Source organism: Glycine soja, chromosome 19 (genome assembly GCF_004193775.1).
Source record: "Glycine soja cultivar W05 chromosome 19, ASM419377v2, whole genome shotgun sequence".
NCBI classification, from domain to species: Eukaryota; Viridiplantae; Streptophyta; class Magnoliopsida; order Fabales; family Fabaceae; genus Glycine; species Glycine soja.
Window position 1 is genome coordinate 37,661,401 of NC_041020.1, and position 72,089 is coordinate 37,733,489.

The 72,089-nt window shown below is 30.0% G+C and overlaps 5 protein-coding genes across 8 annotated transcripts in view; all 5 read left to right on the forward strand.

Moving 5' to 3' along the window:
• The first annotated feature begins 7,863 nt into the window (after window positions 1-7,863).
• Window positions 7,864-12,676, forward strand: LOC114400317 (protein GrpE-like). 2 transcript variants are annotated; one of them, XM_028362724.1, is made up of 4 exons: window positions 7,864-8,154; window positions 10,688-11,206; window positions 11,639-11,778; window positions 12,069-12,208. In XM_028362724.1, exons 1-3 carry the CDS (start codon window positions 7,897-7,899, stop codon window positions 11,741-11,743), a joined length of 882 nt encoding a protein of 293 aa, XP_028218525.1. In that variant the 5' UTR covers window positions 7,864-7,896; the 3' UTR covers window positions 11,744-11,778; window positions 12,069-12,208. The 2 variants fall into 2 exon arrangements, with proteins under 2 accessions (XP_028218525.1, XP_028218524.1); XM_028362723.1 differs by lacking the exon at window positions 11,639-11,778 and having other exon boundaries at window positions 7,866-8,154; window positions 12,069-12,676.
• Window positions 12,677-13,537: 861 nt separating this feature from the next.
• On the forward strand, window positions 13,538-15,761 carry LOC114399675. 2 transcript variants are annotated; one of them, XR_003663791.1, is made up of 3 exons: window positions 13,538-13,871; window positions 14,713-15,127; window positions 15,312-15,761. XR_003663791.1 is itself a non-coding variant. In XM_028361885.1 (2 exons), exons 1-2 carry the CDS (start codon window positions 14,806-14,808, stop codon window positions 15,320-15,322), a joined length of 333 nt encoding a protein of 110 aa, XP_028217686.1. In that variant the 5' UTR covers window positions 14,478-14,805; the 3' UTR covers window positions 15,323-15,761. The 2 variants fall into 2 exon arrangements, 1 of the variants encoding a protein (XP_028217686.1); XM_028361885.1 differs by lacking the exon at window positions 13,538-13,871 and having other exon boundaries at window positions 14,478-15,127.
• Window positions 15,762-22,008: 6,247 nt separating this feature from the next.
• LOC114399572 (protein DETOXIFICATION 21-like) lies at window positions 22,009-26,977 on the forward strand. The gene is made up of 8 exons (XM_028361771.1): window positions 22,009-22,377; window positions 22,597-23,135; window positions 23,608-23,694; window positions 23,835-23,891; window positions 25,315-25,553; window positions 26,116-26,234; window positions 26,584-26,670; window positions 26,766-26,977. The coding sequence occupies exons 1-8, from the start codon at window positions 22,105-22,107 to the stop codon at window positions 26,850-26,852; spliced, it is 1,488 nt and encodes a 495-aa protein (XP_028217572.1). The 5' UTR covers window positions 22,009-22,104; the 3' UTR covers window positions 26,853-26,977.
• Window positions 26,978-30,890: 3,913 nt separating this feature from the next.
• On the forward strand, window positions 30,891-35,058 carry LOC114399936 (protein DETOXIFICATION 21-like). The gene is made up of 8 exons (XM_028362166.1): window positions 30,891-31,276; window positions 31,983-32,524; window positions 33,047-33,133; window positions 33,274-33,330; window positions 33,436-33,674; window positions 34,046-34,164; window positions 34,252-34,338; window positions 34,857-35,058. Exons 1-8 carry the CDS (start codon window positions 31,007-31,009, stop codon window positions 34,944-34,946), a joined length of 1,491 nt encoding a protein of 496 aa, XP_028217967.1. The 5' UTR covers window positions 30,891-31,006; the 3' UTR covers window positions 34,947-35,058.
• A 14,915-nt stretch (window positions 35,059-49,973) lies between these two features.
• The window catches only part of LOC114399935 (probable 2-isopropylmalate synthase), a 26,052-nt gene continuing 3,936 nt past the window's right edge, over window positions 49,974-72,089 (forward strand). The window contains exons 1-9 of one of the 2 annotated variants that reach the window (XR_003663865.1): window positions 49,974-50,706; window positions 53,571-53,784; window positions 53,863-53,943; window positions 54,259-54,351; window positions 54,452-54,538; window positions 60,727-60,827; window positions 63,318-63,351; window positions 63,438-63,511; window positions 65,370-65,455. Coding sequence is in view for 1 of the 2 variants with exons in the window: in XM_028362165.1 (XP_028217966.1) it covers window positions 50,171-50,706; window positions 53,571-53,784; window positions 53,863-53,943; window positions 54,259-54,351; window positions 54,452-54,538; window positions 60,727-60,827; window positions 63,318-63,351; window positions 63,438-63,512; window positions 65,372-65,455 (1,305 nt within the window). In the remaining variant the exon portion in view is untranslated. Of the gene's footprint in view, window positions 50,707-53,570; window positions 53,785-53,862; window positions 53,944-54,258; window positions 54,352-54,451; window positions 54,539-60,726; window positions 60,828-63,317; window positions 63,352-63,437; window positions 63,513-65,369; window positions 65,456-72,089 lie in introns of both variants that reach the window. The other variant, XM_028362165.1, reaches the window with a different exon arrangement.

Here is a 72,089-nt window from a genome sequence, read left to right on the forward strand (position 1 = left end):
TCATGTTTACGTGTATCTCGTAATTTAACACATTCAACTTTACACTTATACTCAATCTCCAAAACAATATTATAATTTCAAAGTAATATATTATTATACAATTAATCATATATACAATTTGTCACTTATATACAATTTCAATCACAATTTCATAATTTCAATATAACTATTTATTACCCAAATCTTATTCAAAACACAAACAAATTATACAAAAATATTTCTCAATCCACGGGGAGTAAAACCCCTCAAAAAATTTCACATAATCATACAATAAGAATTTCAACAAAATAAACATCTCAAAATAAATCTCAATTTGATCTTTTAAGAACCCCTACACATGTTCATTTTAACCCAAATTGCGATAAACTCATTCCTTACCTCTAAGCGGGCTCACATGTGTATTGTGACAACAATAGCGGCATCTCTAGCGGTTTCCTGATATTCCTCAAGTTTTTCCTTTGATTGCTTTGATAGGGTTCCCAAACGTTAGAGGAAGGAGAAGGAATTGAAGTTTCATTCCATAGTCTACATGCGATGAGTATTTCTCCCTCCACAGACATTATTTTGCAAATCCCAACATTGAAGATGTGTGGCGCGAACCACATATCAAAACTTTACAACAATCCAACGATTAACAAGTCCGGAATCGTAGTTTTACTGAGACGATTTTGGGTTTCTGCGAGAAAAGAAAAGGCCATGGTTCAAAAGATATTTCTCTCAGCTCCAACATGCTTTCATAATTCCAATGGTGAGAATGTTCAGAAATACATTCCAAACCTGGTGCTCAAATTTCACGACGATTCAACGGTTAATGAGTCCAAGATCGACATTTTTCTGATAAAGGTTTGGTGGTATGCTAGTGTACTCATAGCCTAATATTTTCTCTATTTTTTTTGTTTATTAATTTATAAACAAATACTCTATTTTATTTACTATCAAATGAATGAATCAAATATTTTTCCTTTTCTTTTTTTTTCAAACCATTATTTTAATACATTTATTTCTCCTTATTTTTTTAATTATAAAATCTCACCATTTTCTCAAACTCTATTTTTTTTTACTAAAAAATCTTTTTAATTTATTTACGAAAAATGGAATGTTACAAACCACATTACTCGGATACTCAAAACAACAAGCAATTGAACACACTTCCACTAGCCCACTAACAACAACAATGATGATAATAATAATAATAATAAAACAATGAGGAATTGAAGCCAAAAACACACTTCCACTAACCCAAGTAATAATACCAACAATAACAACAACAACAACAACAACAACAATAATAATAAAAGTGCAAAATTTTTACCAGACTATTATAGTTGATGCATCTTCGGTTGGGAGGAAGCTTCATGATTTTGAAATTTTAGGGAATCCTTATAAAATACCAATAACCACCAAGAACACATTTCGTTAGATTATCAATAAGAATTTTAGGAATACCTGGATCTATAATGATTGACCAAACAAACGCAACGAAATATGAATCTGTAAGTGATTTCTGATCTATACGTTCTTCTTAAGATCTATTACGAAATGCTATAAAGACAATGGATAACTAACTAACAGCGTATCTAGTAGCTTCATGGTTCTTCCTTAACTGGAACCTCTTTATTCCTCAATAGGACCTTTGTAACTCTTCGGATGGGGATAAGAGAAACTATGTGTGGTAGCTCGGTATATTGGGGACCATAGTCTTCTTATAGTGTGCTAACCTAATAAGGTTCTCATTATCCCCTAATGGGCCAATACTGACATCTTCTCATTTAAGTTCACATCATCTGATTTAGTTGTCTAACGGGCTCACTTAATTTGATCACATAAAATAAAACTCACTAATGATAAATAACTAATATAATTGTCTTATAATATTAGCCCATGTTAATTATTAGAATAAAAAATTTCAACAATCTCCCACTTGGGTTACATATTGTAACGATTGTATCCTTAAGCGCACATCCGCACGCTATTTACCTTTAGACTTCCACCTTAATAACCTGATTCATATCATGTATCAATAATAGAATCATTGTGACTTTTGTTGCTACAAAAAATGTAATTAGACCCCATTGACCACCACATCAATACACTCAATGACATAGATCAATATGGATAAACAACATAAAAATTACATGTAATGTGATCTCAGTCATAAGAGATAGGGATTTTTAATTTATTTTAATGAAGATGGCTTAGTCTTAGCCAGGAAATATCAAATGATAATATGTAGCATTTGATACACATCAAAAACGATATTTTGGTAAATTTTCTGTCATGTTATTTGTTTTACCCATTGTCCATCAAATGATTTACAAGATAAAAAGTTGTCTTATAGTTAGTACTTGTATTATGTTGTTCTATTACTGTTGTGACATAGCATGTATCAAATACATCCTGGAAGACTTGAAAAGTAATAAAAAAAATTGTGTTAGTTCATGATAAATTTCATCCATAAGAACATCTAACATCACCCTCACACTACAAATTGTATGATTTTAAAGTAGTAGAATACTATTATATTATATGTTCATTATCTTCAACACAAATAGAAACATAACAATTAGCTGAATGTGGTCATGAGAACAAGTATGCTAAGCTACACTATAAAGTTAAATGAGTTGTCTATAAGAGCATTCAGGATGGCAATTCCAACAATTTGATCTTAAGTTATTTTTTGTGAGTCTCATGTTGCCACTTCGACTTTAAAGACTCTACAAATTTTTTCTTTCAACAATGAACTCCCTTAAGTACTTCAATTGGGTCCTGCATGTTTATAATTTTATATTTGTATACTTTTGTTTACACACACATATATTCTTGAAGCATAATTTATTTATCCAAATATTTAAAATTTAAAAGTAAAAGAAATACACTTAATAATTTTGGGTTAACAATAAATTAAAAATTAAGAAAAATACATTACAAAGGGAAAAATTGAGAGCAAGTTATCTTTTCCTTTTAATTTTAAAATTTAAAATTTCAATCTCTCTTACTCTCTCTGTTTTTAGTTTGCAAGTTTACTTTACCCTGTCTCTCAAAATTATCAAACTATAACACTAAAAGGGCAAACATGAAACTTCAAATACACTCTTGTTTACATTCTCTCTTAAAATTATCAACCATGGCATTGTGGTAGTGCTCTTCTCCCTCCACCTCCCTCACTATCGATTATCTGGATGCATGCAACAAGAGATCATCAAAAGAGTTGAGGCCATTGAAGCTTTAACATGTTGGTAATGAACCTCAGATATTCATTCGCGAAAAACCACCACCAAGCATCGCACAACCACTGTGCTACCAGGAACCCAAATCGCTCGCCCAAATAACTCCATGGAAGTGTTCAAAAAGAAGGATATAGGGTCAGGTTCAAAGATTTTCAGTTTTGAGGATCTAAAGAAACTTTTAAAAGAAATTTGTTATCTCTATTAACATGTCAATGTCATTTCAGGTTTCAATGCTATAGACATGAAGAAACTTACCTTAAGAACTATAGCATATATTTAACAAATTGAATAGAAGATCACTATATTCCACTACAAGTCATGCAAACAGAGGTCCAGAAATTTGTACAAACATATTGTGGACCCTAAAAAAATAGATTACTCATCATTAATTGGAAATCATCACATTATAACATTAAAGTAATAATGGAATTGCACCACACAAATTTTTAAGTTAATCATCAAGATAAAATGTTGATGTGTCAAAACCTTCACTATTTTTTTTTAAAGGATCCTCACTAATAAAGCATCTATTGCACTAATATTTAACCACACAACCATAACCTTTTCCTCTAGATAATACACTCTCATTCTAGTCAACATCTTTATGATCCATAAGGCGCCTCTTAAACACCTTGTAATTCCCTTTTCCAATAATACTAAAAAAACAATTATATCAATCTCAGACAATGAAAGCACGGGGAGTAACGATGAATACAACATTGTCACTACTTCCATAGCACGGGGAGGACTCAAATGCCCAAGCATCACGTCTCCATTGCTCATACAACAAACAAATCCCCCCAAAAAATCCATACAAACACCAAATAATCCAAAACCATAGGCAAATACAACACCTCCACCACCACAACTATCAACAGAACCTAATAAACCCAATTATTCTTTATCAACAATGTTGTGATCCAATCAGATCCATAATTTGGATTTTGTTAGGTCTTGTTGGTGGTGGTGGTGGCAACGACGGTTTGTAACTGGTTGTGGGTGTTGTTTGTTTGGTGTTTGTGAGGGGGGTTTGTTTGTTTTTAAGCAGTGGAGGTGATGCTTGAGCATTTAGAGTCTTTGAGACCCGCTAGAGGAGCAATGACAAAGTTTGATTTTCGTTACTGCCAGTACTTTCACTGCCAAAGATTGGGATAATTGTTTTCTTAGTCACATTGAAAGGGGGGAATTACAAAGGGTGAAGAGGAATTGATGGATGAAATTTATGCTGTGACTAAAAAAAGAGTGTATCATCTTGAGAAAGAGAATATGATTGCGGCTATGGTTGTGGCTATGACTGTGAGGTTGAATTTGAGTGTAAGAGATATATTTATATTGAGGGTTTGGACCCAAACTTGGACCCTCTCCTGCATCTACAACAAACTTCTCTATCTAGCAAAAATCTTGACCATTAATCACATTCTCCTTCTTTAATTATTGTTGCAATGGCTTATCAATGGTTGAGATTTTGCAAGCGATAAAGGATCCAATTTGAAATACCTTTTAAATAAAAGAAAATCAAATAACCTCAAATACTTGAACACATCACATCTTCGACAACTACTTATTATTATGCTAATTAGTTTTTGACATGTGCGATACACGAGGTAAACAAATTGTTTGTGTAGTTTTAGGATAATTTTGTATTAAATAATATAGTTGCATGACTAAAAAAATTTATTACATTTTTTCTATTTAAATTTTCGATTTGACATATAATAAGGAAAACATTAAAAAATAATTCAATTTAATAAATGTAAGATAAGATGTATTATTGTTAACAAAATAATTATTGCTACAAAGTTTTGTAAGTATATGTAATTGTTGAAAAATATATGTAATTCTTCATTTATTTTTCACATGTCCCAAACACTATATAAAAATAATTCAGTATTGTATTAGAAGTATATATTTAATTTGTGACAAATAATATTGACAATATATAACATAATGCATAATTAATATATGATTTTATATACATAAATATTTGATGAACTATATTTTAAATTGTAACAAAATGAAAACCTTGATTGCAGTATGCTTTTTTATTATAAAAATGTTTAAGTTTCAATCTTATTAAGATGCATCTCCCAAATGATTTGAAACCACAAATTAAGGTTGAAGATAACACAAATTAAGAAATAAAAAACAAAATGGTAATAAATATTGAAACATTATATTAGATTGGAGAAAAATATATGAGAAAATAATATGTAATAACAATACTTGATTTAAATTTTGAAAGACTTCTTTATAAACAATATTTGAAGTGATATTTGAAATATAATACATATAAAAATATTCAATTATTCATGTGTATCCCTTGATATTGTTCCATACAATTGTTCATATGAAAAAATTGGTCTTGAAAGATAAATTTCAACATGTTTGAGAAACATGATAATTTTCATTGTAAAGGAAATAACTATTGAAAATTGCTTAGTGAACTAAAATGAAACTGTAGATAGGATTAGATGAAATCAAATGTTATTCTTGGGATGAAAATATTCTCTCCAATGTTGTGCCATAAATGATTTTTGCTTCAAAAATATGATTAAATTAATAAATGATTTTAGAACATTTATATTTTGAAGCAAAAAATTGTATAATTGAAATTATTATAAATAAACAAATTATTCTTATAAAAAAAGAATAATCTATTTTTAACAGATAGCATAATTTTTGTCATTAATTAATGTTTTTTAGATGATTAATTAATGTTTTATATGTATTGGTTTTTTTTTTTTATTTTTATTACATAATGTATTTTATGTAATAAAAACAAATTCAATATATAAAAAATATCATCCGCATATATAATATATAATATATAATAATAATAATGTAAAAAAGGAAATTATTCTTATAAAAAATTAGAAATTGAATTATCATTTTATGTGATATTAAAGTCACTATCCATTAAAAAATAATATGAAATATAATTTTATAATTACTTTGTTCGTGTTTTATATTTATTAATTTAAAAAATAGAAATTTCACTGCCAAAGTCTTTTTATATATAACTAATTAAATATAGTAAAAATAATAAAATTTAGAGCTAAAAATATCACTCATTCAAGAAATCATGCACTCAAAATAACTAAATAGAGAGACCCAAGTAATTTTTTTCAGAATCTCCAAAAGACAAAAAATGCCGAATATGGAAAAGTCAAAGATAATAATAAATATTGTTGTCAAATTCAAAAGATTTAAATTCATAGGTTTCTTTTTAATAACAACAACTTTTGCAATTTTTGTATAGATGTTTGACTTTCGCTGGGTTCAAACACAAATGAGATATCCAAATCAATATCTTATATTTTCAAACTTATTTTGCTTGAAGGTATTAATTATACATTAATTGTATTAATAATATATTTTTAATAAGATTTATTTTTTCTAAAATGTTTGTTTCTTTGTGTCAATTAATTTAAATTGTAGCATTAAATTTATAATTAATGCTTAATAACGTTTGATTAAATAATATTTAAGGAAATTTAATCATTTAGTTCATATTCAAATATTTTCATAAATGTTTGGTAAATTTAATTATATTATTGTATCATTTTAAAGTGAAAATTATATGATTAGGTAATATTCTAAATTTTTACGCTTAGTAAATTATTAGACTAATTCCAGAAAAGAAGGATTAGACTAAATAATTTTTTAAAGATTGATATATATGTCATTAAAAAATACAAAAATGATATCATTTAAAATTAGATAATATTTTCTTATTTTCTAGTATTTTTACCTTTAAGAAAATTTGAAAAAAACTATCAAATAAAAAAATGATGTCATTAATCTAATTAAAAAAAGTTTAATTTTAATCTTGTTATTTATTTCATGTATTTCTTTAATTTGTTCTATGTATGCTTATTTAGACTCAAGTTTTTTTTTTTTAGTAATTACAAACTCAAACTTAATTCATTAATAAAATTTTAAATAACGCCTAGTATCAAAATCAATTTTTAATATTTACTGTCCAAATAAATCATGTCATATTTATTTAAAATTAAGGTTAAAATATGTTTTTAATTTTTAATAAATATTAAAATTTTGTGTTTATTCTTTAATAGTTTTGTCTGTATTGAATTATAATAAAATATTAATTTAATTTTTTGTCCTTTAACACTTTTTTAATCTTTGATAAATTAGTAAATTTTGTATTTATTTTTTAAGAAGTATTTTTATTTGTTATTTGTTCATTTGAGAAAATTAATCCTATAAAATCATGATAATTCAAAAATCAAAATAGAGAGGGAAAGATTATTCTGTATTCATTTCATAATCATATAACAAGGGTTTTCAAATTCCTACTCAACCAAACTAAATGAGTGGACACAAACTATTAATATACTAAAATTAAAATTAAATCATTCAGATAATTATCGAATTGAATTTTTAGTAAAATAATTATTATCGAATTGAATTTTTAGTAAAATAATTATTATCGAAACTTTATTTATTTTCCAATATCTTGGAGGGATTAATTCGAGTCCGTTTCACTTTGATAATCCCGTAGGTTAAGAAAAAAAATTTCCTACTCAACCACCACCGTCGGATTAAACCACACACAAAATCCAACGGATCTTCGTTCCCCACCATATTTTTCAATTATTAAAGCGTCGTGCATTCGCCCCTTGCCCCTTATCTCTCTCTTTCTCTCGCTATGGCCACTGTTTTCAGAACCCCCACTTTCCGGCCTCCGCCTCCGCCTCCGCCGCGCGCTGCCAAGTCGCCGAAGCCCTCGCGCTTCACCGTCGCGTCTTTCGGACAGAGCACCACCTGCAGGAGAAAACCCCCCTCGCTCCTCTCCTCCCTGCGGTTCCCTACTGTTCCCTCTCCACGGTTCGTCAGGTTCGTTCCCTTCGCTTTCGATGGCGACACCGAGGCCCCGCAAGTTCAGGAACCGGAGGTTCAGGTTCTGGTAAGACTCTCTCTAATGCTTTTATCTTTTATCTTTTTTTGTTAATTGTTTATTAGCTGAGGAATTGGAACCGAGTTGAATTTCGGGTTTTATATTTTTTTTCTTCGAATTTTAGCCTTTTTTGCTTGAAGAGGCGCATTGAAATGGTTATAGATTTTGTGCTATGAAATCAAGTAGATGTGAGAGTGTGTGGGGTGTGTTAAGATTCTACATAAATTAGACACTCATGGCCAATGCACTCCTTGTAATGACTTGTGCAATTATTTCCCCATGACATGTATTTTCGGGTAGAATTGAACCTAGTTCGTTCTCAATTCTAATAGCAATTATCAGGATTGGTGTTTCACTTTGATAATCCGTGTATTTAAGGTTTTCATTAAAGGATTATGCAGATTACTTAGGTGAAACTCCAATCCTGATTAGAGAATACAGCAAATAAAACCTAAGGACCACATATAAGTTTTCTCTCTATGATAATTCCTCGGGAGATTGAAGTTAGGGTGTTAAGTACTAATGCTGGTTTTCAAAACAATTTTTTAAATAGGTAAGCAAGTGATGTGGGGCTAGAATCTAGATAGGGTTTAGTGGGTTACTTATACCAAGGAGTATGAAAGGATTGAGTGAAACATGACTCATGAGTCAAGTGCAGACAATTGCTGGTTCTTCTGCTGCAGTAGACAAAGAAAGAAGGAGATTCTTCTTGATAATTTCATGCCACAATAAAGAAGATTCTTCTTTTGGGAAAATGATCTTGCATACAAAGGCTAAGGTTTAGCTCTTATAGTGCAAGATGAGACCTTTCCGACTTCACGACCTTCCTACCTAATCTCTTGGGAATTCTAAATTATGGTTATTATACCTTTGTTGCCTACCTCTTGAGTTAACTTATGGACTCTTACGAGTTTACAATTCTAGGTAGAGACAAAGAGTTAACTCGCTGCCAAACTCTTTTATGGATAAACTTAGTTAAACTCATGTAAACTCACATAAACTCTCAAATCAACAGTTTGAATAGAATGTGATTTTTGCTTCTCATTGACCCCAGTGATAGTGTTTTACTAGGACTCAAATGATTTGAAGAAACTAACTCCTTTTTGAAATGTTTTCACTGTAGGAACTTGTGTTTTTTCTGAATTTATATATTATTTGGTTATTTATGTAGTTTGATCTTATTTAGAACTAATGTACTATTACACTTTATTATTGTGGTTTGCTACTTTGCTTTATTATGGAGTTGAAATGTTGAATTATAGTGTTTTCACTGTCATTAATAAGTTCTTTTAATATTATTTTTTTATAGGCTATTCAGTTGGTTCCTAAACTATTTTTTTTTCTTTCTAATTGAGTCCTTGATCATATAAATTTTTTACTTGAGTGACTAGGGTTAGTGGTCCATTTGCAAATTATTCCCTCTTTGCTGGCAGTTTGAGACTGTAAGAAAATGAAAATATATGGCTGTTTTAAAAACCACCAAAAAATGATTCCCATAAATTGTCATATTCTGACAATTTCATGTCACCAGTAAGGAGGGAATAAGGAATGTTATATGTAAGATAATGATTTGCAAAGGGATCACTAACCCCAGAGGCTTAATTAAAAAAATTACATGATCAGGATTCAGTTAAAAACTTTAGTTCAGGGACCTACTTGAAATTCCCAAATACTTTAGGGATCAACCGAGTAATTAAATCTTTTTCTTATAATAAGGAAGTTCCATGAGTTTAGGTAAGCACTTGAGTTTGACAACCTCTTGTATTAAATTACAACTTCCCAGGCACAACTTACAAGAAAACAACTCCCTAATTGTAATTGTAATCTTTGACTTGTATTACTACCTCAAGCACATCAGATACAACACTAGAACATTTAATCAACACAATATAACCCAAAATACTACCCATAAACAGAAGCTGCAAAAATTAAATAAAATATCTTGAAATGAAAAAGAGAACTCCTCTAATATGTTGGGTTTTTCATTTTTAACAATATATGGCTTGCAAGCAGAGGATGGGTTAGTGCTTTGGTGCCAACCTAGTTGGGATTAAGGTCCTTTCCCAGATGTTCATGTATGCCTTTTCATTTAAGAGAGAGAGAGAGAGAGAGAGAGAGAGAGAACTCCACTATAATGATTTTCGTTTCTATTGTTTCTGTATCAACTAGTTTATACTTCTTCCATGATGTTATATTGTTATATACATTGCATACCTGTTCTTTCTAATTTAAGAGACATTATCTATGTATAGCCATAGTTGATATTTGTTTTGACTACTACATCTTACTCTTCATAATGGAGTCTAGATTTAGCATTAGAAGTTTTGGCTCCATACCACCTTTTTTGGTTCCATTTCCCCCTCTAGTCATTTACTTTTAGCCTTTTCTGAGTATGATTTCACCCTTGAGGAATACACACATATTTTTGACATTTTGAAGTTTTGACTAACTCTAATAAAGGAAATAGTTGGGGTTCAAGAATATTAAGTTTAAGTATATGTTTCTTGTCCTATCCCAATTTTCTGATGCACTAATGTAACAGGACCCTTCAGATGGTGCTGTTGGTGTAAATGATAGTGCAAGTGATAATGAGGTTAGCGATGCTGATGAAACATTTGCTTCACCTTTCTTAGTGATACTTCAATCGTACAGAGAAGCATTGGCTAATAATGACGAAGTCAAAATTGCTGAGTTGGAATCGTCATTAAAATCCATTGAAGATGAGAAAATAGAACTTGAAGGGAAAATAGCTTCTTTATCAGAGGAGTTATCAATAGAAAAGGATCGGATTCTAAGGATTAGTGCAGACTTTGACAATTTTCGGAAGAGGACAGAGAGAGATCGCCTTTCATTGGTCACAAATGCTCAGGGTGAAGTTGTGGAGAGTTTGTTGCCTGTGTTGGATAATTTTGAGAGAGCAAAAACCCAGATAAAGGTGGAGACAGAGGGAGAGGAGAAAATAAACAACAGCTATCAGAGCATATATAAACAATTCAATGAAATTCTAACTTCACTTGGAGTTGAACCAGTGGAGACAGTTGGAACACCCTTTGATCCATTGGTAAGTTAATCAGCATTCAGCAATTTCAATTTGTAGAATTGTAGTTAAATTCAAGTGTATCTAACTTTCAAGGATAAGAATCATCATCGTAAAGGGGATAATGTTTTATCTAAAAATGAAACTAATAAATTTAAGTTTTAGGCTGGAATGCACCAAACATTTACATTACATTGTCTTAGTGCAAAAAGATATGACACTTCATTGTAAAACTAACCAGTATAGTTGTGAATTTTGTTAGGTGCACTATGCTCTTAAGTTATGTTCAACTTCTGTAATATAATTTATGTTATCTTTGGATTATTTCAATATTGCAGATTTTTATCTGTCTTCCATGAAAAATATCTTATTTTTTAAAAAGATATTTTTGGTATGGTACCAATCTTTCATTACTTTTTTTATGGCATAATGCTGTGTCATCTATGATTGATGCAGGCACGCAAACCTGTTGGCTCGAAATTCAATTATGTCCTTGATGAACTTTTTCAAACACTTTATCAAGCTTGTTCAGGTTTCCTGAGGACCTTGACACGCTTTTAACCCAAAGCAATTCTTGATTGTTTCGAGCCAACTTGGTGAGTTTAAAACTGCATCACAAAAAAATTATCAAGGGGGAAAAAAAGGCTTAGCCAAATGTGTTAAGAATCTCAGCACATAATGTTAGTTAGAGAATTACTTTCAGTTGGTTGGTTGTAAGGTACTTTGACTTGAACCTGTTGTGTCAGCTACAGCGTTGAATGAAAAACTAGACACATGGTTCTATTTTCTTGAAATTTTATTTAGTGGTTTCTGAAGGCACAGAATATTGATATTCACGAGCAAAAAGTTTCTCTGATAAATTATATTTTCATTTTACTTGTAAAAGCTACACGAAGCAATTATGCGTGAGGATTCTGATGAATTTGAAGATGGCATCATAATTCAAGAATTCAGAAAGGGTTTTAAACTTGGTGACCGTCTCTTGCGTCCATCAATGGTAAAGGTATCAGCTGGTCCTGGACCTGCAAAGCCTGAACAAGAAGCACCGCAAGAAGAGCAAGTCAACACTGAAATTTCTGAGGACAGTAAAGAAAATGAGGGCAGCACAGAAACAGAGTCTTCTTGAGAGGTCATAACTTTTTGCCTGATTTCAGTTTTGCAATAATATATTAATTTTAATCTCCAGGAACATAATGTTGGCTGTAAGAGTCTCCCAGGAGATATTCCTCCCAAATTTCCCTTAAAAATAAAGTTAGTATTATGTGATTTTGAATTATATTTTTAGATTTTTATGTCCTTGCATGGCTTTCATAGAGATGACTGAGTTTTCAGAGGTACCATTTTCCTGAAAGGAAGAGTAAGTTGCAATGTTCAAGTGCTCGGCACCTGGAATCAGAAGTATTGTAGTGTGAGCATTTTAATTATTTGATTAAAGGTTTTATGATGACAAATTATTTTTCATCTTAATGCATAATGTATCCTTTGGTCGGGCGAGATGCAATGCTGCGTTGATGTACTCTAAAGCGCTTTTTTTAGAAAAGCTCATGTACTTTTCTTTCCTTCACATTAGATTATTAGTGCATGCTTGATCTAGTTTATTTTTGAAAAACAATCGTTTATTTCTTTAAGCTTTCTGAAACAGTTTTTGAGAAACAAGTGATTATTTCTATATCTAACTGGAACTAAACCTGGTATTAATCCATTCGATAATAACATTTATAAGTCAGCCTTAAAATTGTGCAGAGTGTAAACGGTGCATTTCACTATTTTTACTTTTTTTCTTTCACAAATTTGCTAGTTATAAGCGCATAAACAGCATATCATGCTAATGCCAATTAACTTGTTTTACATATAAGCTTTATTAGCTGCCAAGTCATAATCTACTTGTGTATGGTGTTAGCTCTTATTTGAGCCATATAATGGGGATTGTTTGATTTAGTTTATATTTAATTTGTATTAATTTATTTATTTTAAAAATTAATATATCTATTATTTAGTCTTTAATGTGGTTATATCTTTTATTGACGAGACATTTTACTGACTTACTTTAGAATAAGTTGATGATCTATTGTTATTAACTTGTTAAAATTGAACTTAAAAGTTAGGTTTCACTTAAGATATGTTTGTGAGTATTTGATGAAAAATATGAGTTGAAGTTTTAAAATGAATCTTTATTTTTGGTATAACAAATGTAATAAAATTTTAAATTGTAAATATAGTGCAACTCATTTGCCTCTTATTTTAATATTTATTTCTATTTTATAAATTTGAATTTTCGTTGTGGATAATTTTAGTACTCTATTGCATTTTTTTTCCCAATTTGTGACACTTTTCAAGTTTTCATAAATTTAATATTTTTCTTTGTTTAATAATTTCATTAAAGAAATTATTTACTTTCTTTACTTAAATAAAATCTAATTTTTTAGATGACATTATGCGAGATATTTACAAATTTCAAATTATAACAAAGCTCCCAGAATTTGTTAGCCCTGGCTTTGCATATGACTGAGGAAGGCGAGAGAAACGAGGCTGACACCTCTCTGTCAACACAGGAAAAAGATTTGAAAGAAAGGAGCACTAAGATAAAGTCCACAGTAACACAGCCTAATCAATCCAGAGGATAGCTCCAGTGCGTTATTTGGGCCTTGGATGATTGTGTAGAAACATTTTAGAAGGAAGCCCAACCAAGGTAAGAATTCCAATTCTGATGGGAGGATAATATGAAAGACTGGAATTTGAACAACTTTGGTGATGTCTTCAACAAAAGAAAAAGAAGATCCTTGCTAGGTTGGAAGGGGTAGATAAAGCTTTATATCCAGGCCAAACCATAGCCTTCTTTCTCTCCTTGCGCAAAAGTCTCTGGAATGAGTACCCTGACTTACTCAACCAGGAAGAGGTGTACTGGTTTCAACTTGCTTGCCAAAAATGGGTGATAGAAATACCCACTTTTTCCATCAATCTTTTCTTATCAAAAGGAGGAAAAATAGAATTGATGCTATTAAAGATTCGCAACAGGTCTGGGTCTATGATGAGGATAACATCAGGCTTATGGCTTGGTATTTACATAACTAGTTTATATAATTATAATCACAACTAATAAATAACTAAGTTATTAAATTATAAGTAGATATTATACCTATAATCATAACTAGCTTTATATCACCAGTTATAATTTGATATAATCAGTTATTATTTTCAAAATATAAGTACATAAGCTGTCCAGTTATATAACAATTTATATCTAAAATCAATTACATAAATGATTAGAGTGAATAAAAATAAGTTACTAGTAATAGTTTTATAACTACAACTATTTTTTAAATAAAAATAACTTATTTGAAATGAGCATACTTATAAAACTAGTTATAATTTTATAACTACTTTTATATAAATACTTATAGTTTTATAGCTATTTTTATATAACTAGTTATATAACTGGTGATGAATCACTTCCAGTAGTTATTTTGCACTGAACTAACTTCATGAGGTGTCTCTCTTGCATATTGTTAATTCTTTTCCACCTCTCCCAGTTGAAGATTTGGAAGAGATGACTAAGCCCTTCTCCATGGCTGAAGTTAAAGCCGCTCTTTTCTCGATAGGTAATTACAAGACGCTCGGCCTTAATGGCTATCCTATGTTCTTCAAGTCAAACTGGGAGGATTCGTTTGGATCCTAATATGATTAGCAGTATAAATCAAACCCTTATTACTCTCATCCCTAAGTGTGATGATCCTTCTGAGATTGCACAGTTTCACCCCATCTCCCTGTGCAACGTCACTTACAAGACTCTCACTAAAACCATAGCCAATAGAAGGAAGCACCTTTTACCTGGTATTGTGGGACATTTGCAAACTAATTTTGTAAAGGGTAGGAATTCTGTTGACAATTATGTTATTTTGCAGGAAATGGTCCATTCGTTTAGCAACATAAGAAATGCCTCTGATGGTATGTTTTCTATCAAGCAAGCTTACACTTTTCTTTTCTTTTTTTATCTCAAAGTAGCTTTCCTCCTAACCTTGTGATAATTTCAAACTTATTTGGAAATGGCCTGGGCCTTTCCTTTGGAAATGGCTCGGTCGCTACTATTACTACTATTAAGAATGGGTCATCCACATCTGTTCTTTTGCAGCCTCTTGTTAATGATATCCGAAATCAACTACAGGGAAGCAAACAGAAGTGTGGATTTCTTAGCCAATCATGGAGATTTTCAGTTGACTGTTCTTGATTCTCCTCCTCCTTTTCTTAGATCTATTATAGCTGAGGAGGCCAGAGGTGTTCTTTTCAAGCGCTTTGTTGCGTTGTAGTTGTCGTCTTTCTTTTATTCATTATAAAAAATAATCATCAAATAAGCATATGTATACAAAAAAGCAGCATATATGCATATCGGGAAAAAAATTACTTTTGAAACTGCATAATTTTTGTTGTGCTGTGTAAGGATGGCGTGTCTAAATCTCTTGCTAGAGAAAAAAAAGAAAGAGAAAAGAGTTTATTGGCCCCAACACAATTATTATTGGCCCCTACCAAGTGGCCGAAACTTTTTTTTTTTATTTTATTTTAAAATGTCCTTCTCACATAATAATGTTTTTGTTAAAATGTAGAGGGTGCCATCAAAATATAAAGCACAAATATGTTTTCGTTTCAAATTTTGTATGTAAAATCACTTTTTCATTGTATATTTGTCTTGAATTAGAAAAAACACAATAGAATCATGATTTTATTGTGTATCTCAAAAAAGATCGCAAAGAAATCGTGTTTTCGTCGTGTATTTGCTTCTGGTTTTAAAAAGTACACAACAGAAAGTGAATGAAAGTTGGAGTGTGGGGAAGGTGAAGAGGGAAGAGAGAAGGTGTGGTAGCTTTGAACTAAGGGATAAAATAGCCTTTTTTTTGTGGATTTTAAAAGTTGATAGGGACTAATAGTAATTCTAGAGGGACTGATAGCAACTCCCAGAACAAAAATTATTGGGCTTGTCTAGTCCATATATTGAGGTTTAGTGATTTGGGCTCGTTGATCCATTTGTAATTGCCATCACTCATTAGTGACTATTACATCAAAGTTAGTTTCAAATTTTCAATCATTGTAATTCTTAAATAATAACGAATAAAAATATAAATAATAACGAATAAAAATATAAAAACAACTATCTCTTTTTTGTTTTATAAGTCTATTATTTTTTTACGAACAAAACTCCATGTTTTCTAATTGAATAAGCATAAAGCCCTATTCAGAATGACAATATTTTAATGTTGTTCTCACAATATTGGGTCAAATGTGATTTGTGAACATGATTCGACATCCTTGTCTGCAATTATCTCAAAATGTTAGAAAGATGGAGATATTGAACACAATTCACATGTTGAGAACTATTTAGAGGCGAAGACTACGGTGGGCCACTTATGTATCATGATTTTTAACCATTGGATGAATCTTGTTATTATAGGTCCTTTCATATTGGATCATCAACCCTTCATATTCCAACCACTATTCTTTGCCGCCAGAAATGGCGGCAATATTTTGTTTTTAATTTTCTTTCTCACTCTCCACTGCCTCAGATTCGATGACGATCAGACCTTTCATTAATGACCTCAATCTGAAAAGCATGTGAAGAGTTGTCACCATGAAGCAACCTGACACGAAAGAGTCTCATTGGCAGCGCTGTGCATATCACCTACATAGAAGAAGCATTCCAGGATCTCACCCATGACCACACTGACGATAGAATTTGATCCTTAGATCCCAATGATTTTGTTTCCAGATCTAAAAAATAGATGTTAGATCTGAAGGGAGAAAAGCTCTTAGTGTGTTGAAACAAAGACTGAAGGTGTGGAATGTGTTAGTGGCGAGGTTCCTGTAGGCATCGGCATCGTTGAGGTAGATTGGATATGCGATCTTGTTTTGATTGGAAACCTCATCGGCGTTTTCATTGTTTTTGCTGTCCTGGTAGATTTGGAAGATCCAAGTTTGAAAGAAATGATGTTTTTTCAAACAGTCTTCGAATGGTAAACCAAGCTTCCACACAAATCTACTTCATTTTTCTAGCAAATAGCATTTTCAGAGAGGAAGATGTTTCAAATTACTTCAGGTTGTTACTTTTAAAAGTATTGTTTAACTTTAGCTTTGATTGCAAATGAGTCAGTAATTCAATGTGCATAGTTTGACACAAATATTATTTTGGCTTTTAATTTTATTTTTGAAGAATTTATGGTCTAACCAAGACTTGAGCACTACTAAAAAAAAATCTTTTTACGATACATTTGCGACGTCGATCCTCCCAAACCATCGAAGTATAATACACGGTGGCACTTTCGTAATTAGAAAGTGTGAAAATGAAGACAGCTATATAAAAAAACCTTCTTCGAATGATGTGTACGACGATTTCCACGACGTTTTTGGAAAAACCGTTGTGGTTTGCGTGTTATTTAGTCACGTGAAAAATCATTGATTGAGTCAGCCTAATGCCCTCAGTCACTACACTCACCCCCTATGCGCTACTCTCACTTAGCTCACCCTCTCCATCACTCACCCTTCTGCGTCGTCTCACCCCATCGTCAAACGTATTTGGTCGCTGTTCAATTACCATCGTCATCGTCCAAGGTCAGTGTCTCATTTCCCTTGTCTCACTGTTTCAGTTAGAATAATGATGCAAGTTAGGTCGACGTTGAAATGCCTTATTTCATTTCAATTTACATTTCATTTTTGGTGGAGAACGGATAGGGCTCGCAACCATAATGGAGAGTTCCTGTGTGGCTTCCAGAGTAATATAATAGTTGAGGGAGAAAATGTGCATTTAAAGTCAAATTTGATGGAACCGCTATAATAGGATTGGTCCAGTGTTGGGAGGTTGTGATAGATGCACAATGACTTAGGTTCGATTGTTGTTGCTTCCACTATGAGATTGAATGGATGATTTGAGTGGATGCAAGTATTGTTCTTCATCCCACTAATAATCTCAAGTAGTAGCACACGAAAGTTGTATACCTATGTTTTGACTGAGACAACATCATTCATTGCATATTCTAGAGACATGTAACCACTTAAGAAAAAAAAAGTTTACCTATTAAGATAGAATAGAATCATGAAGTTTACTAGGAAAATTGTATCATATCAACAAGAATTGTATAATTGGATAAAACTGGACAATGATTGAATCCTCAAGTGTTTATCATGTTACTTGTAAAAGTTATGAGCTCTCACAACATAGTTTACCAAGACAGTTGAAAACCGTCTTTGAAATGTCATTATAACCAATGTTGTATCCCATTTTTTTAGTAGTGATGATTTCATACCAACAGAAGTTGTCTTTTATTATTATTATTATCTTAAGTTTGTTTTGAATGTGCTTGTGTCTCTTGTGATTTGAAAAAAGAGTAACAATAATCTCCTGGTAAAATGATGAGTTTCAAATGAACATATAATTCTGGTAATTAAAAAGGTTAAAAAGAACAAGATTAGAAGGAGAAAAAATAATACATTATATAAGATATATGATATAAATGTGTGGACCAAATAAATCCTATCATTAATAAAAAAATATTCAGAGATCACTTATTAAATGGTCCATCAAAGTACCTTTTTAGAGGAGTAATATTTAGTTAAATACCTATTCAAAAGTGGAGACCTTTCATTTCTGTAATGGAGAGTAATAGCAAGGGTAAAAAAACAAAATATTTGGAAATTACAGGATCAAAAGTAAAAAGTAAAAACTGGTATAAATAGAGAAACCGAAAGCATATTTAAATTTATTTATGATTAGACAACACTCTCGGTAGAATGACAACCCATTCGAGGTTGAAATCAAAGCTTGAATCGCATAAGAAAACATATTTTAATGCCTACGAATCCGAAAATTGCAAATTGCAGGACGCCTGTTGAAACGGACACACAACACAGATCTGATGCAGAAGCCTTCATAAATATTCCAACGTTACGGCGCTCCCTCCAATGATTACTAGACGACATAGAACATTAATAACGAGTGTTGTGTGGAAGAGACTGTGTGTGTTCCATGCTTTTCTTACATTAGAGAGGATTATAATAAGTTTATCTAATTCAAGAATTTATCAGATTTGTAACGGTTTTTATAGATTTGTGTAATTAGTTTGTAGACTCGTAAAAATAATAATACAATATTTTTAAATAATATATTAATTAAATATTTTAACAATATAATAAAACAAAATAATAAATTATAAAATTTAAAATATTTAAATAATCAAGTATGTAATAATATACTATTAGACAATAACTTATAAGAGTGATATATCATTTTTATAAAGTTTGATATTATTAGAGAACAAAAATTTGATATTATTAAAAATAAGAATTTTATATCTGAAAACAATACGTTAAATGTTAATCCGAAAGAAAATAATAAAAATTATTTATATTTTAGTCTAATTTTTTTAACTTGTTGATTTGATGTAAATTTAAGAATTTATCGAATTTTTTTAAAATTTATTAAAAAAAAAAGTTACTCAACTCACAAACTTTTAAAAATTAACTAATTAACTTAACAGTTTAATAATTATTATGTTAAGAGTACTGTAATTCCCTTCCTGTGTCGTTATCAATTAGCTGTTTTGTTGCCCTTTTACGTCGAATTAAGCTTTGGCTATTAGCCTGTTCCTACGTTATTTTGCCTGTCGTGATGCAGAAATATTCCTGGCGCTTAACATGTTTGTTTCTCGGTAACTTATACACTTTGAATAATAGTGACAAGACTTTGGATTAATTTAAATTTCTTCATAGCAGAAAAAATACAAAAATAAAATAAGTTTTTTTCATAAATAAAAATAAATTTATAAATAAGTGTTTTTTTAAAAATAACTTATCAACTACCAAACCCGCAACGATGTGATGTGTGGAATTATTTTAACTTAATTATATTAATCAATTGAACTTATAATTTTTTTTTCTCTTCTTATCTTTTTATTACTAAACATGTTGATCAGTTGGTATAAAATAGTTTTAACTTAACCTATAATTTTGAGTTTGAAGAGGATACATATGGTAGAAATTACCAAAAAATATGTTTTTATAAGTATTATGGATTATGGAAAAACTTATGCTACATGATCTTAATCTTATATATACTTAAACTTAGTTACAATGCTTTTTATTTTTTAAATATACATTTTCATTTGACGAAATAACTACTTTTAAATAAAACTGAAATTAAAAAAATACAGCACTTTTTAGCTTAAAATGAGCTTTTAAGCTTAAAAATGAAATCTAACAAATAATTTTTACTTTATTTTATGTTGTTATTTTTAGATTTAACTAAAAAATTACTTTTAATTTTTAAGGGTGAAAAAAAAAACTGAGACCAAACATACATTTTTTTTATATGAATTCGAGCCTAATTCAATCTTAAAAATTAATCATAAAATAAAGATTTTATTTTTATTTATATATATTATCTTGGTTTTATTTATAATCAATACATGACTTAATTTTCTTTTTCATTGAAGACAAAGCGGCTAAAGGGTCTATCAGCTCTCAGTGAGTAATTTAGGTCCCCTTGTCCTCAACGGATGTCTCAATTAATTAAGGAACAAGAGTATTTAATTTGTAAACTATATTTGGGTTTGATTTCCAAAAAATATAAGATTTTATTTTGTAGAAAATTATAAGATTAACTGGGTGGTGGAAGAGAGAAGATAGGAGACAGAAATTGTGGGGAAAAAACTAATAAATTAACAACTAATATTTCTTGATATTTTTTATTTTATTGTATATTTTTAATAAATTTAACTATTAATGATGAGTGTGATATAAATATTATGAAATATGAAAAAAAATATGTTATGAAAAGAAAAGTGTGATATAGATATATTAATTCACTGGATGCATGTGTACGATCTGAAAGCAAACAAGGATAAAGAGTTAACCCCGCTAGTGGTGGTGTCCTATGGGCAACGTCCGGTTAGAAATAAAGTATATTATTTTTTATTTCTTTCCCACTATTGGAAAGGTGGTCGCATTCCTGCTTGCTAAAACTGTTAAGCATACAAAGACAATATAACAATTTCATAAAATGGTGGATATATGTTACATCTCTTACAAAATAAAATGGTGGACTTTAGTCAAAAGACAAAATAGAGAAAGACGGGGGGAGGTTAATTTCATTAACAATGCAATGTGGCATTTGTGTCATTATGGAGTAAATCCATTACTCTGTCTAGAACAAATGGATCTTTGGTCCCCCTTTCACTTTCAAGTTGAGTTGGATGTTGATTCTTTTTTATCTCTTGTTCATAACTTTTTCCATAATTGATGTATTAATTTGGTCTTGAACGATCAATGATTTGGTTATTAATGTAATTGTTAAACTATCGAATTAACTCTTAAATTTTTATAATTTTACATAAATTAATAAGTTAATTCTATCATTTTTTTTCTAGGTAAACTTACATAAACTTTTGAGTCAAGAAGTGAATTAACCCGTTTGAAATCAACTACAATCTTTTCCTCCATATATCCTATAATGATAATATTTTACTGTGACTAAAATGATTTGAAGAAATTAATTATTTTTTAAAATATTTTTACTTTAACAACTTATATTTTTATGAATTTATGTATAATTTGATCATTTATATAGTTTGATCTTATTTAGAACTAATGTACTATTACACTTTATTATTATTACACTTATTATTGTGATTTACTATTTTGTTTTATCATGAAGTTAAAATATTGAGTTATTTTTGTTTTAAGAATATTTTGCTAAATGTATCTGCCATTAAAAAGTTTTTTAATATTACTTTTTTTTATTATATAAACTCTTACGAGTTTAGGAAAGTTTAAAATTCTAAAAGTTTATGTAAGTTCTCGTTTGAGAACGTTGGTTATTTATATCACCTATTGCAATATGTGAATCATTTTCATATCAATAAGACATTGACAGCTCTATAGTAGCAATGGAAATGGAAGAGGAGCTAAAGGAGACGCTTATGCATCATCCAAACAACACTTCTTTGGAGAGTGTTGAAAAGGAAGAGTCATTGAGGAAAAGGGCATGGGAAGAAAGCAAGAAGATGTGGGTGGTAGCAGGCCCTGCCATATTCACAAGGTTTTCAACGTTTGGAATCATGGTGGTTAGTCAATCCTTCATTGGGCATATTGGCTCAACTGAACTAGCTGCCTATGCCATTGTTATGACTGTCCTAGTCAGGTTTGCAAATGGTGTATTGGTAAGTGTTTCTCTACCTTTGGATGAAATCAAATTACTCTATCCAAACAAAAACACCAAAAAAAGGAATGAAATTTAAATCAAAGCAATTCGAATTTCGTGTATTTTTCTTGAAAATGTTAAAATTTTCCATCTAAACACATTAATTTTCTCTACACCCAATACTCTTTAGCTAGTTATCTAAAATGTGAAATCTAAAAAATTTCAATTTCAATTGTAGATTGGAATGGCAAGTGCATTGGATACTCTTTGTGGGCAAGCATATGGGGCCAAAAAATATGACATGCTAGGAGTGTATCTTCAAAGATCATGGATAGTGTTGTTCATGACCTCAATACTCCTTCTTCCTATTTACATCTTTACCACTCCTTTGTTAGAGGCTCTAGGCCAAGATAAAACCATTGCTCAAGTTGCTGGAAGCATTTCTCTGTGGTCAATAGGTATAATATTTGCTTTCTCTGTCTCATTCACCAGCCAAATGTTCCTACAATCACAGAGCAAGAACAAGATCATTGCCTACCTTGCAGCAGTTTCAATTTCAATTCATGTTTTGTTGTCATGGCTTTTAACTGTTCAGTTCAAGTTTGGGCTCAACGGTGCAATGACATCAACACTTTTAGCATATTGGATTCCTAACATTGGCCAGCTTGTGTTTATAATGACTAAGTGCCCTGACACATGGAAAGGTTTCTCATTCTTGGCCTTCAAAGATCTTTTGCCTGTTATCAAGCTTTCCCTCTCTTCTGGAGCTATGTTATGGTAAGATATTAAGCTATTTTGCAACATCAATTCTTTTAACCAAGTAAACTTGTAAAGCTAGCTGTGCTTGTTTTGCGTTTAGCACATTGAACGCCAAAGTTTCTTCTAAGTAAATTGCGTTCAACGTGCATTGGAACGTGAGAAATACTTAAACCAAATACATACTAAGTGACCAGGTCTTATTGCCAAACCAGGATTTTTTCTCCTAATGTCATCTCTCCTCATTAATAAAGTTGAAGAAGAAATAAAATATACCAATTAGCAATTACTTTTTTTTTCAGTTTAAATTGTCAAAGAGTTCGAAAAATAAGTTGTTACTGTTTTTCTTAAATGATGCCTAATACATCACTTCTCAATTTTGTCAAAGTTTTCACAAGCGCACTAATTTTGTGCTGCCGAAAAAACAAAAAACTATAATTTTTGTATGAATGAAAAGATCTAGAACTAACATAAACTATGGTTCCTTTTACAGTCTTGAGATCTGGTACAACACTGTTTTGATTCTTCTTACAGGCAACATGAAAAATGCTGAAGTGTCTATTGATGCTCTGGCCATATGGTAATCTTGTTCTTACTTTTACTTTTGCTTCTAAATTTCATAATAAGATATAAGGGACATGATATCCCTGCTTGTTCATATTGAAATTAATCTGTTTATTTAATCATAGTATAAATGCATATTTGAATATTCTTTTGCAGCCTCAACATTAGTGGGTGGGAAATGATGATAGCCCTTGGTTTCTTTGCTGCAGCAAGGTACTTCTTTTTCACAATCTCTTTTTTTCCTTTCAAATGTCTGAGGAATAAAACAAAAAGGAATGGAATTTTGAGTAAAAGATATAGCCATAAATGCAAAAGAAAAACTATTTTTACTTTATAATAAATAAAATAAGAATTTAATAGACATAGGAGTGGAAATGGATTGGGAAACAAAGTTTTATATAATTAGACCTATCTTATTTTAAAATATTGAAAACATAAACAGACTTGTTATTTTATTATAGACTTGTTTTTAAGTTTGACGTAACCTAATTTTTTTTAACATCCATTTTGACCTTTAAGTCTGACTTCTTAATTGTTATAGACTACTTTTAAAGTATAATTCTGACTTTTTAATTCATAATATATATATTTTTTTACTTAGGCGTGGCTTATAAAAATAAAATAACTACTACTCAAGGCAGGGAACTAGGGAAAAAATAGGTACGCTAGACTTTGGGCAAATTTGTCTAAATTAATTTTTTTAAGAATGTTTTTAAAATGTTTTTCTAAAAGTAGATAAAGTTTGTTTATTAAAAAAAATCAATTTTCTGTTTTCTTAACAAAAAAATAATTTAGACAAACACATGCTGCTTAATTATTTTGTTATTATATATATTTTTTTAAAAAAACTTAAACAAATGAACCTTTTATAAGAATTGAGTCTAACTTATGTTTTATAAGCTTATCTTTAAGGTCTAATATAAGGTACATGATAACTTATTTAAAAATTCATTTTGGAATCAGACTTCAAAATAAACATAACTTTATCCTTCAATAAACTTATAAGTTTGACTTTTTTATATATATCAACATTCCTAACATTTAAAAAAGTAAATAAATTTATGATTTTAATAATAATAATAATAACAATAACATAGAGGTTTATATAAACATTTACACTTACATAATAAAATAATCTGTTAGGCTTTAAAATATTTTTTGAATGACTTAAGGTGTAACATTTTTAACTAGTTATACTTTTATAAAATCATTAAGCTAGTTTATTTCCTAAAAGAAGTCTGGTATGACTTGACTGGACGTAGTCTGTGTATAAACTATTATTTACATTATCAAAAAAAATAATTATCCTTTATATGACTTTGTTGGTAGTTAATTAAATTACTTATCATATATTATTTGTAATGAGATAAAAGTATAAAAAATGTTACATGCATATATTATTTATTTATTAATTATATATCTTATTAGATTTTTCATTCTTTTTCTATATCTCTTGTGTTTAATTTGTTATAAGAATTTAATATTTATAAATAACCTTATTTTGAATGAGATGTTTAATTTCTTCATAATAATTTTTTACGTGAAATGTTAAGGGTTAATAATTAATTTGTTCTATTGGATTTAAATATAAAATTATCTTTTAATATGAATTCCGAGTTATTTATAATTTTTGCAGCGTTCGGGTGGCAAATGAGCTTGGAAGAGGGAGTTCAAAGGCTACAAAATTTTCCATTCTGATAACAGTCCTCACATCATTTTCCATTGGATTCGTGTTATTCTTGGTGTTCCTATTTCTGAGGGGAAAACTTGCTTACATTTTCACTCCAGACCCTGAGGTTGCTAAAGCTGTTGGCGATTTATCACCATTGCTCTCATTTTCCTTCTTGTTGAACAGTGTCCAACCTGTGCTTTCTGGTATTATTATTATTATTATTATTATTATTATTATTATTATTATTATTATTATTATTATAAAATTTACAATAATTCATGCATTCTGTTTAACTACCTGATGTAGATCACCTTGTTTAACAAATATAAGTTTTGTTTTTTTTACACATTAGTTCATTAAAAACACTACTATAGCTTTTATTAGTAATTTTTAGGGACTAAAATGAGATTTTTACATTTCTAAATGTTAACGTGTTTATAATAAAATCATTTAGGAACAAAGTAGGTCTATACTTTAAATTTAATCCAATTCATTCAATTATAAAAATATACAATAGACTGGATTGAACGGTCCGAATTTTTTATTCTCTTGGTCGTGAAGTGATCATACGCATGCATGTAATGCAGGTCGTCTAACCCCAAGAACCCAAAGGAATCAAGTTTAAAACATGAATATAAACAACAAATGGTCATATACTGATTTCTGCTTTAACTTCTAAGATTATTGTTTAAAGATTAAGATTAAAAATATGGATTAATCTCGAGCAATGCATTGCCAACTGACTGGTAATGTTATTATGAATAGGAGTTTCTGTGGGTGCTGGGTGGCAAAGCGTTGTAGCATATGTAAACATAGGCTGCTATTATCTTATTGGTATTCCTGTTGGAGTGCTGCTTGATAATCTTTTCCATTTGGAAGTTAAGGTAATTCATTTATCTTTTGCAATTGCATGCATATATAGATGCTTGTGTCAAATTTATACTGTGAAGAATAATCAATAACTAAATATATAATAATATAAATTTAGATCACAGAATAATTAACTTTACTTTTAAACTATTTTCAAAAAGAAAATTAAAGGTTAATCAATTTGAAATAGAGTAATAAAGTTCATAAATAATCATACTTCTTATTTTTTTTTGCTGAATGTTCATAAATCATACTAGTAGTCCATAAAGCTTGATACGATAATTTCTGAATTGTAATGCCTTCTCATACAGTGTCTTTTTTACTAAGTGGAGATAAGTGAACAAATCTATGTTACTTTTGCAGGGTATTTGGATTGGAATGTTGTTTGGAACATTTGTTCAAACCGTAATGCTTATTACAATCACATTTAAAACTGATTGGGACAAGCAGGTAATCGATTTTCTGTTGGCTCTATATATGATTGTGAAATTAATTTTCCATGTTTCAGGGAATTAAGCTGTTAAAATTTTATATGAATGTTGCAGGTAGAGATAGCTCGAAATCGTGTTAACAAATGGGCAGTGACGACGGAGAACGAAGAATCAAACAGTAGATCAAGCATATCTAGCTAGGCATTTGATATTTTAGTTCTCCCCTCCATCATTTTATTTATTGAAAATTAAAACAATATATTTTATTGGATTAGATGTTATTTTTTCTCATTTTATTTTCTTTTCATAGGTAAAATTATTGATCTGATAGGGTTTTGTATGTACTACAACAAGGCCAAAGAAGAACGTTATTTTCCTAAATTCGAGGCCAATAAAGATACCTCCAGAAATACGAGGGAATAAAATTTTCTAAATGATGGTCTTTTATTTCCCTATATATATTAATTACGTAAAAGGAGAAACAACAGAAATTGACAGAAACAAAAATAACAGACCCAATAATTAGGTGATAACACAACAACCCAAAATAACCTTTCTCATAACAACTCATACAAGGAATCATGAAAGAAATTATATATTTTTTTAAAAAGAAAATATCTATCACTCTCCATGGACAAAATCAACTCTAAGGATGGGAGTAGGTCGGAGTGACTGGACGTCAATGATCCAGTTTGTTTAAAGTTTAACTTGGTTTGACTTGTTTAATAAAAAAGTCATATTTAAGCTTTTTTATAAAGTCATTTTAGTTAAATAGATTAAATTATAAATCTTAAATTTTTTTTGTTAAACCTAACTGATTGACCTATTTAGTAATAATATTTTTTAATAAAAATATTATTATTAATACACATAATACATATTATAATTTAATTGTTATAATTTTTGAAAATATAAATCAATTAGATTAATAGTTGTAGAAGCAAATAACATAACAAGGGAATTAAATTGTAATTTTAGAAATTTTAAACTTTTTCTTAGACTAAAAACACATTTATCATCTGATGTAGATTTAACTAAAAAAAGATAAGTGATATCTAAGAAAGACTTTATCAGACGATGAAAAAACAAATTTCTTAATAGATAAAAAATAGATATAAGATCTAAAAACAAATTCAAATCCTTTATTAGTCAACACAAAGAAAAACAATAAAGAATAACGCACTGGAAGTTGTACTCTCTACATCGAGACTACGCCCAGTTCTTGACAATCCACAAAGTTTTCACTAACTTATCAAAAGTTACAAGTATTCTTCATTGTCACTTCTACCTCTTATAAAGACAAACTCTATCTCAAGTTTGACTTTAACCTAGTATTCTTTATCCTATCAAGCCACTATTGACTCTAAAAAAATTAACAAGATTCATTGAAAGTTTACACTATGACTAATATGTGATCGTCTTACCGATAAATATATCATTCAACACTTTAGTTTTTTCTCTCAAGATTTACAAGGTATTTTGAGAACTTAGTATCTATACAAGAGATTTACAAAGAGTTTTCACAAGAAAGAAATAAATCACGTAAGTTGTTCGTGTTTTGTATCTTCAAAGCTTCTTCTATTTATAATCTTTATCTTTAGATATTTGTTGTCTCTCAACGGATGAATTCTCCACTATGTTCTTCACTTGAGGTTGTTGGAGCATTTAATGCTTGCATTAAATACACGTCTCTTCTTCATGCAAAGTCTATGTTGATAGGTTGACATGTCTTGTACTTTAGCATGAAAGTCACTTCTTCCATCAGAGCAAGTTTGCACCAACAAAGCGCGTCTTTTGATAAAAATCAACACTTTCATATCGTGAACTTTATTTATTCTTCATAGGATTAAATAGATCCTAAAAGAATGTTTTGTGCAACAAAGAATCTCTGACACAGTATTAAATGAAGGTCTTAAATGCATTACTTAATATTATGTCAAATCATCTTATATTGATGTATAGTCAAAAAACTCAGATGCAGAAATATAGACCATGATATGATAACACATCAAACACAACTTTTATCATTTGTATTTATTTGCATCTAATCAAAATAATTAGGAGTCATGATTTGTATTTAAAACATAAATATCTTTTTGACTTAACAATAGTTAAATAATTAAAATCATACTTAAAATTTTGTAGTTTATATATAATTTAATAGAATTATAAAATATGAATTCGTATGATTTGAAAGGATTTTATGTGTTCATAAGATTTTAAAAGGCTCTACGAATTTTTACAAAATAATTAAAATAATTAGAGTCGATGAAAAAGATAACAAATAAATGATAATGAGTCTTTTGTTAAGTTGAAAAAAAATTATTGATTGAATTACACAAGTTTTTATCAAATAAAAAGACTTTTAAAATTTTTTCAAATCCTAATTGAATACACTCCTCTTAACCTTTATCTTTGTTTGATTTTTGACAAATTTTTACTTTTGAAAAATATATCCTAAGTTAATAATTTTTAAATGATATGAACTTTGATGTTAAAACACTCCGGTAGTTAAATCATCAATTAATGATAAATAAGATAATTAAAAAAATAAAAATATATAAGATACTAAAATAAAAAATTTAAAGTTTGGATACCAAAATCAAAATAAAATATTTTGTAGGTAGTAAAAAATTATAAGCTTAATTGTAATGCATGTAAAATATTTAACTTAATGTTGCATGCTCAAATAAATGTTAAACATATAACAAATTAAAAGTCATCAAATAATTTATAATTATTTTTAAGTGTAATTAAACACATTAGATAACGTGTAAAATTTATAAAAAATTTATAGTTGCTTAATTGGTTATTGAATGGTGATAATTTAATAATGTTAATGGTCACAAGCAGCAATGTGCTGTGAGTTCGACCACTGCTCACTTCTATTTTCAATAAAACATTTCGCCACTACACCAATAAAACATTTTCAATAACCTTATTTTTTACAAATATCCCCTAAGCGGTGGACATCAACAAATCCTATCCATTCCTTTTTTTTTTATATATATAACTAAATCTGACAGTACACATCATTCTCGTTCCATTCGTGTAAGCTTTTGCATGGTGGTGCGTAACTTCTTAACTTTCACAAAGGAATAGTTACATTGAGGAGACGCATATGATACAACAGTCGCCACTCCTGCGAAAAACCTCATGCGTGATATCACTCACTCATGTTTCTCCATTCTCTCGCGAGCAAAATATTATCCTTACACCACAAAATCACTTGGAAGTAGGAACCCACGACAACCACACATGTTATTATAATAATGAATATTAAATTTTAAAATAGGCTTAAATTCACCATCACATTTATTTTATGAGAAATTCATTATCATATTAATCCTTACGCATTTTTAAAATTTAATAATTTTGATTCATTATTAATCTATCCTCAATTTCTTTAAACAAAAAGATGTTGATGTGGTATCTAAGTAAGACATGCTTAATTTAACGTATGTTGACATTACTTTAACAATTTTAATTTTTGTTCTTATTATCACATGAACACATTGTTTGTGCCATATTGACATGTGTCAAATTCCCAAAGAGTGATTTTTAAGTTTTAAAAAAAATATAAGAATCAAATGTATAATAATAATAATAACAAAAAATTAGAAGATTAAAATAACACAATCCTAAATTATAGGATAAAAAATGAAAATTTAAACCTTTAAAAACATTTATATTATAGTTGTGAAATCTAATTGGACTCGATCGGTCAAATCCATCAAATCAAAATTCGATGGCCTAATCAAGTTGGTATTGAATCGATCGCAAAATTGATTCAGAATGACTTGATGAAATCTGACTAATTATATCATCAAATCTTAGTTGGATGAATCCAACCAGACTAATTTTACATCAAATAAATAAATAAAAGTGAACCACCTCCAACACATCATTTTGATGTCTTATTATTATCAATTGTTATCTTAAATTTTGAAATATAAATAAATTTTTCTTACTCAAATAATATTAATTATATACTTATATATAATAATAGATACATATATATAATTTTAAATTTTTAATATATATTGAATCAAACTAAATTAATTATTAATTTAGCTATTAGACCATTAACTGACTAACCAACTATCTCCATCCAATCAATCGTCGGACAAGTTTCACATCTATGATTACTATAACATAATTTATAGTACTATCACAAAATCATGTTATATTGACCATAGATTGGGTGTTCCAGGGCAACGTACGACTATCTCTCGTGTTCCAGGGCAACTTTATATATAAATGGTCCATCTCTGGTTTATTTCAAACAAACGCCACTGTCTCTTTTTTTCTTTCTTTCTTTCTTTCACCTGAACGCAGTGCCGCAAGCCAAAAAAATGGAGGGGCATCTAAAGCAGAAGCTGTTGAGAAACAAAGAGAGAAGAACATCATCAGAGCAAGAAGAAGAGGAGCTATCATTAGTGAAGAGGGTGTGGAATGAGAGCCAGGTGATGTGGATAGTGGCGGCACCAGCCATATTCACTAGGTTCTCCACCTTCGGAATCAGTGTCATAAGCCAAGCCTTTGTTGGCCATATTGGCTCTAAGGAATTGGCTGCATATGCTCTCGTTTTCACCGTTCTCGTTAGGTTCGCCAATGGTGTTCTCGTACGTTCTTTTTCATCAAACCTTGACAATTTTTATTTTGTTTTGTTTTGTTTAAAAAAAAAAAGTGGAACAAACCGTGCCGCATGTGTTGTATTGTATCATATTTTGACTATGTTTCTGTGTTGCTGTCTCACTATGTTGGGTCTAGTCTAACATGGCGAATCAAGGTTCGAATTTCTGTTGAGAGAGGCGTTTAGTTTTAGTGTTTGATAGTGTCTCAACCAGGATTCTCTTTTAAAAAATATACATGTTGGGGAAAAGGAAAACATGTTATTCTGATTTTTTTTAATAACCCTGGTTGTTGTTCTGTATTTCTGTATTGTGACTCAAGGAAACAGATCTGTTTCATCAATTAAAAATTAAATATTTTTGTTCTTTTTTTTTTGGTTAATCAGAAGAAAATCTTTTGGTGTTATGGCTTGAATTATTGTGATTGTTTGAACTTGGGTTATAGGGAGAAATATGGATTGTAACGTCTGCAGTTGGTGAACATATGCTATCACCATTTTTAAAATTACATTACTTTGTGGGTGTGTGTACTTTTGCATTTATTTGATTGATTTTAATTTAACCTATGTATGGTGTACAGATGTAACTTTTTGGATGAAACTGTATTGGCGTTGTGTTACAATTGCAATTACAAATTTACAATATGATGCCTTTGATAATGACTCAAATTTATTGTTTTGTGAAATGACAATTGCAGTTAGGAATGGCGAGTGCGTTGTCAACACTTTGTGGACAAGCATATGGTGCAAAAGAATATGGCATGATGGGAGTGTATCTTCAAAGATCATGGATAGTTTTGTTCCTAACTGCAGTCTGTCTTCTTCCGGTGTTCATCTTCACAAGCCCAATTTTGATGCTCTTGGGCCAAGATGAGAGCATAGCACAAGTGGCAGGAAACATTGCTCTTTGGTCAATTCCTGTCATGTTTGCCTCCATTGTCTCGTTCACTTGTCAGACATTCCTTCAATCTCAAAGCAAGAATGTCATCATTGCGTTCTTGGCAGCATTTTCGATAGTCATTCACGTGTTTCTATCGTGGCTTTTGACAATGAAGTTCCAGTTTGGGATTCCTGGTGCAATGATTTCAGCAGGCTTGGCATACTGGATTCCCAACATTGGTCAACTCATATTTGTCACCTGTGGTTGGTGTTCTGATACATGGGAAGGTTTCTCATTTTTGGCATTCAAAGACCTCTGGCCTGTTGTCAAGATGTCCCTTTCAGCTGGTGCTATGTTATGGTGAGTTTTCTTCTCAAGTGGGCTAAGTTCTTTGCAAATATTGTTGGTCTTGAATTGACCTGGATTCTTCCTATTAATAATAATAATTCATTTTTTGACTTTAAAAAAGAAGAGTAAACCTGGATTCCCTTCAGTCGGGGAATTAATATTGGGTGAAGATCAGATGACTCATTTGAACAATCCGATCTTCATCAAATGGTTTCAATTTACTTTTGTGTGAATATGCGACTTCATAGAATCCATTTCCATTTTGAGTGTCAATCTTGATATGTTCTGTCATTAATTATTTTTACTAGCAAATTGTGCCTCATTTTTCAGAAGACATTGCTTATTCTCCTTAACTTTTCTCCTTTCCCATTGACGAGCCCTTATTCACTTAGTGTAAAAGGGTGTGAGAAAAAGATGTCAATGAAACACTTTTTTCTTAGAGAATCTAGATTGTTACTATGTTATTTATCGTGAACAAAATGTAGATAAATAGATACATGTCTTTCTAACATGAAGCTGTTGTATATTTTACAGTCTTGAGCTCTGGTACAACACAATATTGGTTCTTTTGACTGGTAACATGAAAAACGCAGAGGTTGAAATTGATGCTCTATCCATATGGTAATCCTTCTGCACTAGAACACTTTTGATTAAAATTTAAATGCTGTGTTTCTATTGTATGTTGTTGGTTGCATTAACTTCATGTATATTAGGAGAATTTTTCTCTTGTACTGCTAATGGTGAAATTTTACTATTTACAGTCTCAACATCAATGGATGGGAAATGATGATATCACTTGGTTTCATGGCTGCAGCAAGGTAATTTCACTGGTTTTTTCACCAATCTCAACCTTCCATTTTGTTTTCTTTTTCTTCTGTTGTAAGTTTACCCTGAAAACTTCACCTTCTAACTTTATTTTGCAGTGTTCGAGTAGCAAATGAGCTTGGAAGAGGAAGTGCCAAAGCTGCAAAGTTCTCTATTATTGTGTCAGTGCTCACATCATTGGCCATTGGATTCCTTCTGTTCTTATTCTTCTTATTTTTTAGAGAAAGACTTGCATATATATTTACCTCAAATAAAGATGTGGCCTTTGCTGTTGGGGATTTGTCACCTTTGTTATCAGTCTCTATATTACTAAACAGTGTTCAACCTGTACTCTCAGGTATTATCTGCACCATTTGCTCCCACTTGAATTGATTTAAGATTTGAATCCTTGTTGTTTTATATTACTAAGCGAATTAATGCATGTTTGGGTTAAAGTTTGCAACTGAGTTTGCAAAATTATCCCTCGTCTTGCTTCCCCCAAACTTAGTTTCTAGACAAAATTTTACTCTCAAACGTACTTTTGGGAGTAACCAAACATAGCCCAAACTGATTTTACTATCAAACATTCTTTTGAAACCATCCCATCAGAAATCCAAACATGCCCTTAATCTGTCAATGCCTTAAACTTACTACAGTTGTATGTTGAATGTGTCATTTTTCTATGTGTATATATATACACTTCTGAAATGAGATTAGTGATTTCAACAGGAGTGGCTATAGGAGCAGGGTGGCAAAGCATTGTAGCATATGTGAATATGGGGTGTTATTACGCCATTGGTATTCCTGTAGGTATTGTACTTGGCAACGTTCTCGATTTGCAAGTCAAGGTACTGTTTCAGCCATTCTGTTGCTTTTAAATTGCAGATCACCTTTTTGCTGCTTGATGTATTAAACAAACTTTTTCACTTTTGTAGGGAATATGGATTGGAATGTTGTTTGGAACGTTGATTCAAACTATAGTGCTAATTGTAATCACCTATAAAACTAATTGGGATGAGCAGGTATGCATTTGACTTAATGCTAGTATAAACTCCTAAAAAGTAATTATAGGAAAAGAAAATAAAAAACTTATAAAAGTAGCTTACAATTCCCATAAGCTCTTTTGAGCTTATTACAATAAACATTTTGGTTCAACTTTTCCAAATAAGCTCTTTCTAAGTTATTTCAATAAGTTGTGGTTAAATTTACAGCGTAAGCTCTCTTGTGATGAGATCTTACTGAATAAACGCTTAATTTTATTTAACCAAATGCTCCTTAAAACAACTCTTATAAATTAAAATTAACTTAAGCATACTTATACTTTTGAGAAGTGTTCTCACATAACTTCTCTAAAAGTAAATTAATTTCAGCTTATGCGAAAAGTTTGATTCATTTTATTTTCTTGTTTTGTCTACAAGTACTTTTTGATATATTTATCCAAAACTGAAACCAAACATTATTTACCTCAGATTGCTTCAAGTTACTACATTCTCTTGCATAATAGTTATTTTTATTGAACATGATCACATCATTTGTGCAGGTTACCATTGCTCAGAAGCGTATTAGCAGGTGGTCGAAGGTGGACAGTGCTGATCAAGAAAATGAAGCACAAAGAAAATATGTTAGCTAATTAGTTTCACTGTCATCATCTGTGTACTATGTTGTTATACAGCAGAAAACGTTAATAGCAATTGTACGGTTAATCATTTTTTTTTTTTGAAGAAATGGTTATTCATTAGTCATAAGTCTTAAATCAAAAAGTAGTAGACTTCTTTCTCACTTTTGCTGAATTTTTCAATAGGTATTTGATAGACTCACTTAATGGATGTCGGGGCCGGCCCAACCTATTTAGAGGCCTAAAGTGAATTTTAAAATGAAGCCATTTTTATTCTAATGATTTTTTTAACATAAATTAATATTTTTATTAAATATTTATATTTTTATTGAAAATTTATTTTTTAAGCTTTTAAGGATGCAATGTTATTTATTAATTTATTATAATTGATTTCTTTTAATATTTCTTTTTCAATCAATATTAAAGCAACACTTGCAAAAATTGTTAACATTGTTCTATAAGTAATAAAAGCATTTGGAAAATAAGTAGGGGTGTTCACAAAAACTGGTTCTAATTGTAACCGAACTTAAACCAAATTGATTTGTTTCTCGAACTAGTTCAAAAAAATGAGTACACTATTTTATAAAATCAATTCGGTTAACTAAATTGTTTCTACATATATATTTTTTCATTTGAAAAAAATAGTTAAAAACTAGTTTGAAAACTAGCTCGAAATTGGTTCGACTCTTAGAATTAGTTTAAAATTGGTTAGAAACTAGTTCAGTTCAGAACCAATTTTTTAAAACCAGTTCGATTTTGAAGCAGTTTCTAAATCAGTTTGACTATTTGGATTTAAAATTAAACCGATTAAAACAGTTCAAAATCAATTTCAGTTCAGTTTTTTTATTGAACTAGTTTTTGCACACCCTTACCGTATATAATTAAAACTATTTTTTTTAGTTCTGTAAATAAATCTAATCTTTCAATATCTGAGTGATTATTATGTTTTAATGAACGTTCAAGGTTAAGACAATATTCTTTTAAATTATTACTATTCAAAGACTTTAATTTCTTAATGCTAAATAGAAAACTAAAAATATCTTCATATATTTTAAATTGTTCAAATCTATTTCTTAATGCAGTAATTGTTTGATCTATTATATACAAGAAATAATCAATGTTAAGTGATTCTTTTAGCGATTTTACAAATTCATTATCAATATTCTCATCAAATTATTTTTTTTCTACTAATAACATGTTTTTCACGAAACTTAAGTTTTATATCCATTTCAGTAGCAATTTGTCTCGCAGAAATTATAGCATTTTTAAATCTGTATTTTCTATATTTTTCAAAAAAAAAAAATAAGACCTTTCAATTATTATATAGCAACATTCATACCCATATTTTTTTATTGTAACTTTTTACTAATGGAGTTTACAACAAATAATATGTCATACCAAATAGTCATACTTAGTAAAAACTCGAAAATTTCAAGCTTATAAGTTGCTAAACAACCAGGTTTGCTTTTTATTTTAAAATCATCATTAATTTCACCTAATTTTAATAAAACATCTCTTATTTGTGGAGTTTAAAATCTTAAAGCTTTTATACTTTCAATATGACTTTCCCATCGTGTTTGTGACAATACTTTGAGAGTTAGGCTAGGGATATAATCTTGTAGAATTTTTCATCTTTTTTTTAAAGAAGAAAATAGAGTATATATGTATTGTAGTACTCCAAAAAAAGATGTAGCTTTAGAACAAGAGTTAGTCATATCACAAAGTACTAAATTTAGACTATGACAACCACATAGAGTATAAAATGATCAAAGATTAATGTCTAAAATTCTTTTTTGCACACCTTCATGTTTTCCTTTCATATTTGATCCATTATCATAACCTTGTCCTCTTAAGTTACTAATACCAAGTCCAATATTATTCATTTAATTCATAATAGCATCAAAAGGTTTTTTCCAATTGTATCATCTACTTTTAAAAATTCTAAAAAATATTCAAAAACTTGTATTTGAGTTAAAGAAACATCTATACACCATAATACAAAAGATATTTGTTCTTGATGACTTGCATTAAGGGTACAATCAAATATGATTGAAAAATATTTTGCATTCTTAATATTTTTTATAGTATTTGTTTTAATTTCACTTGCTAATAAATTTATCAATTCATCTTGTATCCTATGTCCAAGGTAATGATTATGAGTTTTATTATATTTAATTCATGTGTTCTTGCATTATGGGATCAATTTTTGCAATCATTTCAATTATACTTAAATTTTCTTATTACTTTCTTTATAAATTCTTTCATTTATTACACTAAATACTAAGTTTTTTTTGCAAGAGTTTTAACAACTACAATAATTCTAAATAAAACATTTTTCCAATGTTTCATATCTCTATTTATTTGTTTTTGAACATGTTTGTCAATTGTTTTATTTTTTAGTAACCTTGTTTCTAAGTCAATCCATAAACTCATATTAGCAATGTACTAATTACTTATCTCATGATTCCTCATGACTAATATTTTTTAGTAACCTTGCTGATATAGTATTGTCAATTGTTTCTCAATAATATTACCAAAATCCTTAAATTTCCGAGGGTACCATGAAAATTCTCTTAAGCTTATTGTTTTCGTGTGTAAAGCGCACACTGCACACTATATCAGCACTTGCAACTTCAAAATTAACATGTTGCATACTGCCATAGAAAGTGCAGCATAAGCCATCCCATATTGATTGCAGAGATCAGGTTCTCCAAAAGGGTTGCCTTTCTGTTTACATATAGCTGGAATAATGATCATAGACAGGTTCCCTAAATTTCCTGTTCATATCAATCTAAAAAATCAGATCAACCATAAAATGCATCAATCAACTAATGATGCAAAAGTTTGATGCTCTAATAAAAACAATGATGCATAGCAGAATTTTGCAAGATGTATTCTTAGTATAAGTGGAACTTTTGTGGGTAAAACAAGTCTAAAATTTGGATGGATTTTTATCAAATGAATCATGAATGGATCATATATTTGAATTAGTTTTTTAACGAATCGAAATGGATTAATGAATTATTTTCCTTTGATCCATTATAATTCAAATTAAAATTTACCCGATCCATCCACTTTGTCACCCCCTAGATTATCGTCGGTTACAAATTTGGTGGCACGAACCTCTTGTACAAGGAACTCCTATATAACATTAACATCATTTTGGAATATTCGTTCTTTCTTTTATATATTTAAAATACGCAGAATTCCAGAGAGAAAGCCAAGACTCAAACAGAGGACAAAAACACAGAATCAATAGAAATATGTAAAGCGATAAGTTTGATTTTTCAGTCTCAGGGTAATAACTGTATTCATATATACATGTGAGCTCCAAGAATAAAATACAGACTATGAAGCGGCATTTTTATATTAATGACTTAAATTTGGATGTGGCTCCTCTCCACTGTTAGAAGAGAAAGACAAGCAGGTTCCTCCTAGACCCTATGTCTTTCTCTTTCCTTATTGCAGCATCCAGCAGTTAGAGATAAACTATGAGCCTAAAGAGTTAAGATTTCTCAAATGTACTAGGTTATGCAGATCACATGTGTTGCTTCCTCTGCATTCATTCAATTATTTGTGCAGAGGAGTTCATACCAGCAGAACAACAACCCAAGATTAGACCTTCCATGTGTTTGGGAGGCCTTGTCATCTTAATCAAAATCCATCCCAAGGTCGAGACTAATATGAATGTGCCAAGAATATTCACCGACATGAACCACCTAAATGACCAGAAAAAAGAATGTCACAAAACACAAAGAAACTAATCCTCAAATCAGAAGCAGCACACACGATTACATATAAACAATACCCAACTTAACAACACTTTCAAAAGTAATGGTTTCGGCCAAATTGCTACCCACCAGCGATGGATTAAACACATAATTGTTGTTATTGGATTCTAATTTACTTATTTGTAATATTTCAGCAATGAGATTTTAATAACTACTCCCGGAGATTTTTGCAGTGATACTAGGAAAACATTAAAAAATTTGGTGCTAAAAAAGAAATTTGCCAAGAAATAATCATATCTATATATCTTTCTTTTGTTATTAATTTTTTTATTTATTAATTAACATTACTAATAGGTAATATTTATAGATACTTGATCTGGTGACTTGTATGATGACCTATTAAGTTAGATCAAAATCTAACCATCCAAATGTTTGATTCATGTTTACCCATGTTTTAGTTTGTTTATTTTTTTCATCTAACACCATTCCATTTAGTTAATTTGAACATTATTTTTATTTGACCTTTTGTTTTTAAAAAATAATATTAACATATCTTTTTACTTGGTAGCATTGTGCTCTTGAATTAATTAAGCTCCCAACTAAATGAGAGAATATCATCAATATTCTTTTATGGGTAAAGTTGAATTTTTGACAAAAGTGAGTAACATCAATAAACTTTCATTGTCATTTTATCCTTAGGTTTTGATAGGCTAATTTTTTACTTATGCATGAATAGATATTTGTCCCCACCAACGAGGGAAAATTCCATTGATTTTTTGTAGTTGCTGATGTGTCAAAGAAATATATTGTTGTCCTTGACTCACTTTCAACAACATCAATCAGGAATGAACAAGAATTTAATGTTAAATTATTGATAAATATTACACAATATTATAATGCTTAATATGACATTAATTTAACCACCATTGTTAATGTAATAAATAAATTTATGTGTAAGCACGATATATAGAAAAATTTATGGAGCATGAATTCTTCTATTCAAGTTCTTGAACAAAGAGATGACTAATTAACAAATATGACATTGTGCATCTTGAAGGGAGAGCCATACAAAAGTATGACTCATAAGTTTATTTATTATATTTGTTTATTGAATATGTACACTAATTAAATTACTAGTTAAAAATTAGCGATTTTATAAAATATGAATGATTGTGGTAGTTGGGTAATAACTTGGATGACACAAATGGGTGCAAATGGTTACATAATAGAAGTAAGTTTAAATATTAATTTTAGTTAACTATTTTATATTGTTGTTAAATTTTACAACTATATCCTATTAACCAATAATTGAAAAAAATTGTTTATAGGTGAACGATGGAACAAGAATGCGGCTCGCCTTAGATTTGGCTTTGAAGCCTCATAACTTGAATTGTAAAAAGTTAATTGAAAGATCACTCGAGCACTAGACTTCTCAGCTGGCATAACACTTGAACAAATTATGTTATAGTGCTTTTTGATGATATTTTTTTTGTCCTGAAAGCATTTTATTAGATGCAATATTTTAATTTTCTTTAATATTTTGGATATCAATGTTTATTTATTAATGTTTTAATGTCACGCTTTGTGGAATTTTCTTATATAATATTTTTACTTTTAATATTTATATATTTTGGTATACATATTTTGTCAAATGTTTTTACACCTTAACTATATTGCAATTTCTTTCCATCAATGTATCAGTTAAAGGATACAACAGTAAAAAAAGTGAAGTTGTTATTATTATTATTATTGTTATTATTATTATTATTATGCATAATATAAAGTAATAATATAATAAAACATTATAATTATATTTTCAGCTTAAACATATTTAAGTTATTTTATATATTTAATTTCTTAAATTATATTATTATAATATTATTAAATATTGAGTTTAGTGGATATACAAAAATGATTGGTTAATGGTGTAAAATATCTTTATATTATCGGTGCACATTAGTTTTTTTTTTGTAACCAAAGTTTATAGTAATTAATTCCTTAAATATTATTGTTTTATTAATTAAATATATATTAGAATTAATTTGTATAAATAAGAGGTTAATTTATTTAATTGATAATATTTATTTGATTTTTTTATTGTTCCGGAATAGGATCTTTGTTAGACTTAGAGAACTCCTCTAGAGTATAAAGTGTATAATGCCTTTTTGTAAATTAATACACATGACATTATATTGTTGGTTTGTTCATGAAGATATTAAATACCCTTCAACTAACAAGCACAATAGATTTTATCATATATTTTATCTTATTATTATTGCTAATGGATGTGAAACTTAAATTTCTTACGCTCCTCACTTCCGACACATTTGTGAACTTGACGAGTGATTCATCTAATGAATTTAAAATAAACTCTGATATTATATTAAAATGTAAATTTAAGTCTAACTCAGCTCCATATTCTAAGATAACGAATATCTATTCATCTTTTCTAATTTTATAAAAAATAGAAAATAACAAATTGAATTAGAAGAGGCACACTATTTTTATAACGAGGGTTCTTCTCCAAGTTTAGTAAATAGGCCACAAAGTTACATGAATGGGTAAATTTAAAAAAAAATAAAAAATACAAGAATAGATAGATTTTGAAAATATTAGAGTGAAATCGTGTTTTAGAATACAAATTTTGTTTTTCTTATTTTATTTTAAAAAAAGTATCAAAGTCGTATTCTCATTCACGAATTCTAAGTTTTTTAATTTTTTTTTTAAAAATAAGTATGGTGAAGTTATTTTGTAAATCATAACTTTGGTATTTTATACTTTTTTAGTAGTAGGTGAAGTCATAAGTGCATGTACGACTTCTATAACCTTATTAAAAAATATAAAATGTTTGAAGACATGATCCAAAACATAATTTCATTATTATTTTTTAATTGCGACATTCTACAGTTCTGTTTTAAAACACACTTACTCATAGACGGTTATATTTTCAAAATTTATACATTCATGTAATTTTTTAAAAACTTAACTCATTCACGTAAAATTGCCTAAATAGACCATTGGTAATTAAATTAGATTTTCATTACCAAAAAAACAGTTGTAATGGCTCAAGGTTCGATTCCTAGTTGGCCTAGGGACTACTCTGTAGCAATAATATGACTAGGAAAAAAAATTATATTTCCTTGAATCTTATTTAAAATAATTAAGTTTCTTATCATTTAAATTAACAAACATTGATAAAATAAAAGAAATGTTAAAAAATAAAAAATAATTATTCTAAAATAAAAAATAGTTTCATTATATTAAATAAAATCCATTTAAATTATTTTTAAAAGAATAAATAAATAAATTATTAATAGAAGAAATATTATATTTTATTTTGATTGTATACTAATCATTATCTTCAAGAAAATTATTAAAAACTTAAAAATTAAAAATATTTATTAAAAACTACAGTATTTGATATGTTAATAATATCATATACTATAATTGTATTTTTAATTTTATAATTAACATTATCATTTTCCTTTGATTCTTCTAAACTTTTCACTTTCATCGATATTTTTTAGATGAACATTAATTTCAGTTAGTAAAAATAAAATTAATAATATTTTTAAATTTTAATATAGTTTTAACTAACATTAATTAATTTTTAATTGAAGTTATATCAGTAAAAATAAAAATAACAATTATGTAGCATATTTTTCATTGGCCTCTCCATGTATTTCTACCAATTCAAATGCACACTATAATATAATAAGATTATTTGCTTAATGTATTACAAAAGTTTTAGTAATTTGCCTATGAGTATGAGATTTTTATTATGTTGTAAACTAATTAATAATTACTACGAAAATGGAAGTGCCGTGATAATAAAGAAAAAGAAAGATTTAAGTAAATTGTGAAAGTCCCACATAGTTTGCTCAGTTATTGGGAGGGACAAATTAGAAAAGAAGCCAAAATAACTACGTGTAAGAGTTTTTGACCTTCACACAAGTCACACGTTTTGTTTAAAGGCTAAACAGAATATCATTGAAATAGCAGGGGTACCCCAACCCATTACAAGGCAAATTAAGACTTAGCAAAAACAAAAAGCTAGTCATTACACATTAAATATCTTACCGACATCTCTGGTTGAGGAAGTGAGGCTCTCGTCTTATTAGGCATGACAATGGGTTGGAATGAGGATATGTATGTGATTTCTCATCTTTATCTCCTAAAACTCATCTCCATTTTCATTTTTATTTCTGACCATATAGTTTTTGGTTTCACATCCTCATCTCTGGCTGGTATTGGGGTACCTGTTTTCTTTTTGTATCTGTTCTATAATTTTAAAAAATAAAATAAAAAATAAAATAATAATATTTGATTTTCCATAAAATAGCATCATCATATAGATAAAAAAAGACTTTATCACTCTATCATATACATATTTGATCCCAAACTTCTTGCCCAATCATCAAATAAATGTATGAATCAACCATGACCTGATAATTATTGTAATAAAAATCCTAGAATAACATGAGTATATGTTTTAATTACAAAAACAAAAAATAACAAAAGACTAAGTAAAAATTATTACATAAAATAAGAATAATTTAATTATTACACAAGTTTGGTACAATAATAGGTACAGGAAGGAACCGAGTACGTATATGACTATCCCGGTTCCTTTTCAAAAATCAGGTATTAGTCATATATGTATGCATCATTGGTTAAAGTAGGAATTCTTCATCAAACTCAGGATGGGAGCGGGGTGATACCCATAAGTATAAATTTGTTTGTCATGCCTAAAACTTATTTTAATAATATATACTTGAACATTTTCTATTTTAAATTAAATATCTTACCAATGTTTTTTATTTTTGTTCTGTCTCTTTTTTTATTACATTATAAATTTTATAATACTTATACATTTCTCTTTTTCACTAGAGGGGTCTAACTAAATTACAGATGTTCATTTATCTTTTTTTTCTAATGTTATAAAATAATGGGCTCATCTCCAATTATTAATGGAGTTCTACCATGAGTGCTAAGCATAGTTATAAAAACTAGATTGGCCTGACCGAGCAGATTGATTCAATCGAGACTCAATGTCTTAAGCAGTCTGGTTAAAGTAAAGGACCAAAAATACATTCGATTTAGTTTGACACGATCATATTTGGTTAAACCCAATGATATAGACCAAGTTGGTTAGGTTTGACCTTGTTGAGTTTGTTGTCCCCATTCCTATAGTATATTAAATTGTTAATAACTATTTATTGAATAACCTATAATATGTTCCTATAATATATATATTTTTATCTTGATAACAATATATAATAACTAATTATCATCGCATGATTCAATGTCTATGCATCTTCAACATATTTGCTTATGGTCATTCGATAAATTTTGTATTTAGTCTTGAAAAATAAGAGTTTCATTAATAATTTAATGACAATATCCAATAAAATAATAATAATTTATAATAATAAATGATTATATAATATTTTATAGTTTGTTCATGACAATAAATTTAATTTTGGAGTATAAAAATATCAATTGATTATTATGTTAGGTATATTATATATATTTTAAATTTTTTAATATATATATTGGTTAATAAATGACCCCACTGGTTGAACTCTTACCCAATTATCAAATGTCTCGACTAGATCAAAGATCGAAAAGATTTTTATAACCCTGATGTTAAGTATCTTTTGCACAAGCAATTATGTTTCACATTGTGTTTCACATGGGAGAATATTATATAATATATAATTCATAATTAATTTTAAATTAAAATAATTTTGACTAAATTTTATATTAAATAAAACACTTTGTATTAAAATATTAAAACATAAATTATGTTACTTTAAAATTAATTTTACTAATATTTATCCAAACATATACTAACACCATTTTATTTTCAACCATGAAAAAATATTGAAGAGGTAGAATGAGTATTGAAGAGATAGAAATGAGTATTGTTGGTTTGATAGAAATGATAAAAGTAAGAAATAATTATAAGTTTAAAAATAATGGGCACTGACACGTACTATTTCTTTTTTTTTTTTCTCATTTCTTTCCTATTTATTTTCAAAAGATAATTTTATTTTAACATATGTTCACTTTTTTTTTTATCTATTCTATCTTTTTGCCTCTTCACCAAACAATTTCGAAAAGAAAATGTTTCATAAATATCTAATGTTATTTAACACCTATAAAAGAGAAGAAACAGAAAAAATATAAATATAATAAAATTTATAGTAATAAAAAAGAGATAAAAAAATAAAATAAGAGATATTAATTAGATATTTAAAATAATGACCTATTTGTATATATTACTTGCAGTCATATAGATAAACAGATTACCGTAACCACCAGGCTTGCTTTTTTCTTCAAATAAAAGTACTATGAGTGATCACTTATTCACTTATCATTAATATAGTAAAACCAGTATGTGTATCCACGTGATGCACGGACTATTTATTTTAAATAATTTTTATATAATAGCAAATATAAAATTATAGTATTTGATTACTTACCCAATTATTTTAACATGTTTAAGTCAAATCTACTCGGGTACGAATTGGCATTAACATAATTAATCAATTATTTCTTATTATTGAAAAAAGTGTATATTTTGTATTAAATGTTTTAATGATTACATTGAGAATTAATAGAATAAAATATATTATTGTAAACTTTTTTTTATAGGGTAAACTTTGTTTTTTACAATATGAAATATTCAAAATAATAAAATTGTACTAAGATCAGTTCATTTTATGATGGCAATAATTACAACAATTTTCTAATAGAAATAATTTTCCATATATTTTAAACTAATCAGGTATCTCCTAAAAAAAACTACGTTTAACAAATAAAAAATACTATACAATACTTCACAAATTAAACTCTCTCTCGGTCTTGTGATCAAAAGGAAATAATTTCATTTAAAATTTATTAAATGGGGTGATTTTTGAATTAATTTTCAAATGAAGGTATCTCATAAGGATTCCCACAAAGAAGACCTAACAAAATTTGCAATTTCTGTTTTTTTTAGAAAATTCGTAAATAATTTAACTATTTTATGATTTTCTTAAAGTTATTTATGTAAAGTCATAAATTTTTCTGATAATTTATTTTTAATTTATCAAATAATATTAAAGTTGTTTTTAATTATTTTTTTTATATTTATCAATTAAGTAAACTGATAATTTTGTGTGATTTGATAATATTATTAATTAAATTTATTTAATAAAATTATTTTCATATTAACAACAAAAAAATAATTTAGTAATAAAAATAAAAGTTAAATGAAAATAACATAATACATTAATATAAATTGAACAATACAAATTAAACACAAACATAAAATTACAAAGTAGACATAATATTAGGCATCAACTTACTTGTATGGACAATTATTGAGTATGTTCTTCAGTTTTAATGCAATCCTCCTAAGGAGGGGACCTATCACGAGAGCCATGGCTAGGAGATTCTAAGAAGACTGAATCAGAGATGCAGGAGAAGGTCCTACGGTTCTCATGAGCCTTAGGGTAGATTTTGGACCCATAAGCTCAGTATGAACTCACTTATCTTTGTACATATTAGATTAGGATTTCATTATTTTTTGACCTTGTATTTAGGGCTTCATAGTGTAGGGAGGGTACCTAGTAATATAAGATTTTTCAGTCTTTGTATTTTAGAACACCTAGACTAGTTTTTGTATTAGGGGTAGTTTTGAAATTTCACATGCATTAAGTGTACTATTTGATTGGTGTGTTGGGAGAAAAATTTAATTGAATTGAGAAAAACCCAATCCAATTAAATTTCATACCAGCCTAAGGGGGAGGTTCCTTGATCGTTGTGATCTTTGGTTCCCAAGTTCTTGTGAGACAGTTGAAGATCTTGATGTTTAGCTTATCATCTTCAAACATTTTTCCAAGACCAAGAAGGTGTGATTCACAATATGGGTGAATCTTGTTTGAAGTTCTAAAATAGTTTCTCCATTTTCATTCAGAAAGCTTCATATTCAGATACAAGAGTGTGTTTTCTTGCTCTTCTTACATCTGTTGTGCCTTCATTAGTGACTTCAAGTATTTTCCATATTTCCTTTGCACTTTTGCACCTTGCAATATGAAAAAAATCATTAGAAGATAAACCAAAAGTTAAAATATTTTTAGCTTTTTGATAATCTTGCACTTTTCTTTTCTCATCTTTCATCTCATCCCATTCTTTAGGCACCAATTCACCATTCACTTCTTTAGTTGGTATAAAAGATCCTTTAACAATAGCATTCCATGCATCGGGATCAATTGGTTGATTAAATATTTCTATACTTTTTTGCCAAAATGAAAATTGTTCTCCCTCAAACAACGAAGGTCGGTTGCGAGATGCACCCTCTTTAAATACAAAATCCTTTGTTAAAGTTCTTTTTCAAATAAAATATTTTCTTTAAACTTTAGCAAATTGATTAAGAATACAATGAGAAAGAAAGATAAGATCAAGAGAAAATGTACACCAATTTTTATACTGGTTCACTCTTTATCTCTAGAGAAACTACTTCAGTTATCTAGTTCAATCCAAATTAGATTTTCATTATGCATATAGAATTCTTACAAGCAATCACAATCAATCCCAATTCCTTACTAGAAAAAGAGATTAAGGTTCTCAATCCTAGGGTCCTTTGTGAATAAGAGCCTAACAGAAACTTACCCTTAGATCAAACTAGAAAATTCTATTCTAGCATGTCTTCATAAATTCATGCATATGCTAACAACATGTAAAACACACGAAAAACTAAGTCAAGGAGAGACACAACTTGATCAATCACATGCAAGAACCTTTGCTTGAGTAAATGAGTCACTTCTTGATCTCACAAGAAATTCACAACTCATTTTTTACCATGAGAGCTTCAGAAAATGAAGTTTAGAAAGTGTGAGTCGCAAAAATATTTTAAGCACTTTTTCTTGTCTCTTAAAAGTGAGAACACAAGTTGATTACTTATTGAAAAAATAGTTATAACCGCCTGTGATCGATTAAATAGCCAATGTAGTCAATTATTTCGAAGAAGTAATAAATTATATTATCATTTCAATCAATTAAAGTGTTCTTTCCAACATTTAGAAAGCTTTCAAGAACAATATAATCAATTGGATTGTTGATGTAATTGATTAAAGTGTTCTTGATCACTTATGGGAACACATTTAAGAACGAAATAATCGATTACGATCACCTAGTAATAAATTAAAGTAGAGACTCATGAAAAACCTGACATGGTCTCAACTAAATTGTGTAATCGATTACATATAACTGATAATTGATTAAACCAAAACTAGAATCTCTCTAAAAGTTAGAAATATTTGAGTAATCGGTTAAGAATAACCTTGTAATGGATTAAAATAGAGAGTTTTATGCACGAAATATGTTTCTAACTTTAGAAGCAGTCTTCTTACCACTACATGATGATGCATGATGTACATATGACTAAGATAGAGACTAAGATGCAACAATCAATACAAATGTCATTCAAAGAATTGGGCATATATAAAAAAAAACTTCTTCAAACTCCAAAGCTTAGTCTTCAAGTTGCCTCTCTAGCTGTAACAATTTTTTTTCTTAAATTGTGATATTTAGACATCCTAATATTTCAAATATCTTACTAACAATTCTTATTTTTCTCTATCTTTCTATTTTTATCACATCATATCACTTATTTTATATATATATATATATATATATATATGCTTTCTCACCAAATATCTATTGATATTTCGATGTCAAAATATTTTTTTTCTTACACATTATTAACTTACTTTGGAAACCTATATCATGACGCCCTTGGCCCTTGGGTTGGGCCCACTTAAATTTGTATTACAATGTAGCAATCCACATGATGTGTACACAAAAACCAAGAAATAGAGGGGAATTTTCCATAATGGACCACTTTAATACTTTTTTTAAAAAGAAGAATCGTATAAGTTTTCTGGATATTAAGCCAAGTACTAAAGATCACTAACAACCCACACTCTTTGGGTCTTACGAAGATCTTATTTTCCTCGAAGCACCAGCCTAACCGTAAAGGACTTCTATATTTTTGAAAACTAATATCAAAGGCACACCTTTGCAGGCTTACAAATCCCAAATTTTCTTATAAAAATGGGAAAATAAAGTTAAAATTTTTGGATCATCATATTCTATATTTTTTAAAATGAAATAACTAACTGTGTCCATTTGAGGAATATCTTCTATCCATCTAAATCGATCTTTCCTTTTGTCTGCTCTTATAATTGTGTTTTTTTTTTAATTGTAAAATCTTTAATTGTATTTTATTTCTAATAAAAAATATAATATAATTCAACTAGGAGGCTCTGGAACCGTTCATGATTTATATTATATTGTAACTTTATTTTAATTGTTAACTCTATTTAAATTGTTTGTCTTTTATTCTAACTTGTTATTATAATCGATTGGTACCTCTTTGGTATAAGAGAGCTGTTAGTACTAGTTAAAAAGGTACCAATGCTTTATTATAATCAACCTGTTGTGTACACGAAAAACCAAGAAATAGAGGGGAATTTTTCACAATGGACTACTTTAATAATTGAATATAGCATATTTTATTTAACGGATCAGATTCATATATAATATTTTTTCAAATGTGTTTTTATTTTTCTGAGATCTGAAAAGTTGAATTTTATTTCTTGTAATTTTTTTTATGCTTCTTATCCTTTAATTTGAACTCCACCGGCTTTAGTCTTTCAAGCGATATTTAAATCAATTTTTTTTTATCTTTTTATAAAATGTTATTTAAACTATTTGAAGGACGGAAAATTGTGCATTTAAAATTAAAGGAACCAAAAATTGACAATTTGTTTTTGAAAAAAAGGACTAAAGTCCAACTTATAAAATTTTCGAGGAATAAAAAATAGACAATTTTTTTGAAATTGGCAAAAACAAAACTTTTAGAATTTAACTAAACAACCAAAATATACCATAAAAATAGGAGAGAAAACATAGATATATACTTAAATAATATTATATAATTAGTTTTTTTCAACTACCTTAATTAAGACCTCTGGCTTCCAATGAGATCCAAAGTATCTCTTTAAACTTCAATTCTTTATATTGATTATAAAATTAATCCTTACTTATAAGTCACATTTAAAATTTCTCATCCTTTTTTTTAGAGTGTATTTTGAGAGATCGAATAGAAATCTTATCCTATAAAATTCAGTGTATGTTGCCGACCTAGATCCATCGGGTGTTATACAATTATTTTTGGGAACAAGTTATATAATATTTATTTGGAAAAACACACCTAGTACTCCGTACTTATATGATTGTGTATTTATGGTTTGCATCACTATTCGTTTTCCCGTGATGTTTAATGCGGGACCACGGCACTTACGTCTTTGCCTTGGTGATAATATTTTCCGGATCTTTCATGCATATATTTGTTCTCAGTGTGTGCTCTTTTGTGTGCAAACAACAATCTCTTCCCTTAGTAAAATAAAAATAAAAATCCTTCTTTCTTCTGAATCTTCAATCTTGCATTGATCCATGGCAGCCAAAACATCTACCAACGGCACTCATTATTCTCGCTCTCGCCCCGAGTACATTCCAAACCGCATCCCCGACCCGCATTATGTCCGCATCCTGGACACCACGCTTCGCGACGGCGAGCAAGCCCCCGGAGCCTCCATGGTTTCCAGCCAGAAGCTCCGGATTGCTCGCCAGCTCGCGAAGCTTGGCGTCGATGTCATCGAAGGAGGCTTTCCTTCAGCGTCGCAGGAAGACTTCAATGCTGTCAAGATGATAGCACAAGAAGTTGGCAACAACTGTGATGCTGATGGCTATGTTCCCGTCATTGCCGCCCTCTGTAGGTGCAATGAGAAGGACATTGCCACAGCGTGGGAGGCTCTGAAATACGCCAAGAGGCCGAGGCTTATGCCTTTCATAGCAGTGAGCCCCATTCACATGGAGTACAAGCTCAATAAGACTAAAGAAGAGGTGCTTCAAATAGCTAAAGATATGATCAAATTTGCACGCAGTTTAGGTTGCAGTGACATCCAGTTCTGTTCCGAAGATGCAGCCAGGTTCTATCGCTTTCTTTGTATTTATTAGTAGTACTACACAAATTAAAAGAATTAACTTAGGTTCTTAACAAAATTACTACTCTTTGGGTCTTAAAATAACTACTGCATCTGAAAAAAAAGATTATCTTGAGTTTCATTTTAATTTTTGTATATGATATTAATTATTTTTTTTCAATAACATGTTTAATAAGTGTCTCTTTAACTTTTTAAATGTAATATATATTAATGTTTAATTTTTGTAAAATTTTAACTTTGTTGGTCTCAAGATAAATATCGCATTTGAAGAAAAAAAAATTCTTTTAAAATAAGTGTGTCATTTGACTTTTCAATGTAATATTAATTATTCCTTTTTACTGGTAATACTCATAATAAATGTCATTTTAGTTTTTGAATGTAATATTAATATTATTCTTTCATTTATTTAATAAATTTAATTTTGTAAAATTATTATTTTTTTCATCTATCTATTGGTTTTGTTTGATCTATGTCAAAACAACAAAGGATGACATTTATTATGTGATGGATGGAGCATTTTTTCCTTTATTTATTAACTTTTCTTGGTATGTGTAAAATAACTTATGATGATACTTATTTTAAGATGGAAGAAATAGTTAAAATTTATTAAAAAATATAAAATTAAATTCATTACATAAAAAATGAGATTCATCAAAATTTATAATTTATAATAAGATTATCAAATTTGATAGTTTAAGTAAACTCATGAGAGTTTTATAGACTCGACTTGTAGACTTAAATTGTAGATTTGTAAGAGTTTACTTCATATAAAAATAATTATAAAATATCTAAAAATAACATACCAATTTAAAAAAGATTTATATTTTAATCTTATTTTTTTAACTTACTGACTTGTTAATTCGATGATAAACTCGAGAGTCTACCGAATTTACTTAGAGTTTATAAAATCTATTAAAAAGAGAGTTTACACACGAGTCAACTCGCAGAAAATAAGTAAACTTGTAAGAGTTAACTCGAGAATTTATAACCAGTTTATAATAAATTTCAATTAATAGTAAAAAAATGTGTTTAAGAGAATTTATTACTCTCTTGTCCCTTTTTTATGATCAAATTATAAAATGTTTCTCAAGTATTTTTCTGAATTCGATGAATAGTAAATGAAATACATTAATGTCAATACAAAATTTGATTAAAGGCCAACTTTGTCCGGTATAAAAGAGTATTTTGAGAATCTTAATTGATTAATCACATACATAGCCAATAAAAATTAAAAAATAATAAATACATTAGTGATGAGATAAATTAAAGGAATTTTCAACAAACATATTTTTTTATCATTTTTTTCTATATGTACATTTTCCTTTTTTTCCATCTCTCTTTTATTTCAATTTTAAATTCTCTCTCCTCACCTCTCCTCTCTACAGATGCAGAGTATTGAATTCAAGTTATTTCAATCCACCCTAAAGTAAGATGTAACATTGTTCTTAATTTTCACTGTGTTTGGATTGGCGGAAACTTAAGCTCAACATTATTTTTAAATTAAAGGCAACAAAAATTGTGGCTTTTGTGGTAATTAAACTCACTATATATAATTTTGAAATCACCAACCCAAAGCAAACACACTGATAAAACTCACCCTTTGCCCCTCTTCTTAGGTCCCTGAACTCGCGGGTACACACACCCTCTCGTTTGGCATTTTCCTTGCTCACTCACAGTAGTTCACAAAGTTCACCAAACACTGCACCAACACAATGCTACCACCTGCGTACACCAGTTAAGCCAACACCTAGTAATGCACGCTCACCTTCTTACTGAAAAAAAAAACGAATCACGATGCCACTGCGCTTGTCCATATTCTTTTTATCGTTTGGCCAAAGTGCTTGGACGAGACTACTGTGATCATAAAGAAAAAACACGACAAGGGTAGGCGTTAACTCAATCATATCGGACAAATTATTAGTTTGTGCTCATTCTACGTTGCACACCCACGTTTCTGCCTCATCTTTCCAGAGGTTAAGGCTGTGTTTGTATTTCCGTTGGCTTCAATGCAACGGGAAAGCAACATGGGTGTTGCTTTTGGAAATTTTGCCTCAGAAAGTCTATTTTTTCCGTTCAACACGATTGGATCGCATTCGCAAACATACACTAAGTTGTTTGTTTTGTTTTGTAGCATTAGTTATCACTTAGAATAAGATTCATAATGCATTTTTTCCTACATTATTTAAAATAGCTTTTAGCTTATACTTTTTTTCCTGATTATAAGACTATTTTTAAAAATTTGTTTATTTTTTTAATAAGATATTTTTTTTGATTTATAGATGTATTAATTATTTTTTCTTTTATATATTTAATTATTTTCTCTCTAAATATTAATGAGAAATAATTAAATGGATAGAGTGATAATAAAAGAATAATTTTAAAATGATAATATAAATAATTGATAAATTTAATGTGATTAATTAAATTAATTATTTAAGGGGTGTGAATTAATTAAAAGAGTCTTATAATTAGAGACAAATGAAGTATTTATGATTTATGGGTGATTTTGTTTAAACTTAAAAAATAATTTTAAAATAGGTGATTTTTAATTTTTTTTAATAAATAGATAGAATTACTTATTTCAAGTAAATAGTTTAAACAAACATATTAGAAAAAAAATAAAATTTTTATTTTATTTAAAAAAATGCTTACTTGAAAAAAATAAGAATAAGCAAACTAACCCTATATTTAAAAGTAAAAATTAAGTAGTATTAAAATAAATAAGTGTAAATAGTGTAATTTTGTATGAAGTGAATATTATATACATTTTTGTTGGTGTCAAATGTTGATATATATAGTCATGAATTTTGAGTTCTTCTTATTACATTATTCAACCATTATGAGACCAGATCGGATAGAGAGTTTCTTTATCAAATTTTGGAAGAAGTTATCAAAGCTGGGGCAACAACTTTGGGCATAGGTGACACTGTGGGCATAACAATGCCATTCGAGATTAGACAATTGATTGCTGATATAAAAGCCAATGTCCCTGGAGCAGAAAATGTTATTATTTCTATGCACTGTCATAATGATCTTGGACATGCTACTGCAAACGCAATAGAGGTATACACATAACTCTACCACATAATGTAGCCAATAATAAGATATTGATAATTTTATTTAGCCTTAATTGCTTTTCAGGCTGCTCAAGCTGGTGCAATGCAATTAGAAGTAACAATTAATGGGATTGGTGAAAGGGCTGGTAATGCCTCATTAGAAGAGGTTGGTGTCAATCATCTTTATATTGTGTAAAGAATTTAATAAATGTTAATGGAGCAATGTTCTATTGAAATATCAACGTAAAATTCCTTATAGTAACTTGGTGACAGAATTACAACGCTCAATCAGGGTTCGAATTTCCAATTCATATTGGACCTGTTAATGAAATGATTATATATTTTTTTACCCCATATATGCCTATCGTCGAAATGATTATATTACTCTTCTATTTCTTTTTATTAACTATCTCAAGGCACTTAATTTATTCATTTACCTTAATTAATGTATTATAACTTATTTTACATTTTTTTATTCAAGGTTGTGATGGCCCTAAAATGCAGGGGAGATCAAGTCTTAGGTGGTTTGTATACTGGAATTAATACAAGGCACTTATTGAAGACAAGCAAGATGGTTTTATATTTTCAAACTATTCTATCAATTTTGGGAAACTTTTTCCCCTTTAAGTTAACTTTTGTTTGATTCAATTTTTTAATAAAATCTTTAACAATAGGTCGAAGAGTTTTCTGGTATGTATTTACAACCACACAAAGCTGTTGTAGGTGATAATGCCTTTCTCCATGAAAGTGGCGTTCACCAGGTTAGTGAAATTAAATGCATGCATTTGCAGTTAACTAATTATATTACACCACATAGACAATCCACTTATCATTATATTCATGTAATGTAAATCTTAGAACTTTCATGTTATGGATTTTCATTTACTATGCTACATATAGTTTAACGATGTTATTAATAAAATGGAATTACAAGTTTTAGCAATCACTTTAGTTTATTATCCAAAATTCACTTGTATTACATTTCTTTTTATTTATGCGAAATTTCAAATTGAATATCGTAGGTGGATATATATACATATATCATCCATGCGTTGTGAGATTTGAATTGAAAATCTTTTCATTTATTTCTTTAGTAATTAGTTCTTTTTCTTACGTTATATTTAGTGGTCAGAATATGATAAGATAAGATATACCTTAAAGGATAAGAACATCATATGATAAAAGTAATGAACACCATGATATGAATCAACTAGCAATTGGCGGCGGCGACAATATTGGTGGTAATAATTACAGTAGTAACAATGACAGTGATAGTGGTGGTTTTGATGGTTACAATAGAAGTGACGGTTGTGACAATAATAATAATGGTGATGATTGTGTTGGTAAAAATGGTAACGATAATGATCATGGTGGTGGTTGTGGCGTTGACAATGGTAGTGAGTGACAACACGACTGTGGCAATGGTGATTATAATGGAGATGACATTGAAGACAATGGTGGGAGCAACATTCGTAGTGCTTGGTAATGTTTGTTGTATTGCTTCATGTGTTTGCTGGTCTATAACATTCCTACCCACATCAAGTAACACCTTGTCCTCAAGGTGATAATCAACTTTCATCTTGTTCCAATTTTCCTAGGAAGTATCATTTGGTGAAAGACCCTTCCATTGGACTAAAACCATCAACTGAGGTTCATGTTCAGAATGCTCCTACTTCGAGTTGAGAATAACCAATGGAGAAATGATAGGATAATCATCAACAATAGTAGGGGGCAACTCAAACCCATTGATAACTGCTTTCGAAGGATGAAGACAAGGTTTTAAAAGGGAGCAATGAAACACAGGATGGATACAAGAGTTATCCAGAAGTTTGAGTTTATATGCCATGTGTCCAATTTTCTCTAGAATTTGGTATGGCCCATAGAAGCGTTTGGCTAACTTAGAGTGTGGTTTACCTTTCACTAAAGTTTGTTGATGAAGCCGTAATTTGACGATGACCCATTCTCCCACCTTGAAACTAATGTCATGACGATGGTTTTCCACAAACTGTTTCATGGTTTCCTGGGCTTTAATAAGCTTCTTCTTCAGACTTTGTGAACAGTGTCTTGCGATTTATCGAAAAATCATCCATTGCATCAATGCTTGAAGAACCTGCTATGTGTTGGGGAATATTGGGGGGTTTCTTCCAAAGGTGATTTCATAGGGGGAAAGTCTGGTGCTTGAATGAATTGATATGTTATAGGACCATTCGGTCTATATCAAAAACTTACCCCAGGACAACGGGCGATGGTGAACGGAGGCTCGTAAGTACTGTTCGACAACTCGATTTAGCATTTTCGTCTGTGGATGATAGGCAGAGCTCATACAAAGTTTTGTGTCGCTGAGTTGGAACAATTCTTGCCAAAAGTGGCTGATGAACAATGGGTCTCGATAGTAGACCAAGCTATGAGGCATTCCATGAATTTTCCCAACAATGTCCATGAAAAGGATTGCAATAGTGTGAGTCGTGAAGTGTGACTTGAGCTTGGCCAGGTGGATTTCTTTTGAGAAGCGGTCAAAAATTACCAAGGTCGTTGTGTGTCCACAAAACATCGAGAGACTCACAGTGAAGTCAAGGAAGAGGTCCTCTCATGGACGAGAAGGGACTGGTAGGGGCAAAGTAAACCACCCTATTTTCTGTTGACATATTTGGTGCACTGACAGTCAACACAGGCAACTACGAATTGACTAACGTCATGTTTCATTCCTGACCAAGTGAAATTTTCACTAATTCGAGCTAGAGTTTTAGTTACTCCCATATGGCCTCCCGTCGGTGATGAATGGAACTCGATGAGCAGGGTCGTGATAAAACAAAACACCTTTGGAAGCCATATGTGCCCCTTTTGCAGGATTAAGTCTTGTATGATAACACAATCTGGATGATCCTCAGGATTATCTGCAATTTCCTGACGGAATTTAATGAATTCCTAGTGGGTTTGTAATTCACGCTTTAATTCCTGCAAAAAAACAAAGTGAGGTTCAGTTAATATTAGAAATTGTCTAACGATAGGTTCTGGAATTCTTGATACAGCGTCGACGACGGTGTTGGCTTTTCCCGACCGATACTGAATGGAATAATTGTACCCAAGCAGGCGGGCTAAGTACATCTGTTGTTCTGGAGTTTGAACAACTTGAGTCATCAATTCTTTTGGATTCCTGTGGTTCGTTAGGATAGTGTAGTGGTGACCCAATAAATATTGGAGCCACTTCTTAACTGCTGTAGTTATGGCGGCGAGCTCCCTGACATAAGTTGATGAATGCAAAAGTTTTAGGCAGAATGGTTTACTAAAAAATGCTATTGGATGACCTCGTTGAGACAAGATAGTGCCCATTCCTACCCCAGAGACGTCCTTTTCGACAACAAAAGGTTCTGAAAAGTCTGACAGCCATAACACCGAAACCTTACAAACAACATCTTTTAAGGTGTCAAACGCCTTCTGAGCCTTTAAAGACCATTGAATATGATCTTTAGTCAGCAAGTTGGTTAAAGGAGTGGCAATCAATGCATACCCTTTTATAAATCGCCGATAAAATCTTGATAAACCCAAAAATCCGCATAGGGCTCTCATAGTGCGAGGTTGTGGCAAATCTTGAATTTCCTTAACGTTTGCGGGAACGGGTTCTACTCCACTTGTTGAAACTAAATGCCCCAAGTATTCCACTTGTCGCTGCGCAAATGAGCATTTGGACAACTTCAAAAAGAATTGCCCTGTAAGTAGTACCTGAAAGGTTGTTTCCAGGTGTGTGAGGTGCTCCGGAAAGGATTTGTTATAAACAAGAATGTCATCAAAGAAGACAATGATGAATTTACGCAAATGAGGAGCAAAGATGCTATTCATTGTCACCTGAAAGGTGGAGGGGGCGTTACATAGCCCAAACGGCATGACCTGAAATTCATAATGACTGGTTTTGCTTACGTCATCGTCCTTCATCAAAATATGGGGATACCCTTGTAGAAGGTCTAGCTTCAAGAACCAAGAAGCACCTCCTAACTCATCCAGAAGCTCATCTATAGTGGGAATAGGAAAACGGTCCTTGACCGTAATTGAGTTCAAAGCTTGATAGTAAATGCAAAACCTCCAAGACCTATCGCATTTCTTAACCAGGAGCACAGGTGACGAAAAATGACTCGTGCTTGGGTGAATGATTCCATTCTGAAGCATAGCCCGAACTTGAGTCTCAATCTCCTGTTTCTGAAAATATGGATATCTATAGGGACAAACATTAACAGGTTCAGAATTAGGAAGCAGATGAATGGTATGGTTGGGATAAACATTCACAGGTTCAAAATTAGGAAGCAGATGAATGGTATAGTTGGTGGTCTGTGAAGGAGGCAAAGTTGTTGGTGTCTAAAAAAGTTTGTGGAATTTGTTAACTAAGGAATGTATTTTTAGATTTGGGAGTTCAATATCAGTGACATTGGTTGAAGGGAGCTCGACTGGAATCACTCGAATATGAAAGAACCCACTCCCGCTATTTGTTTGTACCAAGTGTTTGAGTTACGAAGGGGTGATGTTTTGAAGGGTAAAGTCTATCTCACCCTTTAATTCAATGATCCAATTATTGTTCACGAACTTCATAATGAGCTCGTTGTAGTCAGTTAGGATAGGTCCAAGTGACTTGAGCCACTAAACCCCCCGAACCAAATCTACCCCACGCAAGGGAAGGACATGAAGGCCAACAGTGAAGCTCTGGCCCTGAACGTGAACCGTGACTTCGACACAGAGATGGTGGCATTCAACTTCGTTGTTGTTACCCACCGTTACTCGTAAGAGGTGAGTGGGCTGAGCATTCAAGCCCAGGGTTCGCACCATACGTTGTTGCACAAAGTTATGAGTGCTTCCTCCGTCAATGAGGATGATCACCCTCTGAGTAGATATCCGACCCACCAAGTGAAGTGTTTTAGGGGCTAAATGGCCCAAAAAGGCATAAAAACTTATTTGGGCCTGGGAAGAGTCCACAGTGTCTTTCGAGTAGGGTTCTGGAAAAAGAGGTAGGGTAATAGATGAATCTGGAGCAAGGGTTATATCATGAGGTTAAGCGTTTGTGCCCTCTACTAAATTTCTCATCGCAATTGAAACATAACCTTTTTTCTCGATGAATCAACATCTCTTCTGGGGTGAAGCGCTTAATAGGGAAAGGGGGTGGCTGAGGGGGTGAAGGTAACAATGGTTGAGGGAGTGTGTGGGGAAATGTGTGTGATGGCGGTGGAGGGGAGGAAGTCGGGTTAGTTCTGCCGCAGAAGGAACAGTGATGGTCAAGTAACTTTTCTTCCTGAAGTCGCGCCAACGACGCTGCCTGGACCAACGTGAGTGGTTACAGGGCTTGGACCTCGCGGAGGATGTCGGGCGTTAGGCCAGAGACAAACCAACTCAGGAGAAACAACATTGGAAACCTTATAATGCGATTGGCGAGTGTCTCAAACTGTGAAAGGTACTTACTAATCGTGCCTGAAGAGTTTGAAGAGGGTTCCGGTGGGGTCGTCATAGTGCGACGGTGCGAAATGAGCCTCAAGGGCTTGAAGGAACCCCGCCCACGGTGAAATTTATCCGTTCTTTGTCATCCATTGGAACCAAGCCAAGGTATGACCCTCTGTATAGAAGGATGCGATGGTGAGGCGCTCGTGGCCTGGAGTGGCATGATACTTAAAAAATTGAGTAATCTTTAAGATCCAACCTGAGGGGTTCGACCCGTCAAATCGGGGAACTTCCATTTTCATTCGTGGAACATGCGATGAGGAAGAAGGAGGGAACGAGTTTGAAGAGGAAGACAAAGGTGGTGATCAATGTTGTTGTTGCTGGGTTGTCTCCAAAATGGTCATTCGCTGGAGTAGCTCGTCCAATTTGGAGGTAACATGAAGATGGTTAGAAGCTAGCTTGACGATAACTTCCTCAATACGGTCCAAGTTTGTCTTTGATCATGTGGACTCTGCCATAACAGACTCAATGAAAGCACCAAGTGTTATAGGCACAAAACTAGAAAAAAGAAATAGACTAGCTTCGAGGGCTAGGACCTCCAAAAGGAAAGGTAAGAAGGGAGATTGTATTATTTCTATCTGCCTTTTCCTTACATTCAAGTAGTCTATATACAGGAAATTAAGATAAAAACAGAATTTGACACTATACTAAGAAATGACAGACACTAACGGACATACTAAAATGGCAGACAACCATATTCTAATTTATCCAATCCTATCCTGCCAGATCACCAATTCATAACATAATTAGTTTTACACAAAATCCTTAAGATGTTGTGGTTTGATGATTTTGCGTGGTGGCCTTTGGACAATATTTGTGCTTGATAATGTTTGTTGTATTGTTTCGTATACTTGCTGGTCTATAACACATGTAAAAAACATATTCAATTACATCTATTTTCTAATCCTTAATAGAATGGAACAAGGTAGAAATTAACAGTTGTACTAATGCCGTTGGCCTTGACTTTAGTCATGTAGAGCATTTTCTTTTGGCATAGGAGCCTTCTAGGCCTACTGACTCTTATATAGAGGTGCAAATGGAGATCCCTTAACGGACCCTTATTTCCTTAATAATTGACTTGAAGTTCTTTTCATTTATTTTCATTTGAAATTTAATTACAATAGCAATAAAACACATTTGGTAAAAAAAAAAATGAGACCTTTTAAACTAAATTGATGAATTCAAATAATTAACCCTTACAGAACTCCATCAAATTCGCATTAGAACTTTGTTTTGATTCCTTTTACACATTTGCTTTTTTTTTTTTCACGTGAAATGTAATTAAACTTTTTGGATTTTAATATATATATATATATATATATATATATATATATATATATATATATTTATTGTATTTGAGACTCATCCATTATATTATTTTAGTTGGCTTGCTAATAAGTCCATATTAAGTAATCCTTTGATTTTGTCCCTTGTTTTTTTTTTTTTTTTTTCTATTTTCAATTCTACTTTGTAGGCTGGATTGTTAAAGCATAGAGCTACATATGAAATAATGTCTCCCGAAGATATTGGTCATGAAAAGTCCAGTGGAGTTAATATGGTACTAGGGAAGCTAAGGTATTCTCAGAACTCTTTTGTACTATATATTTTGTGAACCTTTATACAAGAATTTATTCTATAAGATAGTAGGATGAAACTTTACAGCATAAAAGCTTGTGAGATTTTTCTTCTTTTATATCAATTAATGGAATGGAATTGTAATTTATAACAATTTCCAGAAAAACACTTCTAGGTCATTTAGGCAGGGCTGGATACGATTCCGATTCGACTTGATTACTAAATCAATCTAAACCAAACTAAAGAGAGAAAAATTCAGATTGATTGGAATTATCAGTTCAATTTGTATTTTTAATTTACAAACCCACTGATTTGGGTATTGAATTTAAACATACAGAACCCAAAAAAATTCGAACTTATGTGAACACATACTATTTTGGAAAATTTTAAATTTTTATATTGTTTAATTCAATAATTTTTATTTTGTGTAATTCTATATATATTTTCAGCTTTTGATATTATTTATTAGTTTTCTTTCATTTTATAATGATTTTCCATTCTTAATATTTTCATTGTTTTTATTTTTTTATATTAGATGATCGACTTGGTTCTGGTTGAGTTGCCAATAATTTTTTTAATTGTTTTTTTTTTGGAGAGACCGATTCAACACAAATTAATTAACATTGATAGATCTGAATCTAAATATTTCCTAAACCTGATCCAACCCTACATTTAATTTAGGTACAAAATTATTTGGAACAAGGATTTGTATAATATGCACAAATATTTTATCCTTATATTTCTATTCACTTATAATTTATTAATAATAACATTAAATATATATTATATCAATATTTTTTAATAAGAAAATATTATAAACTACTTAAGAATATTAAAATTATTTTGTAGCTTGAAAAATCACTTCATGTCATTTCAATTATTAAAAAATTTACAATATCAAATAAATGATTAATCTTTTTACGAAGTATTATTGACGGAATTATAGTATAGATCATTTATATGCATTTAACATTTAAATGATCTAATATGACTAATATTCAAAAGATTAAATTTATTATTAATGCATCTTTAAAGGAAAGAATTGATAATTTAATTGAATTAATTATTCATTTGAAATTTTTTATATTCATTAATAATTATAATCAAAATAAACATTATCAATATAATGTTGAAGTATCTAGCAACATTTTTTAGCTAAAAACTTACACAAATATTTGATTCATTGTGTGTTTTGTAAGTATAGTATTTATTAAATTAACTATCATAAATATAATACATAAAAATAATAAAGAAATAAAAAATTATTGTACTAAAGTATATATTAATATATAGCTATTATTCAAATAATTATTTATCAAATTAGTTAAAATAAGTAATTAATATTCGTATCATTTTTAAAAATAGTTTTATATTATAGTCTATTTTACTTCTCTCTCTCTCTCTCTATATATATATATATATATGTATATATATATATATATATATATATATATATGTGCAATATTATATAAATTAATGATTATTTTTTAAAACTTTAATGATTAAACAATGTCTTTTTAAAATATTGAATTTTTTCTAAAACAATAGTCCTCTATTGAAAAATTAAAGAAAATTTTATTTCCTATTACATTAAACAAGATATCTATTAAAAATGTTATGCATATGTATAAAAGAATTTGATATTTCATTTGTTAAGCTGATTAATATAAATAAAATTTAAATGTATTCGTAATGAAAGAAATTAAAAGAAAAACTAAATACATATTCAATTTTTATTTTTGTTAAGATTTGGACTCTCTGCCTTAACTAACCTAATATTAGTTCGTATAAAAAGCTAAGCTATTATTAATGAAATATACCAAAAATTAAATTCAATAGAATTTTTTCATTTTTTTATCAAGACTTGTAAGGATAAATTTGTAACAAAGTAAAAAAATTGGTGTTCGATGAGTATTATATTTATGTATAATTTTATTTTCTCTATTTAATTAACACACATTTGCACACTCGCACTTATATATATATATATATATATATATATATATATATATATATATATATATATATATATATATGTATGTATGTATAAACAAATAAATAAAAAGAGAGATAATACTTTTATATTTTGTTAATAAAAAATAGGTTGTATTTATTATTTTTATTGTTTGAATTTTAAGAATATAACTATAAAAAATAAATTTAAAGTTTTGAAATACAAGAAACTTATAGATGAAATAATTGAAACTTTTATGAAAATAAATGAATTAAAAAAATAAAAGAAGTTCAAAACAAATAAAACATTAACACTATGAGTAATGTTGAAGTAAATTATAGTATTTGTACGCAAGAATGTGAAATTAAACAAAAAAAAAAACCAATTGTTTCTATGTGATATCATTGATTCATGGTTTATTTTATGTTTTTTTTTTTGTAATTTGGTAATGATTGTTTTGTTTCTTTTGTATCATAGACTTCATATAATCAATTTATGACTCATTTTTCCTTCGTTTACATTTTTGCATCTATTAGTGGACGCCAAGCTTTGAAAAGTCGTCTCAAAGAGGTATTAAAATATTTTCGTTAATATACTCTAAGTCATTCTGAATGTTTTCCTTTATTTTTCATGAGTTATTCTCTTTACCTTTTCAGCTTGGCTATGAACTTAGGGATGAAGAAGTTGAGAGTGTGTTTAGGAACTTCAAAGCAATAGCCGAGAAAAAAAAGGTTGAGAATTAGTTATTTTTCTTTCCTTTTCATGCTTCATTTTCAATCAAGAATAAATATATAGTTATATGTACTTAACATTAACTTTGTCAACAAGTCATGTCTATGGTGATTTGTCTATATGTTAAAGAGAAGTGTTGGCCATATTCTCTCACATTTTCTTTTGAATATTCTTAGTAATAGATCAAAATTTATTTGAAATCAACAATTTTGATAGGTTTTACTTTTCAATTAATATTTCTTTCTCCTAAATTTATTGAAAGTTGATGATTTTCAATATATTTTAACAAATCACCGAAAGTATCCAAAAGAGAGTGTTAGAGGAAGTATGGCTAGTACTCCTTATATGTTAAATAATTAATTTGTTGTATTTATTCTTTATTTTGTGCATAGAATTAAGGTCAAATGATAAATGATTTTAGATGCGTGTCGGCGCAACATATGGATTGTTTCATGATTTTTTAGCATACATATTCCTTTGAAGTGATGAGTTTGTTTGTAAGTGCTAAAGGATTTATTTACTCTTGATTTAACTCAAAAGTGTACAGAGAACTTAACCTACTAAAATTATTTGGGGTGACTATACTTTTATTTGTGCACCGTACAAATGAACTCAATTCAGAAAAAAATTATGTTCACCATATGTTGGTTTTGTAGTAACACATCTATATTTCCTATATTATACAAAAAAGAGAACAAAATTTTGCAACACTAAATTAATGTCTAATCATAAATAGAAAACATCCAAAATCATGAAGCATGAATAAATCAACCAAAACTTGAAAGAAGCAAAATAAATAGGTGTGAGGACTAGTGGATCATCATTAGGCTTAGTTAGTTAGATGCCATAGTTGTTTTTTGGCTAAGTGTTAATTGAAGAAGCCATGATAGTTAAGTTAGTTATTTCTGTTATAACTAACTTTAGGCTTGTGTATTCCTTATATATAAAGTGTTAGCTAGGTGACTCATGTGAGTGAATCACAAACAATTTGGTGAGATACTTTTTGAGTGTGTGAGATATCAAAGTGTGAGCAATCTTGCTCTTGTAAAGTTCTTCCAATCTCTCAATAAAAGTCCATGGAGTATCTTGAAGAGTGGATGTAGGATTCAAATCCGAGCCACTATAATCCTTGTGCTCTTCTTCTTTCTATCTTTTCTTTTCTTTCTGCATTCTTCTGCTACCATTGAGCAAAACTCTTTTCAGTTTTGTTGCTGCAAATCATACAATAGGAAAACTAGAAATTTCATTATGCATTATGGTAAAAAAAAAAAAAAGCAACCCAAAAATTATGTCATGTGTACGTGTAGACCATAGCTCATTAGTTACTACACCAAATAGAATTTTTTTTTTTTTTTTGCTTTGGACTACACCAAATAGAATGCAATGTCTACTAAGGAGATGATCACATGACACTTCTATGCCCAAACTAATCATGTATTGCAACTACAATAATCATTAACACTAGGAATTAAGGCTTTTTGAATAATTTGATAAATGATCAAATTTTGTATTTGGTTTTCTATTAACTTTTTTGCCTTTGGTCGTCTTTGATAATTTTTTTAAATTGGTTCCTAAAGTGCTATCCAAATAACTTTATTTCACTATTTAAAGTGTCATCTAAACAAATTGAGGGGACAAAAATAAAATTTTAAATTTATTAGGTATGAAAGGCTATTTTTTTAATAGTGATCAAAAGTGAAATTCAATTATTTATCATAAATAAAAAATATATTTAAGTCTTTTAAAACTATATAATTGTGGTTGTCTTCTTGTGATGTTTGTTAACAGTGAATCATTTTGACCGTTTCTTGAAACTAATGTCTTTCTATTGTCTAACTCAAGTGTTTGGTGTCTTTAGAGAGTTACCGATGTTGACCTCAAAGCATTGGTGTCAAATCAAGTTTCTCATGATGAACCTATTTGGAAGCTTGATGGTTTGCAGGTAAACTCACAACTACAAAATTGACATTTAACATCATTTTTTTGGACATTCAACATTTGTTTTAAATCAATACAGAAACGATTGTTGTTAAAAGTAAATCATTTTTAATGAAATTCATTATACAATATCGGTTCTCTTCAAAACTGATGTAGTACAATAGCAAATAGACAAAAAAAAAATGATATCAATTCTAGAAAACTTGATGTTGTAAGTACCATATAATATTGGTTCTATCAAAACCAATGTTAGAACTGATATAGTATAGTACTTACAATATTAGTTTTGATCAAAATAGATGTAGAAAGTGTGTTTTCTACATTGATTTTATTGATTTTTTTCTATAACTGATGTTGTATAGTCACTTTCTACATTGTTTAATTACATGATCGATGTAGAATATCATTTTTTTTAAAAAAAATATAGCCTATTCTCTTTATTTCCCTCCATGTAATTTTAAAAGACACATTAAAAGCTTAAACAAAAATTTTAATGCACTTCTATTAACAATATTTGGTTCTCCATTCATCTTCTTAAAAAAAAAGTGGTCAGAATATCAGTGCATAAATTATTCAAGTATTGTAGATATGATAGAATGAGCCCAAAATATGCATGGCAAATTCCCAATGATCACTTGCTCACTAATGGAAAAGAAAGTATATTCAGTCGTTAGATTTTTGTCTTCTTCACTAAAATGTGCATTGGCTGCTTCATTGAGATTACCACTATGCTTTTGACATGAACCGATATTTACAAATGAAGAGGAGATATATAACTGAAAATGTATCAAGTCTTAATTAGATAAGCTAAACATAACTTGTTCTGTACAAATAAACCATTCACCAAATACTAGTTTTATAGGATAACAATAAGAAAATCTGTGTAGACCAATTAGAAGCAAAAATTCGCATAAGAGTAATGGATCACTAATAAAAAAAATATTATCGCAATAAGCAATAAGATTCTAAGAACTTATGTGTAAGCATCTGATCAATTATCATCCAAGGTCAAACAAATGGCTAAACTAGAGACCCATAATATATGCCACAAAAATTTCAAAGCATATTAAAGTTAGGTGGCCCTCATTGCTCATCTACAAGAACTATCATTTAACATATTGCCTTACGGTTGATGCCTGTCAGCACTCCGATTTTTAACCCCATATCATGTTTAAAAGAAGAAGAAAAAGAAAATTTCAGTGGTAAGATCAAGCTCTTCACCTTATCTGCACTTAATTATGCCTCTAGTAAAACCAACATTCTAGAACTAACTACAAACCCTCCAAAAAGTATTGGACAATCTATTTGTATATTTGAAAAAGAAAAAAAAAATCAATTAACTACGAATGCAAATTTCACCAAGAGAAAGAACTTGGGTATACAAATCAATCATCTTTTGCAAAATTTTCAACAAAAGCAATAAACACTAATAAATAATTAAAACCATTGAACAATGTATAAAAACCCTAACTTTGATCGATTAATAGTATTCAAATTTCAAATTACATTACATTTTTTCTTCTTTTGATCCCAATTAAAACCTATAAGCACTCTTATAATTAGGGAAAAAAAGCAGAAAAGAAAACTACATTAAGTTTTTGTAGTGTGTTAGGATATAAGAAGAAGGAAGAGTTAGTTAATATAGTTAGACTACTAATGAGTTAGTTAGTTAGTTAGAGGGGTTTATTAGATATAAATAGAGGAAGAAGGATAGGAGAGAGGGGGATCTTATCATTTGTAGATTGAGCATTAGCTCTTTGTGAAAGGAGAAATCCTTTGTGAAGGGGAAACCCTTGGAGGAGAATTTTCTCTCCTATTTTTTGTTCTTTTCTTACTAGTCAATAAAATCTTTTATTTTCTTCCTCATTTCAATTCTCGATTCCTAACAAATTGGTCTGACCTATCGGATCTTTGAGGAGAAGCTAGTGTTAGGGATGGAGGAAGCACAAATTTGGGCTAAAAAGGTGGAGCTGCCAGCGTTCATGGGGACAAACCCAATTGGTTGGATTGCTAGGGTTGAAAAATTCTTTGAGGTACAAGAAATTCCTTTGTTCCATAAGTTGCAATATGCATTCATGAGCATGGAGGATGTTGCAACACATTGGTTCTACATTTGGAGCCAAAACAACCCAGATTCAAATTAAGAGTCATTTTCCACAGCTTTGATCAAAAGATTCGGAGATCGCCATGGTAATCACATCTTTGAAAGATTGAGTATCTTGAAGCAAGAAAAGCCAACTGAGACAGAAATCCCCATAAAAAAAATGGGAGACTTCCACAAAGTTCTTGAAAGTGAGGACCAACATTTCAGAGTGGAAACACATGTTGCGCAAGATATTGAATGAAAAACTTGATTCCCATGTCTCTCAATAAGACAAAAATAGCATGAAGGGAAGTGGGTCAGAATTTAGTGAAGCAAAGGCTAACTCTTGGGAAAGAAAGGTGGAACTACCTAGCTTTGATAGAGGTGGAACTACCTAGCTTTGATAGAAGCATAGAAGGGGGAACTAATTTGAAGGGTAGCAATTTTGAGTGTGACAGTGACCCATTGCAGTTCTTGAAATCAGAAAACAAAAGTAAAGAAGGTTTAGTAATCAAGAACCACACCCTTTGTGATGGAGAAGAAACCAAAAATGATGAAACAAAGTTAGGAAGAGAAAAAAAAAAGATTGAAAAGGTTATGGGGGAAGAAGTTGATCCATCGATAAAGAGGGAGAAGCACAGGGAAAATGGAGTGGCGAATGTGGGTTACGAAGACAATTTTCTTGATAACCCAATTACAGATTTAATCAAGAAGGAAGTTGAAGCTGGTGATTCAACCAAACCACATTGTTTTCAAGATTCAGATTTCCATAAAAAGATTGTTATGGTGAAACAAAAACCATTCATAAAGGTGGTTGGAACAACAATGGTGTTGGAATCTTGGAATGTCAACTTGTTGGGTAAGCCTTTAGCATTAAATTTTGTTGCATCTATGACTGACAACTTAGCCATGGAGCTAAGGCAGAATGAATGTACTGAGCCAATCAACCTGATTAAGTTATATGGAGTCCACCCTTGTCATTCCCACCACCGAAGCCACCAAACCTCAGTTTGCATGCAGGGGCAATAAGTCGTTCCCAATTAAGCTAAAAGAGGTGTAGTTGCCATCCAACAATCAGACAAAAACTTTAGGAAGTTTTAGTGTGCAATTCCAGTTTTTAGATTCCAACCTTAAGGACAAGGTTGATTTTTAGGAGGGGTGTATTGTTAGGATATAAGAAGGAAGAGTTAGTTAATATAGTTAGACTACTAATGAGTTAGTTAGTTAGTTAGAGGAGTTTATTAGATATAAATAGAGGAAGAAGGGTAAGAGAGAGGAGGATCTTATCATTTGTAGATTGATCGAGCATTAGCTTTTTGTGAAAGGAGAAATCCTTTGTGAAGGAGAAACCCTTGGAGGAGAGTTTTCTCTCCTATTTTTTGTTCTTTTCTTACTAATCAATAAAATCTTTTATTTTATTTCTCATTTCAATTCTTGGTTCTTAACACAGTACTACTGCTTCTACCAAGCCAATGATGCTGATGAACGGCTCAACTACCTCTTGATTAGTCCTTGCCATTGAAATCGAAATTGTATGGAACAAAATAGCAATGGCAAAATTCACAACTTTTTTTTTTGTTTTGTTTGATAAAACAAAAAATAGGATTTCTCTGGTACATGTAGCCTTTGGATTCCATAACTTATGAAAAGCAAGATATTTAACACATATCTCTTCCAGTTCCAAATGATCATGATTCATGATGGCCTTTCATCTGAGAGAATGTATAGTATGAGCCAAATGTAGAAACTTGTTTATTCCTCAAACAATAAGTGATAAACTACCAATTAGGAAGTTGAAGTCTACAAGAGGCCATATCAATTGCTGAGGAAAACACTAACTAAAAATTGATCTAAAAATCCCAGACATTTTTTGTTTGCTGGTAGATAAGTTTGATATATTTGGTGAAGCTACCATCCAAATCCTTATTCCATACAAAAGAAAGTGAGGCAACAATCAATAAGACACTCGTCATTGTACCTGCATATTTTCAGGAAAAGGAATTGATACACAACAATGATAGTATCCATTTTCATTGAAAGGAAATCTCTGTAAAAAATGAGCTTTAGGAATAAGATACTGCACCTAGTCCTCTGATCCATAGTGCTTGAATATGCCCCGTGCATCAAAAGAGTCAACCTTTCTTGTCCACTTGTTCTTGTTCCTGAACACTGACAAAATTATCTAAAGTTTTAGAGAGCAAGGGAAAAACTCTTTTACTTTGGAAGGGACACTAAAAATTAGGTTATTCTTGCTTTACATTTCTTGTCTTTATTCTTCTTCTTCCATAGAAGACAATTTACACCAATGATGGGAAACTTGATACCACACTTTAACCAAAAACCTTAAGACTCATGTTTATTGGTCTTTTCTTCACTTATATGGTGCTCAACTTTTTCACTTCTACTGGATGTGAAACTTCATCTGATACTTATACTCTAATAGTATAGTCCTACATTTAGTGAAATAAGAAAAAGTAAAGCAAAAGATAAACATAAAATATAAATTTATATCTTCAATCAAACATTTTAGTAAAACAGTAGAGCAAAGCTTTCAATACATCAAACAATTTGATTTGACATGTATAACAAAAGTGCATCTTCGTTCAATCACTCCAGAAGAAAATAATTATATTGGGAGTCTGTAATTTTAGGAAGATTTTTTTATCCTTATTTGTACTTATCTTATTTCTCTCAATGGATTCTTTTTTTGTCACAAAGAAAAAACAACAAATAACAATTTAATACAATTCATGAAAATTCAATTTTAAATGCTTTTTATGTTTAAAAAAATGATAGATCAAAATAACAATGTGAATCTGTGATATACCAATGCGCATGATCACCTCTTAGATAAAAAATCAAAAGATAAAAACACCAATGTATAGTCAGAAATCAGTCACACCACACAAAACAAGCATCTCAATCATACAAAATAAAAGCTTAAAAATCCTTCTCTAAGATGTGCCTTTGAAATACCCGCATAATTGCATATGCTTTCGCAACCAAGTCAACTGTTATAATATTGACAAAAGGTAAAGGGGCCACACTCAAGCACCCTAGCTACTCTTCCAAGGTTTGAGAACACCAACAACTATGATAGCTGCTATTATCAACAGTATAATGATGACAATGCACATCCATTTTCAAGAGTTCTTCTAGAGTTTCTTATCATTTTGAAGTGCAGATGTCCCTCTCTAGACATGATTGACTGCATTGTTGACCTGAACAAGCCTCTCATTAATGCAAATCAAACTAAATGTGCCCTGCATTCTACATACACATGCATATATACAAACAAAAAACCAAGGGTGTGCGAGTGAGAGTGAACAAACCTGACTTTCAATGTTCTCTAAAATTTCTCCTTGAGCAGCAACTAACACTTCCATGTCAAGGTAAATCTAAAATAATAAAATAGGATTAGACCTACTATCATTTTATCAACTTAATTAAATATTTAAAACTAAGATTTTCGTGCAAGCAAACCTGGTGTAAATCAAAAACTTTTTCTCAATTTCTTTTAGAGCATCATGTCTCTCCTGAATTTCTTCTAGTGTGTTTACAATCTGCAGAAACCCAGATTTTCTTAATAAACTTTGCAATAGACCCACTGAAAGAGATTTGAAATTATAGGGGCTCCTTATTAGATTATAAATCATACAGAAACCTATTTAAATGCTCCCAGATGGTACAGGGACAAGCATATGGTTCGAATTTTGAAATGGCTCCCATATCAGTTAACAAACATAATTAGGAATTCACATCATGCATACAATTCAGATGGACAAGAATACATAAACTATTCTAACAGGGATGAAATAAAATTCTATAACAAACATAATTAGGAATTCACATTGTTGGTTTTGTGGAGGAAATTATAAAAAATAGAGGAGAGAAGAGAGAAAATACGTATGCGGAAGAAATAGAATTATTCTATTCTAATTCAAATTGTTCTCCGCAGCGATACAATAAATAGCAAAAGATAAACTAATTAGATAACAAGATATTAACAAAACAGAATTTTAAAACTAACTTGCTCCTTAAAGATAGGAACCACTTATTGACTAGGCTAATCCATTAAAACTGACTTACTCCTAAAATATAGGAAACCAACTTATTTACTAAATCCTATTTTAAAAACTGAAAAATAAAATATTATGCAGTTACAAAAGTATATCTTCAACACTCCTCCTTGCTTTTGGAACTGCAAACTCCAATTCTTTGAGTTCAAGTTTGTTGATAGACTTTGTAAACATGTCGGCCAGTTGATCTTTAGACTTGCAGTAAATTAAGTTCACTTCTCCACTTTGTTGCATCTTTATCAATAATAAACCTTGATGTTGAAATGTTTAGTCTTCCCACGACACACATGGTTGTTTGCAATAACAATGACTACTTGATTATTAACAAAAATTCCAGTTTTGTTCTTTTGAGCAAATGGAATGTTTGACCTTGTTGTAGTGAGATACATTAGACATCTAATCAAGCTCCCATAATATCCTTCATCAATGTTATCAACACCTTCTTCCTTGCTGAACTTCTCCTTTTGATTCATTGG

What these genes read in the sequence shown, in the direction of transcription:
- LOC114400317 (XM_028362723.1), top strand. Translation starts at nt 7,897, where the DNA reads ATGGCCACTGTTTTCAGAACCCCCACTTTCCGGCCTCCGCCTCCGCCT. An exon ending in AACCGGAGGTTCAGGTTCTG is followed by an intron (nt 8,155 to 10,687) that starts GTAAGACTCTCT and finishes CTAATGTAACAG; the next exon opens with GACCCTTCAGATGGTGCTGT. An exon ending in GAACACCCTTTGATCCATTG is followed by an intron (nt 11,207 to 12,068) that starts GTAAGTTAATCA and finishes TACTTGTAAAAG; the next exon opens with CTACACGAAGCAATTATGCG.
- LOC114399675 (XM_028361885.1), top strand. Translation starts at nt 14,806, where the DNA reads ATGGCTATCCTATGTTCTTCAAGTCAAACTGGGAGGATTCGTTTGGAT.
- LOC114399572 (XM_028361771.1), top strand. Translation starts at nt 22,105, where the DNA reads ATGGAAATGGAAGAGGAGCTAAAGGAGACGCTTATGCATCATCCAAAC. An exon ending in TCTTCTGGAGCTATGTTATG is followed by an intron (nt 23,136 to 23,607) that starts GTAAGATATTAA and finishes TTCCTTTTACAG; the next exon opens with TCTTGAGATCTGGTACAACA. An exon ending in TTTTCCATTTGGAAGTTAAG is followed by an intron (nt 26,235 to 26,583) that starts GTAATTCATTTA and finishes TTACTTTTGCAG; the next exon opens with GGTATTTGGATTGGAATGTT.
- LOC114399936 (XM_028362166.1), top strand. Translation starts at nt 31,007, where the DNA reads ATGGAGGGGCATCTAAAGCAGAAGCTGTTGAGAAACAAAGAGAGAAGA. An exon ending in TTCTCGATTTGCAAGTCAAG is followed by an intron (nt 34,165 to 34,251) that starts GTACTGTTTCAG and finishes TCACTTTTGTAG; the next exon opens with GGAATATGGATTGGAATGTT. An exon ending in AAACTAATTGGGATGAGCAG is followed by an intron (nt 34,339 to 34,856) that starts GTATGCATTTGA and finishes TCATTTGTGCAG; the next exon opens with GTTACCATTGCTCAGAAGCG.